This window comes from Pristiophorus japonicus, chromosome 7, assembly GCF_044704955.1.
Source record: "Pristiophorus japonicus isolate sPriJap1 chromosome 7, sPriJap1.hap1, whole genome shotgun sequence".
Lineage (NCBI taxonomy): Eukaryota > Metazoa > Chordata > Chondrichthyes > Pristiophoridae > Pristiophorus > Pristiophorus japonicus.
This window is the reverse complement of record NC_091983.1, coordinates 71976224-72048312: the sequence shown is the minus strand read 5'-3', so window position 1 is coordinate 72048312 and position 72089 is coordinate 71976224. Positions and strand designations below refer to the sequence as shown.

General features: G+C 43.9%; 1 protein-coding gene and 1 long non-coding RNA gene across 2 annotated transcripts; both read right to left on the bottom strand.

Annotated features, from left to right (window-relative positions):
- Positions 1–32648: 32648 nt before the first annotated feature.
- LOC139266786 (adhesion G protein-coupled receptor F5-like) lies at positions 32649–59801 on the bottom strand. The gene is made up of 7 exons (XM_070884379.1): positions 59777–59801; positions 57582–57752; positions 45769–47142; positions 43072–43113; positions 42936–42992; positions 38364–38431; positions 32649–33053 (listed from the first exon to the last, which is right to left on the bottom strand). The coding sequence occupies exons 2-6, from the start codon at positions 57696–57698 to the stop codon at positions 38396–38398; spliced, it is 1626 nt and encodes a 541-aa protein (XP_070740480.1). The 5' UTR covers positions 57699–57752; positions 59777–59801; the 3' UTR covers positions 32649–33053; positions 38364–38395.
- Positions 59802–59824: 23 nt separating this feature from the next.
- On the bottom strand, positions 59825–67588 carry LOC139266787 (uncharacterized). Its single transcript, XR_011593771.1, has 3 exons — positions 67534–67588; positions 61669–61761; positions 59825–59955 (listed from the first exon to the last, which is right to left on the bottom strand). It is a non-coding gene; the product is annotated as an uncharacterized lncRNA (long non-coding RNA).
- Between the last annotated feature and the right edge of the window lie 4501 nt (positions 67589–72089).

The following is a 72089-nucleotide window of genomic DNA, read 5'->3' as shown; positions in this document are numbered from 1 at the left end:
CCCCGTTTAAGCCCGCATCCAACGGTCAAGCAGAACGGGCAGTCTAAACTATCAAGCAGAGCTTGAAATGCGTGACGGAAGGCTCCTTGCAGACCCGCTTATCTCGGGTTCTGCTCAGCTACAGGACGCAACCCCACTCGCTCACAGGGGTTCCCCCTGCAGAATTGTTAATGAAGAGAGCACTCAAAACCAGGCTCTCCCGAGTCCACCTGGATCTAAATGATCATGTGGAAACTCGGCGTCACTGGCAAAACATGTACCACGATCGCGCGGCTGTATCACGTGACATTGATGTTTGTCGTTAATTACAGTCATGGTCCTAAATGGGTTGCTGGCACTGTCTTGGCCAAGGAGGGGAATAGAGTGTTTATAGTCAAACTACTGAATGGACAAACGTGCAGAAAGCATTTGGATCAGACCAAACTGCGGTTCACCGACAACCAGGAACAACCTGAAGAGGACATCACCATCATTGATCCATCAACACATACCCAGCCAGCAATCGACCTCGCTGTCAATCAAGAGGATGAACACACCATTCCCAACAGTTATATCAGACCAGCCGTGCCGCAGTGCAGCAATGGTTTGACCAACTCACCCATGCCAGAGTTTGAACTCAGACGATCAACCTGGAATTATAGGGCCCCGGATCGTCTCAACTTGTAAATAATTTTTATCAAAGACTTTGGGGGGGGGGGGGAAATGATGTAATATATGTAAACATTGCAACTATGTAAGACTTGCCACCAGAGGGCGCAACTGTTGGACGTCCAAGGGTCACCTGCACACCTCGTGTAAGGGAATATAAAAGGTTGTCTGCCTTGCTGCTTAGGCTCTCTGGAGTTGTATTAAAGAGACTAAGGTCACATCAGTTGTAGCTCACAGTACTCAGTCTTGTGGAGTTCTTCCATACTTAACAGATACTTTATTGCATACATAACACATAGAAATAGGACAAGTCCACTTAGCCCTTCTGAGCCTGTTGAGGCATTCAGTGAGACCGTGGCTGATCTGCGACCTAACTCCATATACCTGCCTTTTTCCCATATCCCTTAAAACTTTTGGTTAAACTCTATAAATCTCAGGTTTAAAATAAATAATTTGATCTAGCTTCGACTGCTGTTTCCAGGAGAGAGTTCCAAACTTCTACCAGCCTTCGCATGTAGAAACATAGAAACATAGAAAATAGGTGCAGGAGCAGGCCATTCAGCCCTTCTAGCCTGCACCGCCATTCAATGAGTTCATGGCTGAACATGAAACTTCAGTACCCCCTTCCTGCTTTCTCGCCATAACCCTTGATCCCCCAAGTAGTAAGGACTTCATCTAACTCCCTTTTGAAGTGTTTCTTAACTTCGTTCCTGAAAGACCTGGCTCTAACTTTTAGGCTATGTCCCCTAGTCCTAGAATCTCCAACCAGCGGAATTAGTTTCCCTCTATCTACCTTATAATTCCAGGGATACAACCCCAGTTTGTGCAATCTCTCCTTGAAATTTAACCCTGGGACTCCATGATTTGTTCTGGTAAATCTAAGCTGCACTCTTTCCACAGTCAATATACCCTCCCTGATGTGTGGTACCTAGACTGAACCCAGTACTCCAGGTATGGTCTAACCAAGGCCTTGTAAGCACACTTATTGTAAGGTTACACTAGTGGAGTGGGAGCAGCTCCAAGGAATGTCCTTGTCCAAATAAAATGCCTGAAACAGAAATATTTACATTATACTGTTATACTGTGGAAATATTTTGAAAAGGCAGTTAAATGGAACTGCATTCTGAAATATTTCTTGCCAGAGAAAGAACTGAATGAATTACAATGTACAGTACCTGCAGAATGTTGTCAATTTCAGCCGAAATACAAAAGTCTTCTTCTGCACCATACGTTCCATTTGGGTAGCACCTTTTTCTCAATGTTCCACTCTGATTATTTGAGCAACTTATGTTTGCTGTATTTCCCACCTCGGCTATCCCATAGGAAGGGTCAACACATATATGGCAGCTAACTGGTTAAAGTAAACAGCATTCACACAGTTATTGTCAGAATGTCAAAACAATGATCTGGGCTCCAAGGCATCTCTGTGAGGTGTGACAATGCTTTATGAAACCGGAAATTATAAATCATTTACCTGATTTATTCTGTTCCTATGAAGGTCACATATTCCTTATTTCACATTCAAAGGTACAATATCAATCAAATTGAGTTGACTTCAGGGAGCATTGTTACTATGCTAATGTTTAAATGTCATGCTATATGATTTAAAAGTCCTGAAACAGAATAGCCAGCACTGGATATTCCTCTGCAAGTTTGGGCACTATAAATTCTTCAAAGAGTGGATTATCCGTTGGCCATGCTCCAGCTGTGGGAACGGTACTCAATGGGCTTTGAACCCACCTGAGGTGTGCACAGCCGTTCCCGTGTTAATTTCCAATTTCCAGTTATTCCAAGTGAGCTCCATTCAGGGAGTTGATAAGAGCTCACTGTTTGGGAGCAGGATATTGTGCCTGCTGCAGCTACTTAAAGAGATGCAACATCCTTTTAAACAGAAGTGTCTTTCTGTGGGGCAAACATTTGAGGATGAAAACTGTCAACATTTGCTTTGGATGGAGTCTGCCACAAACTCCACTCTGTCTCTAAATTGTGCAGGAGTTCCGGTGATCTTTTTTGGGGCGCGAAGCCTTTGCCTGCTCAAGGCCAGGCCACTGATGTGGAGGATGCATGGCCAAGTGCAATGATTTCCTTTGGGAGTTGCTGGGGCGAATTTTCCCAGATACTTTAGGTGCTAAAGAGCCTCTGATTTGACCAAGATGGGGTCTTCATCTGAAACACTGGTTTAGGCCACGTTTAGGGCAAGACGCCACCTGGGTAAAGGAGTTGAACTGCGTACTAGGAGCGGCTGCCTGGAAGATTGTTAAGAGCGCGCTCTCATTGAGGAGATTAACACTTGAACTAACACCCTCTCCTAACAGCAACCAATTGAATGGGAGTAAACTAGTTGTTGCAGAAGATTTTGAGCGCTATTTATCAACTTATATAAGGTATATCAACTTTCACTGTTCACTTGCTGCTGGAGATGTGACGATGACCTCTGAATCACATCAGGAGAATGTCGGGGACAGTTTATCAAGACTTCACAATCTATCAACATTTATTCTGGAAATTATCTGAGGGCTTCACCTAAAAAGATTAAGTGCTGTGCTATTGGCCACCTTCTAGGAGTGACCAGGAGAAAGGGAGTGCTCGTCATTGGCATCTTCTACAGGTTCCCCTTGGTCTGTAGGATGAAGGGATGCATCAGCCTTTTAAACAGGCCTTGATCCTGGTCTGGGCCCCCAAAACGGTAAGTTGCATCTCTTTTTTAATGATATAAATGCAGAATGCTGCAAATTTTAATACCGATTACATCTTCACTTACTGCCAGATGTGAGCTGAAGCACCCAGGCAGAAGTTAGTTGGAGTTAGTCAAGTTTATCACCTCAAGATGACATTTTACACATAGTAATTGTACAGAAAAAAAGTGGTTTCTCAACAAATTATAATAAGTCTTGTTGAGTGAAATGGGGTCAGGGGTTGGGGGAATGAGATTTTCACTGGCTCTATCAGACAGAATCAGGGCAGTAGCGCCCCAGCAATTAAAGGTAAAAACTTAGGGGCCACAATTGCCGCCCCCGACCGAAACGTTGCGCTCCCACCCCGTTTCGATGCTTCCTGCAGATGTGGTCAGGTTGCCTCTTGCATAACTTAAAGGGGAGAGCCTTCGCGTTTTAAAACTTTAACCCACTGGGCCACCAGCGAAGGTTTTGGCTGGGCCAGCGGCCTGGCACCCAAGAGGGGATACCAGGCTGCCAGTTAGCTGTCTGGCCGAACCCAGGGACATAATTGCCGAGCTGAAAGTGAAGTTCGCCGAAGAAAAAACATGGCTGCAGCGGCAGTAGGCCCTCCGCTTTAAGGGACGCTGCACCACCGCAGCAGTAGGCCACAGCCTCACATGACCACCAGGTGAAAGCTTGTTTTGGCACCGCCAGGCAGGCCTAAGATTTTTGAAAGGGAATGTTGCCATCGAGGGTTTCGATCGGTGGTGTGCACGGTGATAACATGCTGACCGCCAATCGGCAGAAGTGGAGCAGTAAGGTCGGGGGGTGGGGGATCGTGGCACCGCCAGGAAAACGCGGGAGGACAATTGGGTTAGCAACGGCCATTCGACGAAAAGTCGGCGGCCACTGCACTCCGCAGCGTGGCCGCTTTTTGGGGGTAACAGGCCTTAAGGAAAGGGGCAATTTAGGCCCTTAGTGTCCTATTCCCAATAGTGTCAGCCCTTGCTCAGTGGGTAGCACTCTTGCCTCTGAATTAGAGATATGAGCACAATAATCTAGGCTGGCACTTCAGTGCAGTATTGAGGGAGAGTTGCATTGCGGTCTTTCGGATGAGATATTAAACCAAGGCACCATCTGCTCTCAAAGGTGGACGTAAAAGATCCCCTGGCAATATTTTAAAGAGCAGAAGAGTAGTTCTTATTGCCCTGGCCAATATTTATCCCTTAATCAACATTACTAACACAGATTATCTGGTCATTATCACATTGCTGTTAGTGGGAGCTTCTTGCACACAAATTGGCTGCTCCAATTCCTCCAATGTAACAGTGACTACACTTCAAAAGTACTTAATTGGCTGTAAAGGGCTTTGGGACATCATGAGGTCAAGAAAGGTGCTATATATATGCAAGTTTTTCCATAGATGTGGAATAAGAATTTTTAGGGAAAGGCCTAAATGAGCCCAACCCTTTATCATAGGTCGCAACCTCTCGTACTCTATCCACTTATATTAAAATTCTGAAAGAGCGGACATGTAGTACTGAGCTAATCTCACCTTATTTTGTTTCAGGTTACCCATTATGTAAATGAATTACTCATTAATGTCCATGAAGGAATAGGTTTATATCAAATTTCAATGTGAAAGTTACTGGAGAGTTACCTGAACGCTGTGTTCCAGGAGGCAGTCACACCCCTTAGATTAATTCAATTTTGGCCGTGGTCAGAGACAGGAGGGTGTGACTACGAGCGAGGCAGGTATGGGGACCTAGTAGGTAGCATTGGAGGAGCCTCAGCCCTTACTCTTGTCCAACAGGTATGAGATTCTTGCTCCCTGTTTGGACGAGGGCAGGGAATGTAGTGAGGATGAGCAAACTGACCACAGCACCATGGTACAGGAGGCCATTCAAATGGGGGGAGTAAAATAAATGTTGTAGTGGCAGAGGACAGTAGTTAGGGGGATAGATACTGTTCTCTGCAGTTGAGCGCGTGAGTCCCGAAGGCTGTGTTGCCTCTCCGGTACCAGGGTTAGGGACATCTCCTCTGGGCTGGAGAGGAACTTGGAGTGGGAGGGGAAAGATCCAGTTGTCATGGTCCATGTAGGTACCAATGACATGGGTAGAACAAAGAAAGAGGTTCTGTTGAGGGATTATGAGCAGGTAGGGACTAAATAAAAAAGCAGAACCCCAAAGATAATAATCTCTGGATTACTACCTGAGCCACGAGCAACTTTGCATAGGGTAAATAAGATCAGAGAGATGAACACACGGCTCAAAGACTGGTGTGGGAGAAATGGGTTTCGATTCATGGGGCACTGGCACCAGTACTGGGGTAAGAGGGAGCTGTTCCATTGTGATGAGTTTCACTTAAAACAGGCTGGTGCTAGTGTCCTGGCGAATCGAATAACTAGGGCTGCAAAGAGGACTTTCAACTAAATAGTGAGGGGGAGGGTTCAACTGAGCAGAAAATTTTAAAGTAAAAGAGCAAGGAGAAGGCAATAGAGCAGGGTAGCACTGAGGGAATGATAACCAGAGTGTGACAGGAAGGACAGAATGTATAAAAATAAGAGTGTATCAGAAAGTGTGGTCAAAGGAGGAAAAAGTGGTAAAAAGACAAAATTAAAAGCTCTTTATCTGAATGCACACAGCATTAGTAACAAGATAGATGAGTTGACGGCACAAATAGATATAAATGGGTATGATCTGAGAGTCATTACAGAGATATGGTTGCAAGGTGACCGAGGCTAGGAACTGAATATTTAGAGGTATTTGACAATTCGGAAGGACAGACAGAAAGGAAAAGGAGGTGGGGTAGCACTGTTAATAAAGGATGAGATCAGTGCAGTAGTCAGAAATGATATTGGCTCAGAAGATCAAGATGTCGAATCAGTTTGGGTGGAGATAAGAAATAATAAGGGGAAGAGGTCACTGGTGGGTGTAGTCTATAGGCCCCCTAACAGTAGCAACACTGTTGGATGAAGTATAAATCAAGAAATAATGGAGGCTTGTAAGAAAGGAACGGCAATAATCATGGGCGATTTTAATCTTCATATTGAATGGACAAATCAAATTGGACAAGACAGCTTGAGGAAGAGTTCACAGAGTGTATCCAGGATGGTTTCCTTGAACAGTACATTGTGGAACCAACCAGGGAGCAGACTATCTTAGATCTGGTACTGTGTAATGAAGTGGGATTAATAAATGATCCCATAGTAAAAGATCCTCTAGGAAAGAGTGATCATGGCATGGTTGAATTTCAAATTCAGTTGGAGGGTGAGAAAGTCGGACCTCAAATCAGTGTCTTCATTCTAAATAAAGACGATTACAAAGGTATGAAACCAGAGTTAGCTAAAGTAGACTGGGAAAATAGATTAAAATGTAAGACGATTGATAAGCAGTGGCAGACATTTAAGGAGATAGTTCAACAAAAATATATTCCAGTGAGAAGGAAAGACTTTAAGGGAAGGGAGAACCATCTGTGGTTAACTAAGGAAGTAAAGGATGGTATCAAATTGAAAACAATGGCATACAAAGTGGCCGAGATTAGTAGGAGGCCAGAGAATTGGGAAATTTTTAAAAACCAGCAAAGGACGACTCAAAAAATAATAAAGAGAGGGAAGATAGATTATGAGAGTAAACTAGTAAGAAATATAAAAACAGATAGTAAGAGCTTCTACAGGTATATAAAAAGGAAGAGGGTAGCTAAAGTAAAAGTTGGTCCTTAGATGATGAAACTGGGAATTAATAATGGGAAACAGCAAAATGGCAGAGACTTTGAACAAATATTTTGTATCTGTCTTCACGATAGAGGACACTAAAAACTCAATAATGGTTAATCAAAGGGCTATAAGGAGGGAGGAACTGAAAACAATCACTATCACTAAAGAAATAGTACTCGTTAAAATAATGGGACTAAAGGCGGACAAGTCCCCTGGACCTGATGGCTTACATCCTAGGATCTAAAAAGAAGTGGCTGCAGAGATAGTGGATGCATTGGTTGTAAAATTTCCTGGATTCTGGAGAGGTCCAAGTGGAATGGAAAACCACAAATGTAACACCCCTATTAAAAAAGGAGGCAGACAGAAAGCAGGAAAATTTAGACCGGTTAGCCTAACATCTATCGGTGCGAAAATTCTGGTGTCCATTATTAAGGAAGCAGTGGCAGGACATTTGGAAAAACATAATACAATCAAGCAGAGTCAGTATGGTTTTATGAAAGGGAAATCATGTTTGACAAATGTACTGCAGTTCTTTGAGGATGTAACGAGTAGGGTGGAAAGGGGGAACCAATGGATGTGGTCTATTTGGATTTCCAGAAGGCATTCGATAAGGTGCCACATAAAAGGCTATTGCACAAGATAAAAGCTCACGGGGTTGGGGGGTAATATACTACCATGGATAGCGGATTGGCTAATTAACAGAAAACAGAGAGTCGGGATAAATGGCTAATTTTCTGGTTGGTAAATAGTAACTAGCGGGGTGCCACAGGGATCCGTGCTGGTGCCTCAATTATTTACATTCTATATTAATGACTTGGATGAAGGGACTGAGTGTAATGTAGGCAAGTTTGTTGATGATACAAAGATGGGTGGCAAAGCAAGTTGTGAGGAGGACACAACAAATCTGCAAAGGGATGTAGACAGGCTAAGTGAGTGGGCAAACATTTGGCAGATGGAGTATAATGTAGGAAAGTGTGAGGTTATCCACTTTGGCAGGAAAAATAAAAAAGCAAATTATTATTTAAATGGAGATAAATTACAACATTCTTTGGATGAATGAAACACAAAGAATTAGTATGCAGGTACAGCAAGTAATCAGGAAGGCAAATGGAATGTTGGCCTTTATTGCAAAGGGGATGGAGTATAAAAGCAAGGAAGTCCTGCTATAACTGTACAAGGTACTGGTGAGGCCACACCTAGAGTATTGTGTACAATTTTGGTCACCTTATTTAGGGAGAGATATACTTGCATTGGAGGCAGTTCAGAGAAGGTTCACTAGGTTGATTCCTAAAATGAGGGGTTGAATTATGAAAAAAGGTTGAGCAGGTTGGGCCTATACTCATTGGAGTTTAGAAGAATGTACAATTTATGGGGTAGAATCTCCCTGGGATCATATTGAAACATATAAGATACTGAAGAGGCTCGACAAGGTAGATTCAGAGAGGATGCTTCCCCTCGGGGGAGATTCTAGAAATAGGGGGCATAGTTTCAGAATAAGGGTTGGCCCATTTAGAAATGAGATGAGGAGAAATTTCTTTTCTCAGAGGGTCATAAATCTGTGGAATTCGCTGCCCCAGAGAGCTGTGGAGGCTGGGTCATTGAATATATTTAAAGTGGAGATAGACAAATTTTTGAGCGATAAGGGAGTGAAGGGTTATGGGGAGCAGGCAGGGAAGTGGAGCTGAGACCATGATCAGATCAGCCATGATCTTATTAGATAGCGGAGCAGGCTTGAGGGGCCAGATGCGTATTCCTGTTCCTATTTCTTATGTTCTTATGTTCTTATGTGAAGTATGATGCCAGGTACTGGATCACAATCAATGTACAATTTATGGGGTAGAATCTCCCTGGGTATTCTCCTGATCGCTGTAAACTCAGCAGAAAATCTATGGAAACTCCGGGGAAACAACAGAAACATTATAATAATTCATTTATACTGATTTATTTATAAAACATTAATATACTGACATTAAGAGAACATGGAGTTATTATAGGTTTTACCACAGAACTTTAAAAATTAGACAATATAAAATTGCAGAAGGATTTTATTTCTTACCATCTTTTACTTCCTCATTTCTCTTAAACTGTGCTTCAGGTGAACACCTTGAGGCCTACAAATTAGACATATGGCCAACAAGTTAAGAAAAACGATTTGATCTTCAAAAGTTTGTAATTTTTCTGCAGCATTTTGTGGTTCCAAAGGCAGTGTAATAGAGTTACATTTCTTCACGCTTAATTTGGATAGCCTTCACAAGGAGCTCTGGATTACATTTGTTTGCTTTAATCCCACTGTGGTATTGCTGTACTTTGAGTCTTATTCCCCTCTGCCTTTCAACTTGTGACCTCCCCATTCAAGTTTCCAGACCATCAAACCTGTTGCTAAAATCAAGCAAGTTGATCTTTGTACATAACAACTAAAGGGAGCCGCAGAATGTGTTTTTCACTCCATTTAAAAAAAATCTTATTCTGACTAAATCTAAATATGTTCTGATTTCTGTCAATGAATGTCCTCCAAGGCATTCAGTTCAATAGGTTAATGTGGTATTTTGGGAAATTTCCAACAAATATTTTTTAGGGACCAGCTCGGGCGGGGGCTGGGTTTCCGGGTGGGGCGGGGGCACCAGCCACACTGCACTGCAACAGGCATCCCCGCTGTGTTGTAGACATTTCCTTCTACCCACCTCAGCAGCCTCCTGACAGAGATGGGAGACCCACCATAAATATACTCGACTGCCCTGTGGAAGATGAGCCAGGATCAGGAGTGCAGCAGTGTATTTACAACATGTTCTCATTCCATCAGAAAGAACTATCCTTGTGTTAATAACAGTAATATACAATTAATAACTGAAAGTACTATTTGATGTAAATTTTTCCTTCAACGTTAGTGTCCTGGGGCAATTATAGCAGTTACATTTTGTTATATATGTGAACTTGTGTTTACTCTGTACAGCCACCAGAGGGCTCATCCCCTGGAGTCCCAAGGGATCCCATAATACTTGGGAGCACAGGTATTTAAGAAGGTTTCACAGGTTGGAGAGGCACTCTGGAGACCTGCAATAAAAGACTAAGGTCACACTTTACTTTGAGCTCACAGTGTTCAGTCTGACTCTTTCTCCATACACAACAACTGGCGACGAGATACAGATAGTGAACCCAAAGATGCAGAGAACAGTGGGCATCCTGGAGAAATTCTCGCAGGGAGATAATTGGGAAACTTTTGTGGAGCGACTCGACCAATGCTTTGTGGCCAATGAGCTAAATGGGGAAGAGAGCGTTGTCAAACGAAGGGCGATCCTCCTCACCGTCTGTGGGGCACCAACATATGGCCTCATGAAGAATCTGCTCACTCCAGCGAAACCCACAGGGAAATCGTATGACGATTTGTGCACACTGGTCGGAGAGCATTTGAACCCGAAGGAAAGTATTCTGATGGCGAGGTACCGGTTCTTTCCCTACAAAAGGTCTGAAGGCCAGGAAGTGGCGAGCTACGTCACCGAGCTAAGACGCCTTGCAGAACATTGCGAATTTGAAGGACATTTGGAGCACATGCTCAGAGACTTTTTCGTACTTGGCATTGGCCATGAAACCATACTTCGCAAACTTCTGGCTGTAGAGACCCCAACCTTGAGTAAGGCCATAGCAATAGCCCAGGCGTTCATTGCCACCAGTGACAATAGGAAGCAAATCTCTCAGCACACAAGTGCTGCAATGAGTACTGTGAACAAAGTGATGTTGTTTTCGAATTGTAACGTACAGGGTAGGTCACACATTCCTGCAGCTACACGTCCGCAGATGTCTCAGAGTGATGAATGCAAGGCCATTAACACCTTGTTGGCGCTGCGGGGGTGATCATCGTTTCCATTCATACCAATTCAAAGAGTACATTTTCAAGGGCTGTGGAACAATGGGACACCTGCAACGAGTATGCAGGCGAGCTGCAAAGCCTGTTAAACCTGCAAACCACCATGTTGCAGAGGAGGACAGATCCACGGAGGATCACAATGAACCAGAGCCTCAGATTGAGGAGGCAGAGGTACATGTGGTGCACACATTCACCATGAATTGTCCCCCGATAATGCTGAATGTTGAACTAAATGGACTCCTGGTGTCAATGGAGCTGGACACGGACGCGAGCCAGTCCATCATGGGCAAAAAGATTTTCAAAAGATTGTGGTGCAACAAGACCACAAGGCCAGACTTGACTCCAGTTCGCACGAAACTAAGAACTTACAAGAAAGAACTGATACCTATAATAGGCAGTGCTACCGTAAAGGTCTCCTACGATGGAGCGGTGCACAAGCTACCACTCTGGGTGGTACCGGGCGATGGTCCGGAGCTAGCTGGGAAAGATACGCTGGAACTGGGACGACATCCGAGTGCTATCGCCCGCTGATGACACTTCGTGTGCCCAGGTCTTAAACAAATTTCCTTCGCTGTTTGATCCAGGCATCGAGAAATTCCAAGGAGCAAAAGTGCAGATCCACCTAATTCCGGGTGCGCGACCCATCCATCACATGGCGAGAGCAGTACCATACATGATGAGAGAAAGGGTAGAGAACGGTGCAAAAAGAGGGCACCGTTTCCCCGATTGAGTTCAATGAGTGGGCCAGTCCTATCGTCCCAATCCTCAAGGGAGACAGCACTGACAGGATCTGTGATGATTACAAAGTAACTATCAATCATTTCTCCCTGCAGGACCAATACCCACTACCAAAGGCCGACGACCTCTTTGCAACATTGGCGGGAGGAAAGACGTTCATGAACTGGATCTGACTTCAGCCTGCGTGACGCAGGAACTGGAGGAATCATCGAAGGCCCTCCCCTGCATCAACAAGCACAAAGGTTTTTTTGTTTATAACAGATGTCCGTTTGGAATCCGATCGGCGGCGGCGATATTTCAGAGAAACATGGAAAGTTTACTGAAGTCGGTCCCGCAAACCGTGGTTTTCCAGGACAACATCTTAGTCACAAGTTGGAACACAGTTGAGCATCTGCAGAACCTGGATGAGGTTCTTAGTCGACTCAACCGCGTGGGGCTCAGGTTGAAACGCTCGAAGTGCATTTTCCTGGCGCCTGAAGTGGAGTTCCTGGGAAGGAGGATTGTGGCGGACGGCATCAGGCCCACCAACACAAAGATGGAGACAATCGAGAACACACCAAGGCCACAGAATGTGACGGAGCTGCGGTCGTTTCTGGGACTCCTGAACTACTTTGCTAACTTCTTACCGGGTCTTAGCACACTGTTAGAACCACTGCATGTCTTACTACAAAAAGGGGATGAATGGGTTTGGGGCAAAAGCCAAGAAAATGTCTTTGTAAAATTGTTATGCTCAAACAAATTGCTTGTGTTGTATGATCCATGTAAACGTTTGGTACTAGCATGTGATGCGTCATCATATGGCGTCAGATCTGTATTGCAACAAGCTAATGATTTCGGGAAACTGCAACCGGTTGCCTAAGCATCCAGGAGTCTGTCTAAGGCTGAGCGAGCTTACAGCATGATTGAGAAAGAAGTATTAGTGTGTGTTTATGGGGTAAAGAAAATGCATCAGTACCCGTTTGGGCTAAAATTAGAATTGGAAACTGACCATAAGCCACTTATATCCCTGTTCTCCGAGAGAAAAGGGATAAATACCAACGCATCGACCCGCATCCAGAGATGGGCGCTCACGTTGTCCGCATACAACTACGCTATCCACCACAGGCCAGGCACAGAAAAGTACGGCGATGCTCTCAGTAGGCTGCCATTGCCCACCACGGGGGTGGAAATGGCGCAGCCCGCAGATCTAGCCATGGTTATGGAAGCATTTGAGAGTGAGCAATCACCCGTCACTGCCCGGCAGATCAAATCCTGGCTGAGCCAGGACCCCTTATTATCTCTAGTCAAAAGCTGTGTGCTTCATGGGAGCTGGTCCAGTGTCCCAGTGGAAATGCAGGAAGAGATAAAGCCGTTCCAGCAGCGCAAAGATGAAATGTCTATACAGGCAGACTGCCTTCTGTGGGGCAATCGAGTAGTGATCCCCAAGAAGGGCAGAGATATCTTCATCAGTGACCTCCACAGTACCCACCCAGGCATCGTGATGATGAAAGCAATAGCCAGATCTCACGTGTGGTGGCTCGGTATCGATGTGGACTTAGAGTCCTGTGTTCACAGATGTAATACATGTTCGCAGTTAAGCAATGTACTCAGGGAGACACCGCTAAGTTTATGGTCTTGGCCCTCCAAACCGTGGTCTAAGGTACACGTCGACTATGCAGGCCCGTTCTTGGTTAAAATGTTTCTTGTGGTTGTAGATGTGTACTCCAAATGGATTGAATGTGAGATAATGTCGGCTAGCACGTCCGTTGCCACTACTGAAAGCCTCCATACACAACACATTTGATATACATATTTAACATGAAGTAGAAAGAGCAGCCACTCACATTTGACACGAACTGTAAACTTGATAGTGATATCAAAAGAGAATAAACGACAGCCACAAGAAGCGTCACATCCATGGTTCTGAGATTTACCTGGAAGAAGGTTAATAAAAAATGAAACATTAAACTGAATAATGCAAATGTGAGACTGGTTGTGCACACCCCAAACAAGGTCACCGGTCAGGAGGGTCGGTAATTTCCTCATCCCCAGCCTGGTGAAAAGCATTGGGCTGGTATGGCAAGTAAGACCAGGTGTATCAACCCTACATTCAATAGATGTGGGGCCCACTTGAGAGTCTGCTCCTGCAAAGGTACCTTCTAATTAGGCGACCTTCCCTATGCCAACAATGGGAGGGTTAGCACCAGAGACCAAGATGGGTGCATCCACCACATATGCTGGGATTGTCAGCTCGCAGGTTTTCAGGCCCATAATGTCTCAGAAAATTGACTTATGTGGTTGCTAGAAGCATGGAAGCTTATATAGAAACGTTGTACTATTTAGCAATAAATGAGTCACAGAATGGCATAGCCTACCTAATGCATGCTCCAAATACCTTTGCTGAACAAAGTTAATTCCCTGTTTAAATTCTGAATGCAAGAAACTGAGTTCCAAGAAATTACAGTGTCTTTGAAGAGAGTTCCAGAAAAGAAAGAAAATAAGAATTGCACAAATATATAAATTTTTATTCATTCTTGGGATGTGGGCACTGCTGGCAAGACCAATATTTATTGCCTGTCCCTGCCTGCCCTGAGAAGGTGGTGGTGGGACAACTGAGTGGCTTGTTGGTCACTTCATAGGGTAGTTAAGAGTGAACTGTGTAGGTGTGAGACTGGAGTAACATATAGTTCCAACCAGGTAAGGACGTCAGGATTCTGACCCTAAAGGTCATTAGTGAACCCGGTGAGTTTTTACATAGATACGATAGCTTCGTGCACACTTTTTTACTGATTATAGCTTTTCATTTCCTTTTTGTAACTGAATTCAAATCCTCAAATTGCCATAGTGGAATTTGAACTCACATTCTCGGGATTATTAGACCAGGACTCTGGATTACTAATCCAGTAAAACAGCCATGACATTACCGTACTCCTGATATATAAAGCACCTGCCATGTCCTCAACTTGTCCCAAAGCAACTCACAGCCAATAAATTGCTTTAAAGTGTAATCATCAGTTTTGCTCTGTAGGCGAACGCAGCACTCAATTTGTACACAGCAGGATCCCACTAATAGCAAATAAAATGAATGCCCAGTTAATCTGTTTTTGGTTAAGGGATAAATGATGCCCAGGACACATGCATAAGGAGGTATGAAAACAAAGTCGACCCAATAAATCCCTCTCTGACTGAATGGAACTAAACAATCAGGTTGCGAGCTTTTTTCAATCACATTTTGATGACATTGGTTATTTAGATTCAGAAAACCATCTCCCTGTTTCATTTATTAATATCTTAGCAACAATAAACAGGCAATTAAACAAAACAATAAAATAATTTATACTCACGTTTTCCTCAAAGACCTCAGATATTTTTGTTAATCTGTTGAATTTAGTTAAAACAGGTCAGAAGATCCGTGATTCTCCATCCAGTGCGTTTACCAGATGTGAGCAATGTTTTATAACTCATTCTTTTTACCAATTATAATTGATGACATATACACAATATCTGAACTGATAGTCTGATTATCTGAGACAACGGCACCATGTGCTTATCTGCTGAAATAATCTCCAGCAAATCAAACACAGCAGCACAGGAAATGTAAAGGGTCACAAATTCCTTCGCATTTTGAATATTACATTGCAAATATTTATTTTACCTTCAGGGAGTTTTAACATTATACTAAACTTGTATTTGGTAAATATAGAGGGTAGAAATTGGACCTCGTTCTGACCTGCACCCCAAGGGGTCCACACAAATGTAACTGAGGGGCCGAGCAGCTGTTTTAGGCCAAGCAGGAAATTGGTGTCCCGAGGAGGAGAGCAGGTGCCAGGCTTGCTCCGCTCGGCTTCACCAAGTTTAAGATGTGGTTGTTTTATTAGTTACTGCAACACAAGTTGTACTTGCAAACTTATCCTAGTGCTTTAATTGTAATATGCTATTTTATTTTAAAAATAAAATTGTTGTTGGAAAAAAGCCATAAATTCCAACTGTTGAATTTTCCCTGTTGCCTGAGAATAAACATGTGTCTCTTGAGGAAGATGGAAAAAGGAGCATTGGCAGCATGAGTACAGCAGCAGCAATTGATCAATGTCTTCTTGCCCTGTAATGCAATGTAAACAGCGGCAACCACGTTAATTGGTGAGATGAATTTACAGTGTGTGTTCACCACTGTGCTCTTGTGGTCAGGATGGCGCACACCGTTCCAGCTCTTTTTGTAGCCCTGACCTGTGGAGGTGTTCTCACGCAGGTCGGAGTGGCCCACGGACATCAAGGGCCAGCCCGACATGCGTGAGAACACCTCCACAGGTCGGGAAGTATAAGAACTGGAGCAGCATACCACTACAACTTCCAGCGTGAGCTGCTCCAAGTATGTGACGGCTTTGAGGTGGGCGACTGGGTGACATCATCAGGACCCAGGTCACTGTTTGGAACGCGGGCAGGAGCATCGGCGATGCCCAGGTACAGCAGAGGAGTGGAAAGGACGTGGCGGAGGTGCAACGAGTGATTGAGGAGGAGGAGCGATGAGGGATCGTGGCTGAGATTCGGTGGGTGATTGTGGCAGAGGTTCGGCAAATGTTTGGTGCGGAGGAACGGCGAGAGATTGTGGATGTCATGTATCCTACATGGCTACTGTTGGAACTATCACAAGATGTGCCACCAGAGGGCACAGCAATGGGAGACTTGTAGGTTACCTGTACAGGTGTGCCTCGCCTAGTATAAATGGCAGGTCACCAGGTGTGATCCTCACTCTGGAGTTAACAAATAAAGGACTAAGGTCACTACAGTTCAAGTACAACACATTGCCTCGTGGAGTTGTTATTAGAGCATCCAAGGACACAACAATTGGTGATGAGATTATGAACTTTCACATGAAAATGGCTACCCTTGGTACGCTGTAGCAGTTCGCCGATGATGATGATGATTAGGATGCCTTTGTGGAGAGGCTTGACCATTTATTCACAGCAAACAACCTGGTAGGAGACGACCCGGCCACACTGGCTGATAAGCGCAGAGCTATCCTGCTAACCAGTTGTGGGCCCACTGTCTATGGCCTCATCAGGAACTTGCCGGCACCAGCGAAGACAACGATCAAGACATATGAGGAGCTCGTAACCCTAATCCATGAGCAACTCAAGCCCAAGGAGAGCATTCTCACAGCCAGACACCGGTTCTACACCCACCGATGGCCCGAAGGCAAGGAAATCCCGAAATATGCCGCAGACCTCAGGAGGCTGGCGGCACCTTGTGATTTCGGCTACCACCTCAATGAAGCGCTGCGGGACATTTTTGTCATTGGAATCGGCCATGAGGGCCTTCTTCAAAAGCTGCTGCAGTTGTATAGGGCCTTGGTGAGGCCTCACCTGGAATATTGTATCTAATTTTGGTCTCCTAATCTTGCTATTGAGGGAGTGCAGCGAAGGTTCACCAGGCTGATTCCTGGGATGGCTGGACTGACATATGAGGAGAGACTGGATCAACTGGGCCTTTATTCACTGGAGTTTAGATGGATGAGAGGGGATCTCATAGAAACATATAAAATTCTGATTGGACTGGACAGGTTAGATGCAGAAAGAATGTTCCCGATGTTGGGGAAGTTCAGAACCAGGAGACACAGTCTAAGGATAAGGAGTAAGCCATTTAGGATCTAGATGAGGAGAAACTTCTTCACTCAGAGAGTGGTTAACCTGTGGAATTCCCCATCGCAGAGAGTAGTTGATGCCAGTTTGTTGGATATCTTCAAGAGGGAGTTAGATATGGCCCTTATGGCTAAATGGATCAAGGAGTATGGAGAGAAAACAGGAAATGGGTACTGAGGTGAATGACCAGCCATGATCTTATTGAATGGTGGTGCAGGCTCGAAGGGCCGAATGGCCTACTCCTGCACCTATTTTCTATGTTTCTATGTTTCTATGTTTACTGTCGGCGGATACCACAGTCACACTGCAGAAGGCCATCTCTGTGAGCCAGGCATTCATGACCTCGAACTGCAGTTCTAGGCAGATGACTCACCCTCAGGACTCAAACCCGGCAAGTAATGTGCACTGAGTGGTGCCTTTTAGAGGCTGGACTGTAGAACGCGAACTCTCTCAGGGGAGAGAGTACAGACCCCCGAGTCCCTTAACTCAGAGTCCGCCGAGGGGGGCTGATCGAGTAGCTCCATGCAGGCGTTGTGGGAGGAATCACAGGGCTCACTAGTGCCGCTTTAAAGACTATGTATGCAAGGGCTGCAGCACAAAGGGCCACCTTCAGTAAATGTATGAGAAATATGGCTCACTGTATCGATGAAGTGTCTGCAGATGGCCATGAATCCAGCGCAGATTATGAAACAATAGGCAGAGAGGCAGCTCAGCCCCACGATGAGGTATATAGCATGTTTACCTGCACCACTGAGTGTTCCCCGTTGAGGATGGAAGTCGAGATAGATGGCGTTCCAGTCTTCATGGAAGTGGACATGGGGGCGAGCTAGTCAGTAATGAATCAAGAAGCCTTTGAGAGGCTATGGGACAATCAGACTGAACGACCCAAGTTGGTCCCGGTTCAGGCAAAGCTGCGCACCTACACCGATGAACATATCCCAGTCGTTGATAGTGCGGATGTTAAGGTACTCCATGATGGCACGATGCACAAGTTACCCCTGTGGATTGTTTTAGATGATGGACTAACGCTGCTTGGCAGAAGGTGGATGGAGAAGATCCATTGGAAGTGGGAAGACATCACCCCTCCAGCGATCGACGTCTTCCGCGTTCGGAGGCACAGCAAGCCCTCACTTGAGGGTGGGCCCGGCACCAGAGAGCAGACCAGCACAGCACCTGAGGCACAGACCACTCAGCATGGAGATGATTCAGCTGAGACGACATGAACGGACCTTCCAGGCTCCAGTGGCAGGACTCCGGAGGAAGAAAATTGGATCCAAAGGCGACTTCCCAGCTTCAGTGGCAGAACCTGGGGAGAAGAGGATCACCACAGTCGACATCGTGGAGGGAGGAAAGATGGTGCCCAAACCACAAGGTGCTGAAGAAAAAGATGGCGGCGGCCAGACCACGAGGTGCAGCGCTGATGGAGCAACACTTGGCACCAAACGGAGAAGAGGATTGGGGTAAAGAAAGCAAGGCTCTCTTAAAGGAGGCCTGAAACCCACTATAATTAAAGGGACAGTTCCACACACTCAAGCAATGTAATAGCAATTGTAAGTTAGAGATAAAATGTGTAACTGACGATCAGAGTTGTGTACATGCAATAAGCAAGGAAAAGTTGCGCGATCATGTAAAATGTATCATTAATGATCAGAATTGTGTACATGCAACCAGCGTGGAAAAGTCGCGCAATCACGATCGGAGCTACAGAGTATCCACAATAAGTAATGAAAAGTTTTGCGATGTAGGATTTCAACCGCACGCAGCCAATGCAGCGGGCGGACACCCATCGGGAGCACACAGATCCAGCGAGCTACCCAACGCTGTAGCCTGCGTCCCCGGGACCAGAGTTATGCACCAGGGAGTGTGGCCACAAGCAGCCAATACACACGAGCTGCAGAGCAAGCGATCTTAGGAGGTCAACGGCACCGGTATCGATACTCTGCCCCTGATCAGCTCCACCCGATGGCACCAACCGCCACGAGCCTGAAAGAACAAACTGTTTAAGGTGCAGCCCCCCCAGACCCCATTGCCACCAAGGCCATACCCAGAAATGAAGGGTCACCCGCAACAGTTCTCCCAAAAGGGACCGGGACCAGCCAGGATCCCAAACCACACAACGCCCAGTCTAGCGAGTCAGCAGTTCCTTGTGCACTGCTAGATGACTGCTCCTCAGGGAGCAGCAGCGACTCAGGATACAAAGAAAGGACAGGGAGGTCACAGGCATCTGTGAACCTGCTCGATGCTAGGAACCACGGCAACAGCCCCAAAAGCAGGCAACTTGAGCCAACTGGGTTCCCACTGCCAGCACTGGGCACCGCACCGCCAGCAGACTGCAGGGACACCAGCCAGCAGTTCTGGAACTAGCTTGTCCTTATGCACTGGTCACCGCATCGATAATGTATCTCACCAGTCTAACATACTTGTCTCACAATGGAACCACAAATATAATGCAAACCTGTTTTCCTGAACTTGAATGTATATGAATGCAATGAGCCTCCGGCATAATCTATATGTGGGTGGGGGGCGGGAGAATGGAATGGTCAGGGACACACACAAACAGCAACTACCAGCACTCTTCTGTACCAACCACTCATCCAAGATTGAAACGATCTGCCAAGGGTCAACCAGATAGAGCCCACATAGAGCTAATCCCAGAGCACAGTCAATTTCAATGCAGAGGCGATTTGCACTAAAGGCTCAGGGGAGAATGATGTCATGTATCCTACATGGCTACTGTTGGTACTATCACAAGGTGTGCCACCAGAGGGCACAGCAGTGAGAGACTTGCAGGTTACCTGTACAGGTGTGCCTGGCCGAGTATAAAAGGCAGGCCACCAGGTGTGATCCTCATTCTGGAGTTAACAAATAAAGGACTAAGGTCACTACAGTTCAAGTACAACACATTGCCTTGTGGAGTCATTATTAGAGTATCCAAGGACACAACAGTGGCGGAGGTGTGGCAAGTGAGGGTATGGGGCCCAGAAGAACCAAGGGCCCAGGGGCAGCCCACAGTGCAATATGTGTGTGCACTAGGTCTGTGCAGCACAGCAGGTCTCCAGTCGTCCTGGCTAACCCTTGCCACTGGATAAAGGCCTAGCTCTGTCAAGGCAGTGTGGTGGCTGATGTGCAATGGTCACCACATGTTAAAAAAATCTTCCACCCCCTCAATTGGAGTTCAAGGACTGGAATATCGGGTCCTCATCGAAACATCTGTGAAGCAAGTCATCATCGTTCGAGGGACCGCCTATGATGATGATGAGCTCTTGTGGTCCGAAAGCCCCATCTGAAACCTCTAGGTCTCAATCTCCTGGAAGGTGCTCATGTGCCGGGGGGCACCAGCTGGTAGTGACTATGCTATGTTTCTATTTAGTGTTGGAGAAGGAAAAGGCCCTGCACCAGGAGCTGTGAGCAACCCTGATGCACCAGCATCAATCCCAGGAGCTTCCTGAGTTGTTGTCAGTCACCTTTAATGCAGCCAGAGGTGTGTTCCATTGGCACTTGTGCTGAGCTTGTTTATTTGCACAACATTACAGCCAAGCTCCAAACCTTGTACACCGTCATGTCTCACACTACACAAGGGTGTATCCTCAGGAGGTGAAGTGATCTGCTGGAGCACAGGTCCTGACTTTCAGCAGGAAAACCATTTACTTCTCATCCTCCTGTCATGGAGCCCTTAACTCACTGTAGGCATTCCCATAATATGTCTTTAGAATGGAGGGAGAACAGGAGCAGGAGGAGGAGGAAATGACAGGCATTCAGGATCAAGCGACACCAAAGGAGAAGAAGACCAACCAAGAGGTACCGTTCGACCAGAGTCTACAGACCACACAGCTCCCCTGTTGATGACTCAGAAGAACTCTGTTTAAGCGACAATTCAGTAAAGAGGTGGAGGAGGAAATCTGTCCATTTCCTGTTGTAAACTGACATCCAAAGATCCTCCTAAAAAAACAAAGAGCAGGCTAACTTCAGAACAATTGACTTCATATCACAATGTTCAATCGGTCTCCCAAAATCCAATGATCAATGGACAAAGCGACCATTTTGGATGCATTATCAGACCTGTGGGCTTTCCTGTCTGGCGGGGGAGGGTAAATATTGATGTTGTGGGCCCCCATCTGCTCCAGGTAGCGCTGAATTATGTTGAATCTTTCTCCTACATTGGAACTGCAGATGGTATTGGATTAGGCCATCATCCCTGCCATCTGTCTGAGGTTCTCCAAAGTGGTCCTCAGTGCCTCCGTGTGAATGTTGTGCTCAACCAGCATCCTTCTATTAAGAGCAGAACCCCAAGAGATCTGAGCCTGCAGGTTCAGGAGCCGAAGGATCAATTCTGTGAAGTTTCTGTTCCACACTGTCAGATCCCACTTGCACCCCTGTCTCCTCTGGCACCATAAGAGTGAGGAATGAAGGAATGCCACACATAAAAAGAGACTGCAAGGAATGGTCAGGGCAGCAGGAAGATTACCTTAGCTGCTCTGGTGTGTAAGAGGTTTTAGACCACAAATTTAATAATTCATACGTGACTCCATATTGGCAAGGTAGATGTTTTATTGGAATACAGCAGAAGTCAACACAGCCGCCACAGTTTGATATTAAGTGAGAGTAATTTACAGTTCTGAAAGATATTATGAAATTTCGTTACTGGGCAGCGTAGCGTGCAATGTCTCAATTGTTTCTCCGTCTCTCTCTACTTAAGAACGTAACAACATAAGAGATAGGACCAGGAGTGGGCCATTCAGCCCGTCGAGCCTGCTCCGCCATTCGATAAGATCATGGCTGTTCTTCCACCTCAACTCCATTTTCCTGCATTATCCCCATATCCCTTGATTCCCTTAATATCAGAAAATCTAGTGATCTCTGTATTGAATATACTGAACGACTGAGCCTCCACAGCCCTCTGGGGTAGAGGATTCCAAATATTCACCACACTCTGAGTGAAGAAGTTTCTCCTCATCTCAGTCTTAAATGGCCCAGCCCCTTATTCTGAGACTCTGATCCCTGGTTCTAGACTCCCCAGCCAGAGAAAACATCCTCCCTGCATCTACGCTGCAAAGACCTGTAAGAATTTTGTATGTTTCAATGTCTCATTCTACTAAACTCCAGAGAACATAGCCCTAGTGTACTCAATCTCTCATGATAGGACAATCACCCCATCCCAGGAAGAAGATTGGTGAACCTTTGTTGCACTCCCTTTATGACAAGTATATCCTTCCTTAGGTAAGGAGACCAAAACTGTACACAATACACCAGGCCTCTAGATAATTGCAGTTACACATTTTTACTCTTGTACTCAAATCCTCTTGGAATAAAGGCCAACATACCATTTGCTTCCTTAATTACTTGCTGTATCTGTTATGTCTTGAATAAAGAGTCAGACTACATACTGCAAGCTCAAAGTCAGGTGTGACCGTAGTCCTTTATTCCAGATCTCAGAGTGCCTCTCCAGCCTGTGAGGCCTCCTTATATACAGGTGCTCCCAAGGGATTGTGGGATCCCAAGGGACTCCAGGGGATAAGCCCTCTGGTGGTTAGACATGGTATTTACAGGTTTACATACATAACAACACTCCCCCCCCCCCCCCAAAGCCAATAGTGCAACTATTTACAATGTGAGTCCATCTGGGGCCTTCATTTCCCTGGTTGATCGTCTCGGTGCAAATGCTGGTTTTGTTAAGTTGTTTGTTGGGCCCTCGCTGGGCTGCTGTGCAGCTGGCCTTGCTGGGCTGCTGGGGTGGTGAGTCCTGCTGGGCTGCTGCAGGTGATGGGTTCTGCTTCGTGGTCAACCGCTGGGTCAGTTGCCACTTGTGTGTGTGTTGGAGGGTCGAAAAAGATGGAGTCTATTGTGGGTTGTTCTAGATAATCCGTAAATCTGAGTTTGTTTGGTCTAAGTGTTTCCTGCAGATAAGTCCATTTGAGAGTTTGACCACAAACACCCTACGCCCCTCTTTGGCCAAAAAAGTGCCAGGAATCCACTTAGGACATTGTCCATAGTTCAACACAAATACAGGATCATTCACTTAAATTTCGCGTGACACATTTGCGCGATCATGATATGTATTCTGTTGAAGCCGCCTGCTCTCTACCTGTTCGTGTAGATCAGATCAGAGTGGACAAACGAGAGCCTTGTCTTAAGTGTCCTTTTCATGAACAGTTCAGCGGGAGGGACCCCAGTGAGCGAGTGGGGTCTTGTGCGGTAACTAAGCAGGACTTGGGATAAGCAACTCTGCAATGAGCCTTCAGTTACCCTTTTCAAGCTCTGCTTAATTGTTTAAACTGCTTGTTCTGCCTGACCGTTGGACGCTGGTTCAAACGGGGCAGATGTGACATATTTGATCCCATTGCGGGTCATGAACTCCTTGAACTCGGCACTGGTAAAGCACGGCCCATTGTCACTTACAAGGACATCCGGCAGGCCGTGCATGGCAAACATGGCCCGTAGGCTTTCAATGGTGGCAGCGGGCGTGCTTGCCGACATTATCACACATTCAATCCATTTGGAGTACGCATCTACAACTACTAAGAACATTTTTCCCAAGAATGGGCATGCATAGTCGATATGGACTCTGGACCATGGTTTGGAGGGCTAGGACCATAAACTTAGTGGCGTCTCCCTGGGTGCATTGCTTAACTGTGAACATGTATTATATTTGTACACACAAGACTCTAAGTCTGCATCGATACCGGGCCACCACACGTGGGATCTGGCTATCGCTTTCATCATTACGATACCTGGGTGGGTCGAGATCACTAATGAAAGTGTCCCTGCCCTTTTTTGGCACCACTACCCAATTACCCCATAGAAGGTTGTCTGCCTGTATAGACATTTCATCTTTGCGTCGCTGGTACGGCTTTATTTCTTCTTGCATCTCTAACGCGACACTAGACCAACTCCCGTGGTGCACACAGTTTTTTACTAAGGACTGTAAGGGGTCCTGGCTCATCCAGGTTCTAATCTGTCGGACGGTAACAGGTGGTTTCTCACTCTCGAATGCTTCCATTACCATGACTAAATCTGCTGGTTGTGCCATCTCCACCCCTGTGGTGGGCAATGGCAGCCTACTGAGAGCATCGGCACAGTTTTCTGTGCCTGGCCTGTGGCGGATGGCGTAGCTGTATGTGGACAATGTGAGCGCCCATCTCTGGATGTGGGTCGATTCATTTGTATTTATCCCCTTGCTTTCAGAAAAGAGGGATATAATCGGCTTATGGTCGGTTTCCAATTCAAATTTGAGCCCAAACAGATATTAATGCATTTTGTTTACCCCGTAAACACACGCTAATGCTTCTTTTTCGATCATACTGTAGGCCCTCTCAGCCTTAGACAGACTTCTGGATGCATAAGCAGCCGGTTGCATTTTCCCAAATTCATTAGCATGTTGCAATACACACCCGACCCCATACGACGACGCATCACATGCTAGTACCAAATGCTTACATGGGTCGTACAACACAAGCAATTTGTTTGAACATAACAGCTTCCTAGCTTTCTTAAAGGCATTTTCTTGGCTTTGACCCCATACCCATTCATCTCCTTTACGCAGTAAAGAGTGCAGAGGTTCTAACAATGTGCTAAGACCCCGTAAGAAGTTACCAAAATAATTCAGGAGTCCTAAAAATGACCGCGGCTCCGTCACGTTCTGTAGTCTTGGTGCGTTCTTGATTGCCTCCAGCTTAGAATCGGTGGGCCTGATGCCATCCGCCGCAATTCTTCTCCCCAGGAACCCCACTTCAGGTGCCAGGAAAATGCACTTTGAGTGTTTTAGCCTGAGCCCCACACGATTAAGTCAACAAAGAACCTTCTCCAGGTTCTGTAGGTGCTCGACAGTGTCCCGACCTGTAACCAAGATGTCGTCCTGGAAGACCACAGTGCGCGGGACCGACTTCAGCAAGCTTTCCATGTTCCTCTGGAATATCGCGGCAGCTGATCGAATCCCAAATAGTCATCTGTTGTAAATGAAGAGACCTTTTTGCATGTTGATGCAGGTGAGGCCTTTTGATGATTCCTCCAACTCGTGTGTCATGTAGGCCGAGGTTAAGTCCAGCTTTGTGAACGATTTCCCTCCCACCAGCATCGCAAATAGGTCGTCTGCCTTCGGGTATTGATCCTGCAGTGAGAAACGATTGATAGTTACTTTGTAATCACCACAGATTCTGACGGTGCGTCTCCCTTGAGGACTGGAACAATTGGACTGGCCCATTCATTGAATTCGATCGGCGAAATGATGCCCTCTTATTGCAGCCTGTCCAGCTCGATCTCTACCCTCTCTTTCATCATGTAAGGTACCGCTCCCGCCTTGTGATGGTTGGGTGGCACCCCCGGAATCAAATGGATCGGCACTTTTGCTCCTTGGAACTTCCCGATGCTTGGTTCGAACAGCGAGGGGAACTTACTTAGGACCTGGGCACATGAGGTGTCGTCGATGGACAAAAGCGCTTGGACGTCGTCCCAGTTCCAGAGTATCTTTTCCAGCCAGCTCCTGCCAAACAGCGTGGGGCCATCGCCTGGTACCACCCAGTACTACCGTAAAGGTCTCCAATGATGGAGCAGTGAACTGCTCCATCATTGGAGACCTTTACGGTAGTACTGCTGATTACGGGAATCAGTTCCTTTGTGTACGTTCTCAATATAGTGTGAATGGGAGTCAGGACTGGCCTTGAGGCCTTGCTGCACCACAATTTATCAAACGTCTTTTTGCTCATTATGGACTGGCTTGCGCCCATGTTCAACTCCATGGTCACCGGGAGTCCATTTAGTTCAACCTTCAGCATTATCGGGGACACTTTGTGGTAAATGTGTGCACCCCATATACTTCTGCCTCCTCGGTCTGAGGCTCTGCTTCTTCGTGATCCACCGTGGATCTGTCCTCCTCTGCAACATGGTGGTTTGTAGGATTAGCAGGGTTTGCAGCTCGCCTGCACATGCATTGGAGGTGTTCCCATTGTTCCACAGCCCTTGCAAATGTATCCTTTGAACCGGCATGAATGGATCACCCCCCCAGCGCCAACAAGATTTTAACGGCCTTGTATTCACCACCCTTGATGGTGGACTCTGAGTCATCTGCGGACGTGCAGCTGCAGGCGTGTAAGTCCTGCCCTGTACATTTCGATTCAAAAACAATGTTACTTTGTTCACAGTACTTGCAGCAGCACTCGTGTGCTGAGAAATTTGTTTGGTATTGTCGCTGGTGGTGATAAACGCCTGGGCTATCGCTATGGCTTTACTCAAGTTTGGGGTCTCTACAGTCAAAAGTTTGCGAAGTATTACTTAATGATCAATGCCAAGTACAAAGAAGTCCCTGAGCATGTGCTCCAAGTGTCCTTCAAATTCACAATGTCCTACAAGGCACCTTAGCTTGACGATGTAGCTTGCCACTTCCTGGCCTTCAGACCTCTTGTATGTGTAGAACCGATACTTCGCCATCAGAACGCTTTCCTTCAGGTTTAGATGCTCCCGGACCAGTGTGCACAACTCATCATACAACTTGTCTGTGGGTTTCGCTGGAGCGAGTAGATTTTTATGAGGCCATATGTTGGTGCCCCGCAAACGGTGAGGAGGATCGCCCTTCGTTTGGCAGCGTTCGTTTCTCCTTCCAGCTCGTTGGCCACAAAGTATTGGTCGAGTTGCTCCACGAAGGTTTCTCAATCATCTCCCTCTGAAAATGTCTCCAAGATGCCCACGGTTCTCTGCATTGTTGCGGTGGGGTTCGTCATTTGTATCTCATCGCTAGTTGTTATGTCTTGAATAAAGAGTCAGATTAGATACTGCAAGCTCAAAGTAAGGTATGACCATAGTCCTTTATTACAGATCTCAGAGTGCCTTTCCAGCCTGTGAGGCCTCATTATATACAGGTGTCCCAATGGATTGTGGGATCCCTTGGGACTCCAGGGGATAAGCCCTCTGGTGGTTAGACATGGTATTTACAGGTTTACATAAACATAACAGTACCTGCATGTTAACTTTCAGTGATTTGTGTACAAGGATACCCAGGTCGCTCTGAACACCATTTAAAAAATACTCTGCTTTTCTATGTTTCCTACCAAAATGGATAATTTCACATTTCTCCACATTATATTCCATTTGCCATGATCTTACCCATTCACTTAGCATGTCTACAACCCCTTGAAGCCTCTTTGCATCCTCCTCACAACTTACATTCCTCCTCACAACTTACATCTGTGCATCCCGAGTTGAACAGTCACCTTTTACTAACGAAGTCCAATCACGTCTGCCATGGCAGGTTTGTTTAATGAGTAAGACCACACGTTCACTTCTTGTCTGGCATCTTCATTTCAATGTTTACTTCTGTTCCTTTTCCACCCCGTGTGTCATAGGCTTTTGCAATTATTTTATCATTAACGAGAACTAACTGTGGTCTGTTCCTGCTTTTGCAAAAACCTGTTCCTTTAGCACATAGCTTAGCTTTGCAACCAATGCTTTTTATCTCTGCACAAGCCTGATTTAATCTCATGCCCAATTCTGCAAATCAAGCTGCACCTTGCACAATTTCATAGACTGGTAACTCCTCAACAGTCATGTTTTATTTTAGCAGTAGGAGCGATTTAACAAGCAAAATAAATCTTGCACTGCATTGTACATTTTATAATCTATACTAAAGCAAGGTTCATAATCTAACAGTGTCATTAAACTTCCTCCTGGGATCCAAGGAGGTGGTACTTATACCACACTTTTGGCAGGTATCCGGCCCATGACCCCAAACAAACATTCCCTCCTTCTCTGGAGGAAGCACGCAATCTGGCTGTCATCCTTGCTGCCCAGATTGCATGCTTCCTCCTGTGCTGCCATTGCATCTTTAAACAGCAATAGGTCGCTTCCTCTCCTTCAGTTATATACACTTTTTAAATGTTGGAGATGAAGGAGTATATTGGAAGGACCTTGTTCTGGCCCCACCGTAGAGGTAGTGAATTGGCTGGGATCATAAATGACCCAGTTAAGAGGGCTTACTCGGTGCAGGCCTTGCAACCAAAGTATGATGGGAAAATCGCTCAAGACAATTGTCAATGGAAAGGGACTGATTCTGTAAGGAGTGCACATTTGGTGCAGCACAAACTGTCATCTGCTTATTTTGAGATAACGGCCCATCCGACACAGTATAAACCAGCAGCTGGCTGGATCCTGACCACTTAAATACCCTTTTTGCCAATGGGGCTGATCCAGACAAACAGAAGAAGCAGAAGGTGAGGACAGTCCCTCACCCACCACCTTTCACCGACGGAGGACCGACCATATGGGTGATTTTGTATCATTACAAAATTTGGGAAATTTTAAGAGAAAGCTGTAAAGTATAAGTTGCCACATTGTTAAGAGGAAACTTTGAATAAGTAATAAGCTACTGCACTGTTAAGTTTTTAATAAGTAATGAACTACCACAGACAGGCGGAAGCAACGATTTAGTTGTGGGGTGATACTTATTTCTCTCATTAAGATGTAAATCTAGGGTTCCGAACTTATGGAAGGGAAAGGGGCCCCGAACCCCCAAGTATAAATCCCTAGTGAGAGTAAAATATGCCCATTCTCTGGCAGCATGTAATCGAGATTGTGCTAGGACAGGGATGCCTAACGTTTTGGAGCAAAAAGCCAGATATACATGTCACAACTAATGTTTCAGCTGTATATCACTGCATAAAACTGCTAGTCTCTCAAACACAAAAAGAATCAATGTTTGCCATGCTCAAAAATTCAAACCTCCTCGGCAAGAATTGGCTGTCTGCCTGTGCCACACTTACTTTCTAACTCTTCACTTCCCAACCCCGCTGGGTTTCTGACAAAGTTACAGCAATGGAGCAGAGGAAGCCACAAGGACATTTCCAGTGTATATACTTAGCTGTGTGACCATTGAATTCTTACTTTCTATATTTAATTATATTGGAACAGGAGAAGGCCATTCAGTTGCTCGAGCCTGGTCCATCATTCAATTAGATCATGGCTGATTCTGTTCCTCAATGCATTTACCCATCTTTGCTTTAGATCACTTGATAACCTTAGTAACAAAAGTCTATCGGTCTCTGTATTGAAACTTTCAATAGACCCAGCACCACAGCCTTGTGTGGGAGAGCATTCCATATTTCTACTATCCTTTGTGTGAAAAGGTGCTACCTGATTTCACTCCAGACTGGCCTGGCTCTAATTTTAAGATTCCCCCATTTGAGGAAATGTGATCATTTAATTCTTTTATTTCCATATCTATTTAACTATGTGGCCATTTAGTCTTTTAATTTATTTATCTATTTAACTATCTGATTATTTAATTTCAGATGTTTTTAAGATATTTTGAAACAGGTATGTTTTTCTGCCATATACGGAATTTGAAAATGAGAGGGCATGGTTTCAAGATAAGGAAAACAAGAATAAATAGGGAATTCAGACAAAGTTTCTTTAGCAACGTGGTGATCAATATTTGGTGATGGTGGTGGAGCAGGGATCTTTAAAGGATTTCAAAACAAAATAGCCAAGTCTCTGTCAACTGAAATAATTCATGATTATTATGATACAGGAATGATAAAGAAAATTGGATGGGCAGACTAGATAGACTGATAGAGGTACATTTTTGTTTTCTTGTTTATTCAAAACGTGTTCCGCAGTTTAAAGCTCTGCAACAAGTGGTTAAAATGATCATTTACCTTGCTGGTCTATTCCTGTCTGAAATATGTCACTGTGTTATCTCTCATTCGTGTCATTAAAGGCATAATTTAAAGTATGATTATCCATAATTTAAGGTATGATTATCCAATTTCCCAATCTCCCTGCCAGTCTGCAAAATGTTTTGTATCTGTCATTCATATCAGTCTTACACTTCTTTTCATTTTTGATAAGACTTTCATGGTATGTTCACTGCCTCATTCGTATTCTGCATTATTTGCATCTGCTAAAGGCTCTGACGCAGCTTTGATGCAGCTTTAGTACAAAAACACACGTCAGCACTCATACTTTGTACTCGGGGTGGAATCTGGGAGACCAACCAAAAGGACATTGGAAAAATTGAGTATAGATATGACAAAAGTGCGGAAACGAGTGAGTTGGTGGGGGGTGGGGGAGGGGGGGGGGAAGGGGGGGAGGACACAGGGGGTGATATTGTCGAGGTGGAAGTGAGTAGTCTTGGAAATTAATTGGCAGTGGGATTTGAAATTCAGCTTGATCTCAAAGACAAAGGAGCAAAGTTTGTGGAGGAATTTGAAAGCAATAGTTTCTGTCTTCCTTATGGTGAGTTGAAGGAAATTTTGAATTATCCATGACATGATGTCGGACAGACAGACAGTACAGAGGTGGTCGTAGGGTCAAGGGAAATGGTGGAGATATAGAGCTGGATGTAACCAGCATACATATGGAAGCTGACCATGTATCTGTAGATGATGTCACCCAGGGGCAACATGCAGATGAAGAAGAGGAAGGGGTCAAGGATCATTCATTTGGGGAATCCAGGGACAGGAAGAGACACTGTTGCTGGAGATGCCCCGTCTGCGTTCAGACAGGATGGAGTGGAAATAAATGAGAGCAGTTCCACGGAGCTGGACAACAGAGGAGTGCATGGGAGTAGAATGGTGAAATCAACTACATCGAACACCATGGAGAGGTTGTGGAGGAAAAAGAGCGATAACGCATTCTGATTGTGGACGCATTCTGTTCATTCCTGGCATAGGCCAAGGCAGTTTCAGTGCTGTGTGTAGGACAATGGTGTACACGGTGCAAGCTCCGCGGTCACAACAATGGCAGTAACCTCATTGCCCACCACTTGCGGGTCACTACCGCTTGGTTTCACCGCACTGAATCCTAAAAGTTTACTTCTGTTAGTATTTTGACTAATTTCACACGTTGCAATTCCAATACCCAGTCTAAGCATCAGGCACAGCATGAATTGGGTATTGAGTAAAGCTCTCTCTCCCCTTCTGCAGGTTTCTTCAGTCATAAAATCTCACCCCAATTCTACAACATCATGAATAACACAAACTCTGCCAGCTGCAATACTTTGCCTTCTATCCAATGTTCCTCTGTTAATTTTAAATGACACAGTGGTGGGTAACCTGAAATTTATTTAAAATCTATTTACATTACAACCATCACCAACCGAGTACAATCATCAGAGATACATTAGAATATAATAATACAGAAATACATATTGATCTGTGTAATAGAAGCAATATAATGTAATAGGAGCCCACTCTTTTAAGCAAAATGGCACAAAAGTTCAACCTCAGAACATTTAACAAGATGTAGTTTATGTTTATTTATCTGGGTAAATGTTCATTTACTTATATTGGCACATAATATGTCACAAAAGTTACATTAAAAATGAATGATTAAAACAAATGTTAAAACTTAAAAGTTAATGTAGTATTCAGAATATAGAAATAATTAAACTGCTCACTCCTATCTCTGCACTATTGTACATACAATACTGAACTTTATAGTCAGTACAATTTCCAAAAGATTCATATTATTTCTAAAGTTAGTTTTTGGTGTTATTTTACCGATTGCATGTAAGATAAAGAAGTAAGAAACTAAACATCTCAAAATGCGTGTTAATATTTTCACTCTATATTCAGTACCCCTATTGCATCAACTATTAATTTTTATCATCACTATGGAGAGACTGGCTTTAGTAAAATATACGTAACGCAATCATTGATACTAAACCGCAAAAAGATACCAAAAAACACATCTAAAATAATTAATTAATTAAAACGGCCTTAAATAAAGCGTGTTGCCTGGTCAATCACTGACCGCTAAATTGAACTGCAGAAACCTGGGATTTTTAAATAGAGACCTGGAAAATAGTCACCGAACCGCACATCGGGTGGGCTGTGATGTACAATAGTTTAATTATTCAAACACAGGACACATGGATAGGTCAGCTGAATCAGGTTATAGTCTTCTTGAATTTGAATTTGCTTCAATAATTTTTTTCGTTTATGGCCCTTAGATTTTCTCTGCTTTTTTTCCCTTCCCCAGCAGATTACAGGGCTGCAGGATGAGGGGAAAGTATTTAGTCATGATGCTCTGGTTATCATTAATGTGGTGCAGACTTGATGGATCATCTGGTCATTTCCTGGCCATCAATTTTGTATGTTCTTATGCGTGAAACCTTGTGTGAAATCAGTTTCGCGCAGAAAGATACTTTTTCAGGTTAAAAACGTAATCAATGGTTGAGTTTCTGTTTGCAGATTTGTATTGTTTTCCAGGTTAAAATAATCATAAGGCAATTTTGAACCTCAAATCGATCGCGTCATTAAAAAACACACACTTTTCTGCAGATATCTACTGTATGCAGCCAATGTATACATAAACACCAATATTTTCTATTTTGCAAGGATTCAAAGCTAAAGCATTTAATAAAGCACCTCTAAAACTAACCTTAAACTGCAAAATAATTGAAAGAAACAAAAGATAAATTTTCCTCAATGTGTCCCCATCTTCAGTACATGGCTGGACGCTGAAATTTCAGAATTATTCATCAATTTCTGCATTCAGATCCATTGTTTTTAGACATTTGAACAATGTTAATAACTACTTTGAGGCGAGGTGTTCACATGAGGGATTAAACAACAATATCAATATATTTCTTTTTGTCAAACTATGGTTAAAAAAAACAAGTATTCAATGTCCTCTGGAGACTTTGGAGGCAGTAAAGTACATTGATGGCATCTTCGCAGTGTGCTGTGCTGATTCAAGATGTAGTAAACGTGCTTTTCACATGATTTCACTGCAGCATCCATTCCCACATTCAGAAATTGCTCCTGGAGGCACGGTGCATTGGAATCCCAGTGTGTCATGATTAGAATTGATTCACATCCAACTATAAAGCACTGTATAAATGAAAATATTTCTTGTATAAGTAGAAAGCCCTGTGAAGTGCTTTGATCTCCTACGTATAAATGATTTATATTACGGAGTCTTGTAAAGCTGGAACAGGGAAGCACATGAGGATCAGAGAACAATTAGGAGCCAGGTATTACAATTAGTTATCCGAAGTTACTGTACAAGGAGTCACATTTTAATTGGGAAAAATGGGGATAGGGCAGGAAAGTGGAGTTGATATAGAGGTTCAACCATGGTCTTATTAAATGGTGGAGCAGGACCAAGGGGCCATATAGCCTACCCCAGCTCCTATTTCTTTCTTATGTTCTTAAATGGGGCAGGTAGGGCCCACATTGCTTTGTTTAGACTTGATTCCTACATTACAACAGTGACTACATTTCAAAAGTACTTCATTGGTTGTAAAGCGACTCACAGCTCGAACATTTAATTATACATTTAGTTTTAATCAGCTAGCTAATCAACTGGTTTGGAGCAGTTGATGGTTCATAAGGGAAAGTTCAGAAAGAGATGCCGTGGCTCAGTGGGCAGCAGTCTCGCATCGGAGTCATATTCCAGGTCAACAATCCCAGTGCAATGCTGCACTGTTGCAGGTGCTGACTTTCAGATGAGATGCTAAACCGAGGTCTGCTCTCTAGGGTGGATGTAAAAGATGTCACGGCACTATTTTGAAGAAGAGCAGGGGAGTTCTCCCCAGTGTCCTGGCTAATATTTATCCCTCAATCAACATCAATAAAACAGATTATCTGGTCATCAGCACGTTGTTGTGGGAGCTTGCTGTGTGAAAATTGTCTGCCACATTTCCTACATTATAACAGTGACTACACTTCAAAAGGGCCATTTTGCAGCAAAATTCTAAAGGGTCAAAGTGTGTTAAAAAGGCAAGCCCGAAGGCTCTGTGCCTCAATGCGAGGAGTATTCGGAATAAGGTGGATGAATTAACTGTGCAGATAGCAGTTAACGGATACGATGTGGTTGGCATCACGGAGACATGGCTCCAGGGTGACCAAGGCTGGGAACTCAACATCCAAGGGTATTCAACATTTAGGAAGGATAGACAGAAAGGAAAAGGAGACGGGGTGGCGTTGCTGGTTAAAGAGGAAATTAATGCAATTGTAAGGAAAAACATTAGCTTGGATGATGTGGAATCGGTATGGGTGGAGCTACAGAATACCAAAGAGCAGAAAACGCCAGTGGGAGTTGTGTACAGACCTCCAAACAGTAGTAGTGATGTTGGGGAGGGCATCAAACAGGAAATTAGGGGTGCATGCAATAAAGGTGCAACAGTTATCATGGGTGACTTAAAATGCATATAGATTGGGCTAACCAAACTGGAAACAATACGGTGGAGGAGGATTTCCTGGAGTGCATAAGGGATGGTTTTCTAGACCAATATGTCGAGGAACCAACTAGGGGGGAGGCCATATTAGACTGGGTGTTGTGTAATGAGAGAGGATTAATTAGCAATCTCGTTGTGCGAGGCCCCTTGGGGAAGAGTGACCATAATATGGTGGAATTCTACATTAGGATGGAGAATGAAACAGTTAAGTCAGAGACCATGGTCCAAAACATAAAGAAGGGTAACTTTGAAGGTATGAGGCGTGAATTGGCTAGGATAGATTGGCGAATGATATTTAAGGGGTTGATAGTGGATGGGCAATGGCAGACATTTAGAGACCGCATGGATGAAATACAACAATTGTACATCCCTGTCTGGCGTAAAAATAAAAAGGGAAGGTGGCTCAACCGTGGCTATCAAGGGAAATCAGGGATAGTATTAAAGCCAAGAAATTGGCCAGAAATAGCAGCGAACCTGGGGACTGGGAGAAATTTAGAACTCAGCAGAGGAGGACAAAGGGTTTGATTAGGGCAAGGAAAATAGAGTACGAGAGGAAGCTTGCAGGGAACATTAAAATGGACTGCAAAAGCTTCTATATATATGTAAAGAGAAAAAGGTTAATAAAGACAAACGTAGGTCCCCTGCAGTCAGAATCAGGGGAAGTCATAACAGGGAACAAAGAAATGGCAGACCAATTGAACAAGTACTTTGGTTCGGTATTCATTAAGGAGGACACAAACAACCTTCCGGATACAAAAGGGGTCAGAGGGTCGAGTAAGAAGGAGGAACTGAGGGAAATCCTTATTAGTTGGAAAATTGTGTTGGGGAAATTGATGGGATTGAAGGCCGATAAATCCCCAGGGCCTGATGGTCTGCATCCCAGAGTACTTAAGGAGATGGCCTTGGAAATAGCGGATGCATTGACAGTCATTTTCCAACATTCCATAGACTCTGGATCAGTTCCTATGGAGTGGAGGGTAGCCAATGTAACCCCACTTTTTATAAAAGGAGGGAGAGAGAAAACAGGGAATTGTAGACCGGTCAGCCTAACATCGGTAGTGGGTAAAATGATGGAATCAATTATTAAGGATGTCATAGCAGCGCATTTGGAAAGAGGTGACATGATAGGTCCAAGTCAGCATGGATTTGTGAAAGGGAAATCATGCTTGACAAATCTTCTGGAATTTTTTGAGGATGTTTCCAGTAGAGTGGACAAGGGAGAACCAGTTGATGTGGTGTATTTGGACTTTCAGAAGGCTTTCGACAAGGTCCCACACAAGAGATTAATGTGCAAAGATAAAGCACATGGGATTGGGGGTAGTGTGCTGACGTGGATTGAGAACTGGGTGGCAGACAGGAAGCAAAGGGTAGAAATAAATGGCTACTTTTCAGAATGGCAGGCAGTGACTAGTGGGGTACCGCAAGGTTCTGAGCTGGGGCCCCAGCTGTTTACATTATAGATTAATGATTTAGACGAGAGGATTAAATGTAGTATCTCCAAATTTGCGGATGACACTAAGTTGGGTGGCAGTGTGAGCTGCGAGGAGGATGCGATGAGGCTGTAGAGTGGCTTGGATAGGTTAGGTGAGTGGACAAATGCATGGCAGATGAAGTATAATGTGGATAAATGTGAGGTTATCCACTTTGGTGGTAAAAACAGAGAGACAGACTATTATCTGAATGGTGACAGATTAGGAAAAGGGGAGGTGCAACGAGACCTGGGTGTCATGGTACATCAGTCACTGAAGGTTGGCATGCAGGTACAGCAGGCGGTTAAGAAAGCAAATGGCATGTTGGCCTTCATAGCGAGGGGATTTGAGTACAGGGGCAGGGAGGTGTTACTATAGTTGTACAGGGCCTTGGTGAGGCCACACCTGGAGTATTGTGTACAGTTTTGGTCTCCTAACCTGAGGAAGGACATTCTTGCTATTGAGGGAGTGCAGCGAAGGTTCACCAGACTGATTCCCGGGATGGTGGGACTGACATATCAAGAAAGACTGGACCAACTGGGCTTATATTCACTGGAGTTCAGAAGAATGAGAGGGGATCTCATAGAAACGTTTAAAATTCTGACGGGTTTAGACAGGTTAGATGCAGGAAGAATGTTCCCAATGTTGGGGAAGTCCAGAACCAGGGGACACAGTCTAAGGATAAGGGGAAAGCCATTTAGGACTGAGATGAGGAGCAACTTCTTCACCCAGAGAGTGGTGAACCTGTGGAATTCTCTACCACAGAAAGTTGTTGAGGCCAATTCACTAAATATATTATATTCAAAAAGGAGTTAGATGTAGTCCTTACTACTAAGTGGATCGAGGGGTATGGTGAGAAAGCAGGAATGGGGTACTGAAGTTGTATGTTCAGCCATGAATTCATTGAATGGTGGTGCAGGCTCGAAGGGCCGAATGGCCTACTCCTGCACCTATTTTCTATGTTTCTAAAAGTACTTCATTGGCTGTAAAGCACTTTGAGACGTCCTGAGCTAGTGAAATGCAAGTTTTTCTTTTTTTCCCTTTTTTAAACATGCAGCTGGGAGTCTTGCCGCCCGGTTAACCCCACCAATGGACCCACTGTGACCTTCACAGAGGCCGACTGCTGGGCGGTCGAAGGGCCAGCCTGAAATAAGCAGTTGGCCTCTTTCCTAAGCAAATCAAGGTGCTAATGGTGTACAGTAGTTAGGACCACGACTGCAATGTTAAGAAGCTTGAATTCTCCTCCCATGAATACCTTTATTCCAATCAGGATATGGCCAGAATTATTTTTTTTAATTAATATTTTGTGGAGCTGGCTCTACAAACACACTGCGGGCTACTGGCAGCCCGGTCTTGCATCGCCTCGGCATCGTGTTAGAACCCTTTGTGTCCTCCCCCCACCGCCTCCAACCCCCACCCTGACCACCTACCTCCAGGCCTCTGCCAGCGTCCCAATGAAAGGAGGCTGTCTGATTTGGTTCAGGTAACCGATCAGTTCAGATACCTTGAGAGACATCAGGCAAGCGGTGGGCACTGTGATCCCGCTTGTCATTTAATGCCACACTAAGAGAATGACTCAGGCTGTTGTTGCTCGTCCTCATTTGCCCCTTTGACAAGTTAGATGGCACAACAACAAGGAGCATTCCGAGACAACAGGAGGTTTGCAAAGACTTGGAGAAAACACAGTGGCACCACTGGGCCATTGACAGGACCATTTTGCACAGCACAGAAATATTGGATAGCATTTTGAAAATGGTTAGAACCCCTTCAACAGCTGAACCCAAGTGATTTGCAGTACCCCAGTATATTTATTCTTCAGTCTTGTACAGACAAATGTGATTTGCATATTTTTAAACAATGGTTACTAGCAGTCTGTCAGTTACTCTCATATCTTCTGTAAGTTACCATTTCTGATTGTGTTCTATATACTCTTACTTCCTGATTAATGGCTGATTTTCTGTTAAGGTTGCTAGTGCTTTAGATATTATTTCTTTCATAATGTGGGGCATATAAGCATCAGAATAACAAATTGCCAGAAGGATCTTAAGGTTTCAGAAGGTTGAGCAGCCACTACAATCACTTTAAATTGTCTAGGTATTCGAACACCAATACTACCAGCAAAATGTCTCCCAAACCTATATAGCATTTTAATTGAGAGCAGGTGAGCATCCCTTTAAATAGTGCTGCAATGGCTGCCTCCCAACCTGTATTGCCCATGGTTTGTGGCTGGGTTGAGGAAGTAATGGTGGCATGGCCAATTAACAGAGAAAGGTGTTGGGGGAACTGACACTGTGAGTTGGCCCTGTTTGAAAATTTCAATTAGGCCCCACACCTATTTGTGGCAAAAGCTCTCATCACCTAAATGGCGGTTCACCTGAAAATCCCAATGGACAAACCTCCAATAGTAAGACACATTCTTTCTTCCCTGCAATTATTATCTCGCTATCGCCCCATTTATGGCCTCAGTATCTTTATTTTTTTATTGTACTGACCTTTTATTCGAAAATATCTCGTAACCAAATGTTCAATTAGAACTTGAAGTTGAAGCAGTCAGTAGACTCTAAAATAAATAAAAACAAAATTGCTTCTTACAAATGAAGTTATTTATATTGTGTTCCTAACACAGATGAGGTTGCACACAGGGAGGTTAAAGTAACAGTGACCTCAGTCTTTAATAAGACACTCCAGGGTGAGGAACAGGCCTTAGGGGCCAGCATATATACAGTGCCTTGGGACTTCAGGGGATGAGCTCCCTGGTGGCGGAACATGGGAGTACATGCTTTACAGATATACAACTATTTATTTATTCATTTCTTTTTGGTACTTGTTGGTACTTGTCTACTCTTTTTTTCTTCATTCTCAAAAATCCATTGCGTGATTCAAAGTGGAGACATGAATCTTTGAGAACAACATCTTGTTACTCATTTTCTTCAATATTATGACTAAGGAAATATTCTTACATTATGCCAGCGACTACACTTCAGAAGTACTTCATTAGCTATAACATGCTATGGGACGTCCTGAGTTCAAGAAAGGTGTCATATAAATGCAACTCTTCCTTTTTTTTAAATAGGAAGTAGGAATACCGAACGTGATGAGTGTGAAGGCCTAAGGATAGCTATCAGCTGAGCGGACAGAGTGAACAAGACTGACTGATGTAATGAGTAGGAGTGGCCTGGGTGCAGTAACTGAATGTGCTACAGTGAGATGATTGCAATGAGTAGTGTGCAGATAGAGCTAAAGGGCCCTGAGATTCTGTGGGGTTTCTCCCGGTCTCCTGGCCATAACTTCAGCAGGAGATCAGTAAACCCCTGGATAAACAACATTAACCTGGATACCTGAATGGATGAGGGACAACAGAACAGGCAGCTGCAGTAGCTGACAGACGGGTGATTGTGATGGTGGGCCTTTATAACACCTGTGCCGAACTTTATAGAAATTAGAAACATTTCAATGAACAAAATTTGCATTTCAAGTGTCGTTATTCAGTCGCTGAAAATTTCTGTTTACAAACTGAGAAACATGACATATGGACCATTTTACTAAAAAAGCACTAAGCCTCTAAAATATTATTCATTTCGTGGAAAATAATAATCAAACCACTTCAGTCCGGAACTATCGTTCTATAGCAAGCAACAAGTTTTACAGTTATGTACTCTGTTGAATAAAGTGATTTCCAGAAATACATTGTTAAAGAATGATATTGCATAGAAAGATAGGCGAATTTGCGCAGAGATTCTCCCGCTGGTCCACCTTAACTCCGGTGGAAGAGCAGTGGAAATCCCAGGAAAAACAGTTACAAAGTACAAAGTAGCAAATGCTTTAAAAAAGCCGTTTAGCAGAATGAAAATGAATCTGGCTGTAGATTCCAAATGATTTGCAGATAAAAGAACGAAAAATCAGTGTGAGTTCTCCTGGTCTCCCACAGCAACTCCAATGGGAGACGAGCAGAACTCACCTCGCACATTTCCCGGGAAACAGCGGAGACCCAAGGCCTGAAATTCAGTACCGATGGAAAGCTGGTGCTCCCCCCACCCTTTTGGGGCCATTAGCGGCAAAATGTTTTCGTGGCTGGGCCACCCCATATTCAGCTCCAAAAGTGAACAAATGGGTTCCAGCGCTAATGAACCCTTCCAAAGTGGATTTTTCAGTGGTATGACTGTCTTAATTTGAGCGTTATCACCACTGAGAAATTCAGTATGCACGTAAGGGTTTCTAACGAGCCAGCTGCTCGCCAGGGTTTGCAGCAGGGCCCTGAGGGGGGAAGGAGGTTGAAAGGATGGCTGGTGTAAGAGGTGCAAGAAGAGCCAACAGGTTCACTGATATGGAGCTGGAGACACTGATGGACGGGTGTGGAGGACAGAAGAAGAATACTGTTTCCTGACGTGGGGAGACCTGGCAGACCACCAGTACATAATGCATGGAGGGATTTCAGGGGAGGTGTCGGGCACCTCCATATATGTGAGGACACACCCTCCCAGGAGGGTGCTGGCCAGTCTGCACCCAGCCCTTCCGGGTGGTGAAGGGTTGACGCCTCCTAGTTCTGGGGCGATGGGGATGCTCCTCCTTCTCCTCCTCCTCAGGTGGTACTGCTGGCTCGACCTCCAGCAGCTGTCCCCTCATGATGGCCAGGTTGTGCAGCATGCAGCAGGCCATGACAATTATGGAGATCCATTGAGGAGAGTACTGCAAGGTGCCACCAGAGTGGTCCAGGCACCGGAATCTCTACTTAAGGATGCCTATGCCACTGCTCGATGATGCACCTGGTGGCACAATGAGTGTCATTGTATGCATGCTCTGATGCTGTCCTGGGGTTCTGCAGTGGAGTGAGCATCCAAGTGGACAGGGAATATCCCTTGTCCCCAAGCAGCCAACCACAATCCTGATTGGGTTGGTCAAGACGGCGGGCACACTGGTCTGGCGCAGAGTGAACGAATCATGGCTGCTGCCTTCCTTGCCCGCTGCCTGTTTGCACGGTGCTGATGGCAATGCCTTCTCCTGCGTGCCACCCTGCTTCTGTCCAGGTGTACCAGGTGTCACCCTCCAAACATTTCTCCCATCCTCAGAGTGAACCCTGCCAAGCAGGTCTCTGCAACCCAGAGGCCTCCACTAAAGTGTCAGACCTGAAAGTTGTATAAAAGTACAGGGGTATGTGCAAACCTCTGAGCAGCACTCAGCAGGTTTAATGGAACCAAAACAATTAATAAAACTATATGAAAAGCTAAATACTACAGATGATGGAATCTGAAATAAAAACACTAAAATTAATAAAACTATTTCCCTATCAAAGGGCCCCGATTGTGGCAAAACTCCAGCGGTGTCATGTTCGAGCACTGACTCGAATACCTCGCGGGGGCACTGCCTGAAGAAGTCCTACCTTTTTGTAACTGAAAATCCCTGTCCTGGCCACTTTTCAGTGGCCCACACACTGCTGAGCTCAATGCTGGAAACTTACCTTTACAGCGGTTTCACCCCGGCGTTTCCGGCGTAAGTGAGCACCGCTCAAATCCCCCCCAAGCTGAATATGGCTTGGGGAGGGAAAATTACTTGACCGCGGCGGCCGATCGATTTTTTCAATTGGCCGACCGAACCCCGAGGCAGCCATCCCTTTGGGGATGGTGAATTTCAGTCCCCCAGTGTAATGCCTTTTCCTCGGGGTTCCGTGGGTCTCCTGCCAGAATTACAACAAGAGATCAGAAGAAAACGCAAGGAATGTCAAGGCCACAGCGTTTCGTCTGTAACCATTCATTCAAAAGATTAGTGTAGGACTGAGTGATAGAAATGAGATAACGCGTGAGTTACAATCCAGGGCTAAGAATCTTTTATTCATTGAAGCAAATGCCAGGCGGTGGGCAATCCGGCAGCTCCTCCCCAGAGCCGAGCCAGAGGTAATGAATTAAAGGGCAGGAGGAAGTCTCTGGGGGAGGACATGGAAGTTCACGCTCCTCCTGGCCTCACAAAAATCTTTAAAACAAGTATTACCTACCTGTTTCAGGCCAGCCCCCAAAGGTCCTTTTAAGCATTGCTGATTAGGTCACTCAGCGCTCAGTAACTCTGGGCAGAGTGTGAGCAGCACTACACTCATTGGTACACAAAAATGGTGTTAGGGGTAGGACCTCAATTTAAACATTGCAATAAGGCTCCTGCATACTTCAGCTGGGAGCAGTGGCTGTGCAGTTCCAGGCCTAATCAAAAATCGAGTTGTGCGAGCTTAGAAGGCTAGTGGATGAGAGAGTTTTAAATTTCTTCTGCCAAGCACTTCAATTTTCATAATTTTCCACACATCTTGATTTGACATCATCAGCAAACGTTTACTCGGTTTCCCTTATAACTATGTCCAAATCATTTATATTAATGAAAAGATAAAGAGGTTCCAACACTGATCTCTGGGGCACATCACTACCCACATCCTGACAAGTCAAAATAGCATTATTCTGGCTTTGAAGTGCAGATAATGCAGCAAAACTATTCCAAAATAACCATAGAAGCACTATATATGTTAATGTATAGAATGGGAAATGTTTGGGCCTAAATTTGGGTGGTCATCTTAAAGGTGGATCATATCTTCTCTCAGGTTTCCCTCCTGTTGGATCCACCATCTTAGTAGAAATTATTCCATCAGCAGCACCATGCAAACACTTTCCCATCTGCTTTTGCTCTGCTGCTTCACCATTGGAATATTCAAATGGGACACTCCATCCTGACTCTAGTCCAAGCTCCCAGAGAAGAGATTTAGAATTACTAATGGGAGCCAAGACTCAAGTTAGGATGGGGAGCTGCCATTATACATCACCATAATACTTCAGAGCAATCGCTGATGGAAGATCTGAAAGGAAAGAGAGTGAATGTATTTGTGGACCCTAATGAACACAACGGTGATAAATTTGGTGATAAATGTTGAGCTTAATCTTTCCAAGCATCATGGTTGTCTGAGGAGTGCGTTCTGTAAGTATAAGTTGTTATGTGGAATTTAGGAGGAGTGGTTCTCTTCTACACAAGTAAGTAAACTATTGAACTTAAAATGCGCAGCACTACACTCTGACGGAAACTGAGCATAAACTTACCGACTTTTGGGAAGAAGCTGGTGACAATGAGAACTTCTGTGTTAGGGCTTCTTGCACCTGATGGAATAACAGAGCAAAAGAGTTTAAGTGAGATAAAAAGGAGATGAAGTTGGGAGAACTGGTGATTGTAACTTACCTTACTGTCCATGATTATGCCAAAAATAAAAATAAATAATCCCTGAAAAAAAGAAAAATATCCTTCAACAGATAAACAAACACTTAACAAATCACACCGAATACTAGCAATTACAAAGTGTTTCTGCTATTCGGCCACTTTACTCCGAATGAAATAATACACTTGGCCAAGCTTTTCCGACCAACAGTAGCCAGCAAGAGTGCAGCTGGAATCATAGATTTTGTTCACAATTTATCCTGTTGTGCCCTCCCCGACTCTCATTGCCAACACCCTCCCTTAGTTTGTGAATTATAGCTTTTCTTCTTGCCCATGGGCTGTTTGTACTATTATTGTGTATTAGCCAAAAAGTGTACCCACTCTAAATAATTTTCCAGTTTGATAAGCGAGGTACTTTACTTACCAATTGATGGCCATTACAGGGGATTGACAAACCATCAATCAGCCCCATGATTAATTTCTTGTTGAGAGTTTCCCTCTTCTCGACCTCTCTCTCCTCCTTTAATTCACTCTGTAAAACCTACCTCCTTGACCAAGCTTATGGTCACCTGTCCTAATATCTCCTTATGTGCCTCGGTGTCAAATTTGGTCTGATAATTCCCTGGATTCCCTGGATTCTGGGGAGGTCCCAGCAGATTGGAAAACTACAAATGTAACGCCCCTATTTAAAAAAGGAGGCAGACAAAAAGCAAGAAACTATAGACCAGTTAGCCTAACATCTGTGGTTGGGAAAATGTTGGAGTCCATTATTAAAGAAGCAGTAGCAGGACATGTGGAAAAGCAAAATTCGGTCAGGCAGAGTCAGCATGGATTTATGAAGGGGAAGTCATGTTTGACAAATTTCCTGGAATTCTTTGAGGATGTAATGAGCAGGGTGGAGAAAGGGGAACCAGTGGATGTGGTGTATTTGGACTTCCAGAAGGCATTTGACAAGGTGCAACATAATAGGTTACTGCATAAGATAAAAGTTCACGGGGTTGGGGGTAATATATTAACATGGACAGAGGATTGGCTAACTAACAGAAAACAGAGAGTCAGGATAAATGGAGTATAAAAGCAGGGAAGTCTTGCTACAGTTGTACAAGGTATTGGTGAGGCCACACCTGGAATACTGCGTGCGGTTTTATTTTCCATATTTACGAAAGGATATAATTGCTTTGAAGGCAGTTCAGAGAAGGTTCACTAGGTTGATTCCGGAGATGAGGGGGTTGACATGAGGAAAGGTTGAGTAGGTTGGGCCTCTACTCATTGGAATTCAGAAGAATGAGAGGTGATCTTATCGAAACGTATAAGATTATGAGGGGGCTTGACAAGGTGGATGCAGAGAGGATGTTTCCACTGATGGGGGAGACTAGAATTAGAGGGCATGATCTTAGAATAAGGGGCCGCCCATTTAAAACTTAGATGAGGAGAAATTTCTTCTCTCAGAGGGTTGTGGATCTGTGGAATTCACTGCCTGAGAGAGCTCTGGAAGCTGGGATATTGAATAAATTTAAGGCAGAAATAGACAGTTTCTTAATTGATAAGGGAATAAGGGGTTATAAGGAGTGGGTAGGGAGGTGGACCTGAGTCCATGATCGGATCAGCCATGATCGTATTAAATGCCGGAGCAGGCTCGAGGGGCCGTATGGCCTACTCCTGCTCCTATTTCTTATATTCTTATGTTCTATAATGCTCCTATGAAGTGTCTTGGGACATTTTGGTCCTTTAAAGGTGCTGTATAAATATTGTTGTTAATTTCACAGACTCCTGTTATTGAGTGTCCAAGGGTTCAATCGCAGCAGTAACAGTACTCGCTGTTCTGAGCTTAGTCACTTACTGCTTTGGGATTCCCTTGCAAAATACTGTGAAAAAGCCACTCTTCTCATGGTACTCTGCCTTTGAGTGAAATCTTCCCCACCACTGCATCGAGGTGGTCTGTCATATGGACTCAAACCAGTGCTGAATGGTCCATTGTAAATGTGTTGCTTGCAAGAATGCTGTGGGAAAGGAATCATATTATCCTCATCCAATAGCCAGGGGAGCTACCAATCCTGTGTTACATACACCCATGGCTAAAGAGGCAGCATGTGTGCAAAGAAGGGTCCATTTATCTTGCTACTTCTCCCGATGCCACTGAACTTGTTCAATATTTGTTCGCCGACCCACCTGATCAAGGTCATCATGCCAACCTGCTCTTCCACTTTTATTGGAAAGTCAGAGCTATCACCTTTACTGGAGGGTGACCACCTACCCCCAAAAGAGCCATCTCCAGGATTACATCACTGAATGGGAGAGTTTTGCCCAAGTTTCCCCTTCCAGCCATGATTCTGTAGTTTAAATGCTGCTCTGTACGACAAACAAGTGAGTCCCCTTTTAGGGCAAGAATCCTTCCTTTAAGTGCAGCTGACTGACCTGAATGTACAATTGGTAACCTATCAGTTTTAAGATGAGCTTCCCTGTGCACGACACATCCTATGTGGTTGCTTCCACGTGTCTTGGGCATGCGCAATCTCAACTATGTCAAACTGCAAAATTGGGATTCTAGGTGCCTAATGGGTCTTTGCTTACTTCTGCACTACTGTTGGCCTGCCTGTGTTGAATTCTAGCCTCATAACATATATTATTACAACATGTTCAGTTGATAATATTTTACATGTATAACTTGCATAAAACTAACTAGCAAAATATCAAAAGTTTCAGGCATTATATAATACATACCTGAAGTCCATTGAGAATATTAAATATGTAGTCGACGGCAACACTGGGCTTTTTGTTCAGATATGCAAATCCAAGTACCCAAGTGAGACCCAGGAGTGGGGTTAGGATAGCAATGCTTCTCATAATTTGTTTGGCTGCATTTTTATCCTTTGAGTGGCTGCTGGACTTCTCCCCGATGGTTGGTCGCAGCATCTTAAATATGGCCACTAAGGTAATGAAGATGTTGATTGTAACGATGGTCAATGGCGGCCCAACAAAAGTAAGGTAAAGGGACAGCTCTGCTACGTTCAACCAGCATTCATCCTTTCTCAAGTAATGATTTCTTGTATAGCCAACTGTAAATGTGCTGATGGAGATAATTAATGGGCACAGGTAGCCCAGGGTAAATGAGATTAACTTCATTGCTGATCTGCTGAAATCTTTGAAAAGAAAAATCAAATGATAAAGAAGCAGTAGAGCTAGAATGAACATCCAAAAAAACAAGGCAAGGTGCAAAAAGTGAATGAATAAAACAGCCACTTTGCAGATCGCTGTATTTGGCTCCAGATAGTCAGATATGATGAACCATGTATTAGCAGTTAGTAGAGATAGAACAATATTCAGCATTGCAATATGACGGGCATGTGAGGTTTTAGTTTTGGTCACATGCTTCCATACAACTGCCTCTATAATAACGCTGATTACTAAACTTCCCATAGATATGCTTATTGTAATCATGCTTATATAATGCAGACCCTTATTTTTTTCTTGTTTAAAACGGGACATCAGTATAGAAAAAGATGTCAGGTGGTTACACTTGCAAACAATATTGCTCCCAATTTTTTCAGACTTGCATCCCATTCCATCCCATCCTCCAATACTGTTACGATCAAAGTTCCAAAATACACATTGAACACTGGCTGGATCAAGTGTGGCGCTCAGTGGCATGAAATTCATCTCAATACTAGTTGAGCTGTTTTCTGCAGTTGTTGTTAGAACAAGACCATTCAATTGAAAGTCACTTGTGTCATTTGTGTCCAGAATATCAATCATTGTTGGATATGCAATGCTGATAACAAGGGAATTATTTGGAAGATTTACCAATTCACGTTGAGCAATGGTAACATTGGTACTTAATGATTTATTTCTGATCTTTATCTCACTGAAGTTCACATTATAAGGCTTGCTAGAAGTGGAATCAACCTTCGCCCCCTTTAGTTGAATATTTGGTTTTATGATTTTGAAAGTTTCTTCAGTTGGAGACAATAACCTGGTAAATGATTCTACTGACTTTAATAATTTGGAGCTGGAGTTGTCCTTTGTTTCAGTTTGCACTGTTCTCCATGCAGATGTTGAAGATGCATCGACCAGAGAATTTACTGTGCCAAGGAAATCCTGGAAACATAAGTCATAGGTTCATTAAGTAAATCTTCAGGCGAAATTCTTATTGGAACAAAATAGAGAGAAATAGTTGGAGAAAGGCAACTATTAAAAAAGCTCGCTGTCTCTTTGATTACTGAATGATTTTGAGTAATTCTGCAAATGAAGCAGCTGGAATGAAACCAGCAAAATCAACAGCAACTTTTCTAATGGGCACAAGTAAGGGTCACATTAAAGGGGAACATAAGGAGAGTGTGTGGTGTTGTGGGCTCTTCCAATCAGAGTGGGCATGTAGTAGCTGAAATCATACTATGGAATATGAGCATTGAGCTGTTAACACGTGCATATGAACTTGCTTTTATCACTATTTTAAATCTGTTCTTAAGTTCATTTAAATTGTGTGCAGAAGATTTCATAAGAACGTGTGCAGAACTCCACCTATTCATGCGCACACACTGTAAAACTTCAGGGTCTCCTGGAACATCCTGGCTCACCCTGACTCATCTGCGGCTCCATGTTGGGAGCAAGGGATACAGGGCAATTGTTTCTAATGAGGAGGGACAGGCCACACATTTTAAAGGGTCAGATGAAATTGTAAGACAGGCCACAATTAGCTAAAGTTACGGATTTTTTTAATACATTCCTGAGATGTGGGCGTCGCTGGCAAGGCCAGCATTTATTGCCCATCCCTAATTGCTCTTGGGAAGGAGGCGGTGAACCGTCCTCTTGAACTGCTGCAGTCCTTGTGATGCAGGTACTCCCATAGGGCCCAAGTTTCCACAAGAAAAAAAACGGGCGCCCCTTCTCCACCTACTAACAGGTCCTGTGGCACTCGGCGCAGCCAGCACGAGCTGTGGTGGGGGGGGTGGAGCCAGGTCCCGGGGCTGAAAACAGTGCCGGGACCTCTGCACATGCGCGCTACAGTCGGCACACAAGTGCAGTAGCTCCAGGCGCCGAACTGTGTGGGAGGGGCCCGAAGCACGCAGCCCCTAGCCCTGGCTGAATGGCCTCACAGGGGCTGCGTGAATGAGGCTCCTCCCATGGCCAGCTCCTGCTCCCCGCCCGACCAGACCCGACACTCGCTCCCCCCCCCACCCCGCCGACCAGACCCGACCCCCGCTCTCCCCCCCACCCCCACCCAGACCAGACACCCGCTCCCCCTCCCCCACCCCGACCCGACACCCGCTCACCCCCCCCGCCCCGACACGAGACCCGACACCCGCTCCCCCCCCGACCAGACACCCGCTCCCCCCGCCCTGACCCGAGACCCGAGACCCGCTCTCCGCCCCCCCCCCGCCCCGACCCGAGACCCGACACCCGCTCCCCCCCCCCCCCCGACTGACCCGACCCGCGCTCCTGTTGCCCGACCCGACGCCCCCCTCCCCCCCTCTCTCTCTCTCTCTCTCTCTCTCTCTCTCTCTCTCTCCCCTCCCTCTCTCCCTCTCTCTCTCTCTCTCTCCCCCTCCCGCTCAGCGGCACGAACGCCTGCAGAATTCTCCCTGGCTGAAGCACTTTCACACAGGTAGGAAGATGGTTTATTTAATCTTTTCTTGGCTTATAAATGTTTATTCAGGTTGGATTTATTTGTATAATATTTGTAGAAGTATAAATAAGGATTTATTGTCGAATTTAATGAGTTCCCTTCCCCCCTCCCCCCCTCCCCCCCACCTCGTTCTGGACGCCTAATTTGTAACCTGTGCCTGATTTTTTAATGTGTAGAACAGGTTTTTTCAGTTCTACAAAATCTTCACTGGCTCCATTCTACTTTAGTTTGGAGTACATTTTCACTGTGGAAACTTTCAAATCAGGCGTCAGTGGCCGGACACGCCCCCTTTTGAAGAAAAAATTCTGTTCTGAACTAGAATTCTGTTCTAACTGACTAGAACTGCAGAAAAAAAAATGTGGAGAATTGCGATTTCTAAAATAGTCCATTCTCCACCAGTTGCTCCTAAAAATCAGGTGCGAATCATGTGGAAACTTGGGCCCATAGTGCTGTTTCGAGGGAATTCCAGGATTTTGACCCAGTAATGATGAAGGAATGCTGATATATTACTAAGTCAGTTGTAACTTGGAGGGGAACTTTCAGGTGATGATGTTCCTATGTGCCTGCTACCCTTGTCCTTCTGGGTGGTAGTGGTTGTGAGTTAGACCATCAGCAGGCCCGGCCATTGGAGGGAGCAGTGTGTGGCGGCCCGGCCCAGAAATCGCCACAGTCCCAGCCTGCAAGAGCATCAGCAGGCCAGGGCCATTAGAGGGAGCAGCGTGTGGCGGCATGCCACTGCAGGGAGCAGCGCGTGCTGCTGCAGGAGAGTGACTGCTGCGAAGCCAGGTCACTAATTGCAGTTCGGGCAGGCACAGCAGGAGGGACGAAGGAGAGGCAAGAGTTTGTAGATGGAAGTGACCGGGGCCCAGGAGAGGAGTGAGTTTGGGGCTCAGAAGAGGCAAGGGCCCAGGGGCAGCATGGGCCAGCCTGCACTGCAATATGTGTGCGCGCTAGGTCCGTGCGGCAGAGCTGGTCTCCAGTCGTCTTGGGTAATCCTTGCCGCTGGAACAAGACCTAGCTCTGTCAAGCCCATGTGGTGGCTGGTGTGCAACGGCCACCACACGTTAATAAAATCCACGCACAGGCATCTTCCATCCTTCAAGATGTAGTTCTGGATCTGGAATATTTGTTCCGGATCTGGAACATTGAAACACCTATGAACTCTTTACATTTTATTGGATTAGTGGTTTGGTGTAATTCATTTAAAAAGTTATTAAAGTATGAAATGAGTGCAAGGAGTGCCGCTGGGCATTTGCAAGGTTTAGGCTCTTAGAACACCACTTGCTCCCAGACTTGGGGGCTGTAGTTGCAGTCCCCCTTGGGCTACAGTCTGAAATGGAGATGGAACAGAGGCAGCAAAGGGGACAAGCTGCTCATAGAGGGAGGAAGAGCTGTTAGAAGAAGAGGAGTAAACTGAAGAGGAGGCAGGAGGCAACCCAGACAAACCATTTCTGGACGGGATATCTGGGATTGAATCATCCACCTGCAGGACCAATGAACACAATCCCAATTCCCCTTTCAGCATTTGTCTCACACCTTCCCTTCCCTCTGATACTGACCATCACAGCATCCTCTTGGCAACAATGCTGAAATAAAAGCCACCACAAAGCAAACTCTCCAATCCAACTTTATCCATATATGCATCCAATATTACATTTAAAAAAATCTAATCACCCTTGTGCATTCCCTTGGTGATTGTCTTGCATGTGCCTTTGGCTATCCTAGTGCTCTTACTCAATGCTACCCCATTGGTCCAGCAATGCCCGCGCCCATCTTTTAGTGGCAAACTATTTCCTCTTGTGGGAGAGTCCTGAATAAATGGGGCACAACCTTAAAATTAGAGATAGGCCATTCAGTGGTGATGTCAGGAAGCACTTCTTCACACAAAGGGTAGTTGAAATCTGGAATTTCCCTCACAAAAAGCTGTTGAGGCTAGGTAAATTAAATATTTCAAAACTAAGATTGATGGATCTTTTTTAGGCAGGGCGATTAAGGGCTGGATTTTTGTTACCGTCTATTTCACGGTGTTATTCACGGCAGGGCGGTAATTATAGTGCCCGAGTAAAGTTTGTGCCTCAGTCAGTAAAATTCATCAGCTGGACCCTGAGTGTGTGGCGGTACAGTAAGGGAGGCGTTACATACCTCTTTTAAGGCGCAAGGCCAGCTGAGCAACTGAAAATCTGTTCCCTATGAGAGGCTTCTGTGGAAAAACAATATCTCAACTAAAAACACAACAAACATTCCCAATCCCTTAAATACCTCACAATAAGCTACATGCTACATTGCAAAAATAAAACTAAACAAAACAATCAAACTTAACTCATTCATCACTCACCACCGCCGGGACAGCTCTGACTGCCTGGTTTTCCAGGCGGTCCCACCACGGCCCGCTGCAGGACGCTATAGGGTCAGCACACAACAAATTTCAATGCGCAGTCGAAACTGTTCGACGCTCCCGGGTGGTGCTGTTCTGTGCCCCGCAAAACCGGCAATAAATTTACCGGCGAGGCGCTGGAAACTGGCTGCCCACCCAGAAAGCTTTTCCTCCGCCATTACCGCCCCTCCGGGGTGCGAACAGAGGCGGCAACATAATGAAAATCTAACCCTAAAGGTTATGGAACCAAGGCGGGTAGATGGAATTATAATACAGATCTAATTGCTTGGCAGAACAAGCTGATGGGCTGAATAGCCTACTCCTGTTCCTATGTAGTAGCTGTGAGACCTCCAGGTCTGAAGATCTGATGGGTGCTTGCAAAAAAAGATCACTTACAATTTTTGGCTTTTCCATCATGTTATATGAGCCCCCTCAAATACTCCAATCTGGCCTCTATCTGCCCAGTCTATTAATCTGTTTATCCTCCTGATGTCACTTGAAATCCTCTTCACAGTTTACCACATGCTCTATTTTTGTGTCATTGGCAAATTTTGACACCCACATACCCAAATGGAGACCATTTATATAAATTGAGAAGATTAATAATTCGAGCAACAACTCCTAAGGATACCACATCTTAGATTGCTCCAGACCAAAAAACATCCATTTACCACTACTCTCTGTTTTTGTCCTTTAACCAAGTTCTTAGTTATGCTGCAACATTCCAGTTAATACCGGGTGCCTTAACTTTAGCAACAAGCCTCTTATGTGGCACCTCATCAATCACCTTTTGAAATTCCATATATAGAATATCCACTGCACTTATTTTACCAATACACTTTGTTATTTTCTTAAAGTACTAGCACATTTTGTCAGACATTACTTTCCTTTTACAAATCCATATTGCCTATCTTTAATTAATCCATGTGTTTCTGAAAGCGTATTCAGTTTATTCCATATTATGGCCGCTCGATGCTTACGCACCATCAATGTTAGGTTGCCTGGTCTTCAGTAACTTGGGTTACCCCTTTCTCCCTGAATAGATGTGTTAGATTGAAAACACTTCAGTCCTACAACAAAACTTCTATATTAAAGGAAGTTTGAAAGATAGTGGTCAGAGCCGCTGTTATATCCTCCCTGACTTCCCTCAACATTCTAGGATGCCATCAGGGCGAGCTGCATCGTCCACTTGACTTTCCAGTGCTACTTCTTTATGTAATATTAATCATATCTAATTGTTCCACCTCCTCTTGTAGCCTTTTATTCCCATTACTACAATCTTCTGTGAAAAGTAAGGTAAAATATTTCTGCCATTCCTTTATCCTCTATAAAGAACATTTTAATTTTTTAACATTTAATTTTTATTAGGTAAATTTTCCTCTTCTTGGGCAGTAATCTAGTGCAGTGGATCGTCTGTCATGTTTAAAAACCTCCGATTTTCATTCTTTTGATTTCAATCGAATGAAATTGGACATGCTCTATAACAGGCAGGCCATCCACTCCACTAGATTACCATTGGGTGGTGAAGAGGAATATTTATCCCTACGTGTTTATAACTATTTCTTACTATTTCCTTACTATTTCCCTTTATGTTACCTATCAGTTCTTCTTGTGATCCGCTCTTAGCCTTTTGTTATTTTTTGCTTCTGGTCTGTATTTTTTATATTCTGTTTGATCTTGTTTTGTATTATTAGCCCTGGATTTGACATGCCTCTTTTAAGTCTTATTTTAATGCTAATTTTTCTACTCATCCAAGGAACTCCAGCTTCAGCAACACCATATTTTCTTATGGGGAAATGTGTAGTCAGTGGCGATTGAAAGCTTGGTCAAAGAGATAGGTCTTGAGGAGGTTTTTAAAGGAAGAGAGAGAGATGGAGAGGTAGCAGTTTAGGGAGAGAATGACAAAGAATAGGTCCAAGATCACTGAACAAGGGTGCATTGAAGGCAGAGGGACAGAGCATTCGGGAAAACATAGTAATTCACAGGAGATTACAGAGATCGAGCGGGGCAAGGAAATGGAGGGACTTGTGAACAAATACAAGGATTTTAAAGTAGGATCGAAGAAATCCCACAATGTTTTATCATTACATAAAGAGTAAGAGGATAACTAAGGAAAATATAGGGCCTACTAGGGACCAAAATGGTGATCTATGTGTGGAAATGGAGGATGTGAGGAAGGTAGAAACCCTCATCACATTTAAAAAGTACTTGGATGTGCACTTAAAGAGCCATGACAAAAGAGGGGGATGATGCTGCTATTGAAGTTAAAGGAGAAAAGAGTGAAATATTGAATGGGAAAAACTTAGTAAGAGAGGAAGTATTATGGGGTTTAGCAGCTTTGAAAGTAGATAAATCGCTAGGACCAGATGAAATATATCCTGGGCTGTTTAAAAAAAAAGCAAGGGAATAAATTGCAGAGGCTCTGACCATCATTTTCCAATTCCTCCCTGGCTACAGGAGTGGTGCCAGAAGATTGAAGAACTGCTAACATTGTTTTAAAAGGGAGGAAGGGATAAACCGAGAAATTGTAGGCTAGTTAGTTTAACCTTGGTGGTGGGCAAATTATTTTCAATCAATTATAAGGGACAGTATTTAGAAAGACACAGATTAATCAAGGACAATCAGCCAACATGGATTTGTTAAGAGAAAGTCGTGTCTGACTAATTTGATTGAATTTTTTGTGGAAGTAACAAGGAGGGCCAATGAGGGCAACACTTTTGATGTAGTCTACATGGATTTTAGCAAGGCTTTTGACAAGGTCCCACATGGCAGGTTGATCAAAAAAGTAAAAGCCCATGGGATTCAAGGGAGAGTGGCAAATTGGATCCAAAATTGGCTCAGCGGCAAGAAGCAACAGGTAATGGTTGACAAGTCTTTTTGAGACTGGAAGGCTGTTTCCAGTGTGGTTCCACAGGGCTCAGTACTTGGTCCCTTGCTTTTTGTAGTACAGTATATATTAATGATTTAAATTTAAATGTAGGGGGCTTGATAAAGAAATTTGCAGATGATACAAAAATTGGCCGTGTGGTTGACAGTGAGGAGGAAAGCTTTAGACTGCAGGAAAATATCGATGAACTGGTCAGTTGGTCAGAAAAGTGGAAAATAGAATTCTATCCGTAAAAGTGTAAGATAATTGCATTTGGGAAGGGGCAACATGGCAAGGGAATACACAGAAAATGGAATGATACTGAGAGGTATGGAGGAACAGAGGGACTTTGGAGTATATGTTCACAAATCCTTAAAGGTAGTAGGGCAGGTCAATAAGGTATTCAAAAAGACATTCGGAATGCTTTCCTTTATTAGCCGAGGCACAGAATATAAGAGCAGGGAAGTTATGCTAGAACTGTATACAACACTAGTTAGGCCACAGCTTGAGTACTGCGTGCAATTCTGGTCACCACATTACAGGAAGGATGTGATTGCACTAGAGAGGGTGCAGAGGAGATTACGAGGATGTTACCAGGACTGAAAGATTTTAGCTATGAGGAAAGATTGGATAGATTGGGGTTGTTTTCCTTGGAACAGAGGAGGCTGAGGGGAGATTTAATTGAGGTGTATACAATTATGAGGGGCCTAGATAGAGTGGGTAGGAAGAACTTATTTCCCTTAGCAGAGGGGTCATTAATCAGGGGGGGATAGATTGAAAGTAGTTGGAGGATTAGAAGTGAGATGAGGAAAATAATTTTCACCCAGAGGGTGGTGGGGATCTGGAACTCACTGCCTGAAAGGGTGGTAGAGGCAGAAATCCTCATCACATTTAAAAAGTATTTGGATGTGCACTTAAAGAGCCATGACCTACAGGGCTACGGACCTAATGCTGGAAGGTGGGATGAAGCTGCTTAGCTCTTTTTTGACCGACACAGATGCGATGGGCCAAATGTCCTCCTTCTGTGTCATAATTTTCTATGATTCTATAAAATGGTATGTGTCAGGCGATTGGATGCCACTGTACGTGAGCAAGGATGAGATAATAGGCAGTACTTAATGTGGCACAGGATAAATGCAATAACATTTTGGACAAGTTGCAATTTATGGAGTGTGAAGGATTAGAGACCAATAAGGAGACCCTTTTACCCATTAAAATTTTATATGTTTATAAAAGATTTTTAGGTTCCCTTTTATGTTATCCGCTAATCTTTTCTCATATTCACTCTTGGCCCTTCTTACATCTGTTTTCAATTTTCCCCTGCACTTTCTGTATTCTGCCTGGTTTTATATTGTATTCTGTACCTGACATTTGTCAAAAAATCTCTTTATTGTGATTTATTTTAATCTCTATTTCCTTTGCCTTCCAGGGATCTCCAGCTTTGGATTCCCCATCTTTCCTATTTATGGGAATATGTTTGGCTTCTACCCAAAGTATCTCTGCCCTGAAGGCCTGCCTTTGCTCATTCACTGGTTTCTTGGCCAAACTTTGTTTCCATCCACCGATGCTACATCCAGGCTCAAATCACTGAATCGGCTCTCTTCCAGTTGGGTACCTTCATCTTTATTTTTTTTTGTCCCTTTCCATAACAACTTTAAACCTAATTATATTATGATCATTATTACCCAGATGTTCTCCCATTGAAATACACTTCACTTGCCCCACTTAATTCCTTAGAGCAACACCCAGATGGCACTGTTTCGCTTAGACCCCATTCAGTTTAAACCTGACATAACATGGACAGTCTTTTTTTTAACCCATGAAACATATTAAGAAAGCTCTCATAAAATCATAGATTATTAGAATGGGTACAGCAGAGGAGAAGGCCATTCAGCTCTTCGAGCTTGTGCTGGTTTTCTGCAAGAGCAATTCAGCTAGTCCGACTCCCCTTACTTGTCCCCATGGTCCTGCAATTTTTTTTCCTTCAGATACTTATCAAATTCCCTTTTGAATGCCATGATTGAATCTGCCTCCATCACCGTTTCAGGCAGTGCATTCGAGATCCAACCCACTCTGCGTAAAAAGTTTTTTCCTCATGTAGCCTTTGGTTATTCTGTCAATCACCTTAAATGTGTATCCTCTGGTTCTCGACCCTTCTGCTAATGGGAACAGTTGCTCTCTATCTACTCTGCCTAGAACCCTCTTGATTTTAAACACCTCTATCAATCTCCTCTCAATCTTCTCTGCTCAAAGGAGAAGAATCCCAACTTCTCCAGTCTATCCGCGTAACTGAAGTTCCTCATCTCTGGAACCATTCTCGTAAATTTTTTATGTTCCCACTCTAAAGAGCAGTGCGCAGAATTGGACACAATACTCCAGTTGAGGCCAAACCAGTGTTTTATAAAGATTCATCATAACTTCCTTGCTTTTGTACTCATGCCTCTATTCATGAAGCCTAGGATCCCGTATGCTTTTTTAACTGCTTTCTCAACCTGCCCTGCCACCTTCAATGAATTGTGGACATATGTCTCCAGGTCTCTCTGTTCATGCACCCCTTTTAGAATTGTACCCTTAAGTTTGTATTGCCTCTTCTCATTTTTCTTTACAAAATTTCATCTGCCACGTGTGTGCCCATTTGACTAGCCTGTCTATGTCCTCTTGAAGTCTATCACTATCCTCCTCACTGCTCACTTGGCCAGGTGAGTACCCAAGATGCACCTCTGGTGGTGCCGGCACCTACTGGCTCCATGCAGATCAGGCGCCCTTCCACTCACTTTGCAAACTCCAGCAGAGGCACCCCTTGAGGGCACTTGTGGGTACAATCGCTGTGTAACCATGGAGATTATGCTCTGCATATTTTTGAGGGTCCAAGGGGTTTGCTTTGCACTGAAAATGAGGAAACCATTTCATGGAATAAAAATCGAGTGAGCTCTATACCTGGTGGGCAAACCATTCTTCCAGATTACCACCCATGTAGTGAAGACAAAAAAATGTGCTTACATTTCCACTTCATGAATGCTTTCTGAGTGATTGGGGAAAAACACGAGTTGGCAGATTGAAAATTGATGTTGGGAACAGATGTTGGTGTTTAACATACACCTCAATAGACAAAAGCAAAACAGAGTACAAATGTAAAGGTAGTTTTTGCAATGTTACTTTGATGCCTTGGGGTATCCTGATCACGTTTGGCATCCGCCATAAGGGAGAAGTGTAAAATTGATTCTGGTATCTTTAAGCTGCTGCAATCTTTGAGGCCTGGAGCAATGTTCTGCTTTCCTGTTTGTCATGCAGCTGCAATGAATAGCACTGTACAACACTTGCTGGCGGAATGACCCCAATTATTTAAGTAAGCCTCCACAGAAAATTCATCTACTTCGGTGGCTTCAAGGCTGAAGTGCACTTGTGGTGTGCTCCGCATCATGATTGGATGGACAGTGCAGGGTCCAGGAAAATCACTACCCCGCTGCTTCCTCACTCACTGTCATAAGAAGTTACCAAAAACAGGTGACCATGTTCATGGTTATAGGAAGAAGATTAGATGTGAGGTTGTAATAGCAGAATCAATGATGCTCCACAATATAATGAACATTATTTTTCCAGGGAGTTTTAGCAATAGTTGAAATCATATTTGGACATTTTGACTTTTGATCTACACAATGCATAGTTCTTACCTCCACTACGGACTGATTAAGAGACACATTTGTCACAGATGAAAAAGCTGTGAGGATATCAAGTGTGGCTATGAGGTTTCCAGGTGTTGCTTTTTGGCCTTCTGAAATGTTGGCCATTTGCCCAACCAGATTGGGAAGATTATTTGCTAATTCAGTTGAGTTTTTGGTGGACTAGAAAATGAAAAAAGAAGATTTAGAAGGAAAATCAATGTTGTGTTATGGCATACATTAGAAAAGATTTTTTTAAATATGATCAACTTTTTAAGTATCTCAGAATTATTCGCAGGGGACTATTTCCGCAGGGCTTTTCCCCTTCGTCCCCCGTAACTTTGGTAGAGGAACCATGGAAGGCTCGGGAGAAAATGGCAGATGAATAGGTGAATCCTCGTGGAAATTCACCCCCGTAGTGTTTCATATAGTGTCTTTATAGATATCTCTTGGTCCATGTGATCTCCTGCACTGGTTTTGATCGCCTGAGGGAGGTCGGAGAGATATTTTCCAGAGTATTAATCCCTTAATGACCCTGTGTTCTTTCTCTGTGTTTGCCTCTCCCAGGAGATTACACAGCTGTGGGGGCGAGGGTGGTAATGTTGATCATGATGCTTCAGCTATCATGCTGTGGGGCAGGATTGATGGACCAGTTGTTTTGTTCCTGCCGGGAGTATTGTATGTTCGTATATATATTGAATTACTTTGAATTGCAGTATTGTAGGTAATTATAAAGGCAACTGGATGAATGGTAGTTAATTATTTATCACAAAAACTGCTTTTGGGATCCGACAGATACTGGCCTAGAATTTTCTCAACGTGAAGTATGCCCCTTTACACCTTTAAAAAGAAACTTTACACCCGTTGGCATCCTGCAGAGGGAGTTAGATGAGAGTTTCCTGGGTCTGCTCATTTGCATTCCTATTGGTGCAATCTTCGGCATAAAATGGGTGTAAAATGAGTGTAAACAGCTGAACTGCATGGAAATTCCTATGCAGCCTTTAAAAAGACAGTTCAACCTGCAGTCTGCAGCAGCAGACTTGGGGACAACTAGATAAGAGATGAACAGAGCTTGGCTCTTTCCCTTTACACTTATAAAGCTTCACTGCAAGTCTTGGCAATAATTTTATTATACTTTTACAGAATAATGGACACTCAAGCAACATCTCTGCCCAGGAGGCGTGCTCCTTCAGGCTGCACAAATGAAGTTTAGGCTTTCCCTGCCCTGGATGCCCTCCTGTATAATCCTCTCAGAACCTCCTTCCTCACATCTATCTGCATTCCAGCGGGCGTTCATTATCTGGAGTCTGGCAGCCACTTCCTGCCCACTCCCTGGCTGTTTCTGGCAGGAATTGAACCAATGACATGGTATTGAGGACCAGGAGTTAAAATAGCCTGGGGCTGTTTTCCACAGCAAACTGACCTCGGCACCCACCTGCCCAAAACCTGCCAGATTTAAAATTGGAGTTTCAGCCGCATAGAACATAGAAACATAGAAATAGGAGAAGGCCATTTAGCCCCTCGAGCCTGTTCATCCATGCAATGAGATTGTGGCTGATCTGTGACCTAACCCCATTTACCCGCCTTTTCCCCATATCCCTTAATACCTTTGGTTAAAATCTATCAAGCTCATATTTAAAATGAACAATTGCTCTTGCATCAACTGCTGTTTCCAGAAGAGAGTTCCAAATTTCTGCCACCCTTGCGTGTAGAAGTTTTTCTTAACTTCGCTCCTGAAAGACCTGGCTCTAACTTTTAGACTATGTCCCCTAGTCCTAGAATCTCCAACCAGCAGAATTAGTTTCCCTCTATCTACCTTATAACTCCAGGGATACAACCCCAGTTTGTGTAATCTCTCCTTGGAATTTAACCCTTGGAGTCCATGTATTGTTCTGGTAAATCTAAGCTGCACTCCTTCCCCGGCCAATATACCCTTCCTGATGTGTGGTGCCTAGAACTGAACCCAGTACTCCAGGTGTGGTCTAACCAGGGCTTTGTAAGCACACTTATTGTAAGGTTACACTAGTGGAGTGGGAGCAGCTCCAAGGAATGTCCTTGTCGAAATAAAATGCCTGAAACAGAAATATTTACATTTGTTGTTCTGTGGAAATATTTTCGAATGTAATGACAAAAGGCAGTTAAATGGAACTGTATTCTGAAATATTTCTTGCCAGAGAAAGAACTGAATGAATTACAATGTACAGTACCTGCAGAATGTTGCTGATTTCAGCCGAAATACAATAATCTTCTTCTGCACCATACGTTCCATTTGAGTAGCAAGTTTTTCTCAACATTCCATTCTGATTATTTGGACAACTTATGGTTGCTGTTTTTCCTATCTTAACTATCCCATAGGAAGGGTCATTATTACATAGACTGCAGTTACCTGGTTAAAGTAAACAGCATTCACACAGTTATTGTCTGAATGTCAAAAATGAGTAAACAGTAATGTGGGCTCCAAGACACCTGTCTGAGGTGTGAAAATGTTTTATGAAACCAGAAGTTATGTTATTTGCCTGATTTATTTTATTCCTATAAATGAAACATATTACTTATTTCACTTTCAAAAATACAATATCAATCATATTGAGTTGACTTCAGGGAGCATTGTTACTATGCTAATGTTTAAATGTCATACTGTATGGTTTAAAAGCTCTGGAACAAAATAATCATCACTGGATATTCCTCTGCAAATTTGGGCACTACAAATTCTTTAAGGAGTGGATTGATTATCTGTTGGCCATGCTCCGGCTGTGGGAACGGTTCTCAGTGGACTTGGAACCCACCTGAGGTGTGCACAGCCGTTCCCGTGTTAATTTCCAATTTCCAAGCGAGCTCCATTCAGGGAATTGGCCAGTTGATAAGAGCTCACAGTTTGGGAACAGAATATAATGCCTGCTGCAGCTACTTAAAGAGATGCAACATCCTTTTAAACTGAAGTGTCTTTCTGTGGGGCAAACATTTGAGGATAAAAACTGCCAACATTTGCTTTGGATGGAGTCTGCCAGAACAACCACAAACTTCACTCTGTCCCTAACTTGTGCAGGAGTTCCTGTGATCTTGTTTGGGGGAGCAAAGCCTTTTCTTGCTCTCTGGATGGGGCATGGCCAAGTGCAATAATTTCCTATGGGAGTTGCTGGGGCGATTTTCCCCAGATACTTTAGGCACTAAAGAGTCTTGTAGGTGGCCAAGATGGGGCCTTAAACTGAAACTCTAGTTTAGGCCACTTTTAGGGCAGGACGCCACCTTGGTAAAGGAGTTGAAGCATGCGCTAGAAACGGCCGCCTGGAAGATTGTTAAGCAACTGATTGCCACTTGAATTGCCTGCTAGCACTCATTAATGAGGCTAACACTTGAACTAATGTCGTCTCCTAACAGCAACCAATTGATTGGGAGTAAACTAGTCATCGCAGAAGATTTTGAGTGCTACTAAAAGGTATATCACCTTTCACTTGCTGCTGGAGATGTGAAGAGGATCTCTGAAGCACATCGAGAGACATTCTGGGACATGTTATCAAGGCTTCACAAATTCTCAATCAAAATTTATTCCAGAAATTATCTCAGGGCTTCACCAAAAAAGAGTAAGTGCTCTGCTACTTTACCTTATTGGACACCTATAGGGGTGACCAGGAGAAAGGGAGTGCTTGTCATCGGCATCTAGTGACAGGTTTCCCTTGGTCTGCAGGAAGAATGGGAGGAGGACATGAGTCCAGGCAGAACAGCACCAGCTGATACAGGAGAGAAGGACAGGAGGGACAGGAGAGCGAGGTGAATTCTATCCCTCCTGCGGGTACAGGACATCCCTCCTCCTCTGAGCCTCCTCCACCAGGACCGCCCAGTCTGGAACCCCGAAAATGGTAAATTTCATCTCTTATGTAATGATGTAACAGCAAAATGTTTTCACATTTTAATAGTGATTACATCTTACCTTACTGCCAGTGATGAGTTGGAGCATCCAATCAGAAGTTAGTTGGAGTTATTCAAGATTATCGCCTCAAGGTGACATTTTACACATAGTAATGAATGGTAGAGAAAATAAAGTGGTTTCTCAACAAATTATAATAAATTTTGCTTTTACATAGCAGTAGATATAACCAACCTTTACACATGTGGATGGATTCGGGTAAACAGACTGTACAGTTCTTCAATTGATCTGCCATATATTTCATGCAGTAGTTAATTTGTTCACATCCTGAAATATTAAAGTGTACAAAAACAATAAGTTAAAAATTCTAAATATTCCACAAAGATATCAATTGTTGGCTTAAGAATCTCAACTATTCCAAACTTATATCCTAGAATGTTACATTGTATGTTACTACCAGTAACACAGCATTCAGAACATTACACTAAATGGCAACTCTTGCTGAGTGAAATGGGGACAGGGTGCGGGGGGGGTTGGAATTAAATTTTCACTGGCTCTATCAGACAGAATCAGGGCAGTAGTGCCCCAACAATTGCAGGTACAAACTTAGCATCCTATTCCCTGTAATGTCAGCCCTTGCTCAGTGGGTAGCACCCTCGCCTGAGTCAGAAGGTTGTGGGTTCAAATTCCACTCCAGAGACTTGAGCGCAAATATCTAGGCTGAAACTCCAGTACAATACTGAGGGAGAGCTGCACTGTCGGAGGTGCCATCTTTCAGATGAGATATTAAAGCAAGGCAAGTTTGCTCTCAAAGGTGGATGTAAAAGATCCTCAGGCGCAATTTGGAAGAAGAGCAGGGGAGTTATTCCTGATGTCCTGGACAATATTTATCCCTCAATCAACATTATAAAAACAGATGATCTGGTCATTATTGCATTGCTGTTTGTGGGAGCTTGCAGCGTACAAATTGGCTTCCCCGATTCCTCCAGTACAACAGTGACTACACTGTGTTATAGAGCTCCACCTATGATGTATTAGGTTAGATGCAGGAAGAATGTTCCCAATGTTGGGGAAGTCCAGAACCAGGGGTCACAGTCTAAGGATAAGGGGTAAGCCATTTAGGACCGAGATGAGGAGAAACTTCTTCACCCAGAGAGTGGTGAACCTGTGTAATTCTCTACCACAGAAAGTTGTTGAGGCCAGTTCACTAAATATATTCAAAAGGGAGTTAGATGAAGTCCTTACTACTAGGGGGATCAAGGGGTATGGCGAGAAAGCAGGAAGGCATGTTCAGCCATGAACTCATTGAATGGCGGTGCAGGCTAGAAGGGCCGAATGGCCTACTCCTGCACCTATTTTTCTATGTTTCTATGTTTCTATGTATTAATAATAAACAGTCATGTGGAAAAGTTACATGATGACAGTTTCTGTTAAGGTGCCATTTTGTAGTGTGTGTTTGTTAGTGGTCTCTGTAAAGATATCACAGTTGGTGACGAGGATAGAATATTTGGATTCCCTAGCTAAAATTTTTGTTGGTGGATAATCCTGCCAACCGACAGAGAGACTTTGAGAGGTGCTTTGTTTTGCAGAATAGCTAAAAAATCGAAGGTAAATTTCAAGCATATTTGGCTTAATTGTCGACGTTGCCAGAGTTCAGATAGCTTCAGCCTTGGGAATAATAGGCCACTTGGGTGAGTTCCATCACAACCGAGAAACTTTCAGAGCATATGTGGAGCGGCTAGACATGTTTTTCACTGCGAATAATATCATCAAAGTCCCCGATGATGAAAGCCATAACCGAATGATTTTAGGAAGGAAACAGTTTATTTCTTGACTTAAGCAGGCCCCGAGATGTATGAAATCTTGAAAAATGTGCTTGTTCCTGTCAAGCCAAAGGACATGCCACTGATGGAGATTCTAACCAAATTAGAGCAGCACTATAGTCCCGAGCCCCTGGAAATTGCTGACACAAAATCAATTAGCTATCCATTCACTGTCATTTCGTAAACTTTCATGACCAAGCATTATGTGACGGCTTTGTTTGTGGGTTGAAAAATGAAGCAATCAGAGGGAAATTGTTGACAACCCCTAACTTAACTACTGATTTAGCATGTCAGACTGCTATGTCGATGGATATGGCCAACCAATACTTCTGAGAATTTTGCCCCATTTCCAGTTGTCAGACAACCGAGGTGAATCGCCTGCAGGCTGAAAGTAAAAGGCACTTGGACCCGAAGGCCTCAGAAACTGGCCAAGGTAACAGTGAATTCAAGTCATGCTATCAGTGCCTGGGACAACACACTGCTCAAAGCTGTCCATATGTGAAGGTAGAGTGTTTCTGCTGCATGAAAACTGGGCATCTTATGAAGGCGTGCCGATTGAAGAGTAAACCGACTTTCAATGCTGGAAGTAGAAATTGCCAGACACTACATAGTATTGAAGAGAAGCAACAGGATGAGGAGGTTCTGGAGATACACGTCATCAGGAGCACAAAGGTATTTAACAGCGATTCACAATGTATTGTCATCCAAGTAGACATTGCAAGAACCAGGATACCCATGGAAATCGACGTGAATCTGTGAGCGTAGTACCGGAATTGCTATATTGTGACCAGTTGCATGATTTTCGACTGGAGAAATCGAAGATAGAGGCTACTCAGGAGAGCAAGTTCCTGTTGTAGGAAGTATCAACATACTGATGAAATACAGGGATCTGTTTCAGAGCTTGCCTCTCATAGTAGTGGCAGGAGACAAGTCTGACTTGATAGGTAGAAATTGGTTGGGATCACTGAACCTGGATTGGAATGAGATTTTTTATGTGGAAACAAAATTTGCAATGAAAGATGATGTAATCAACATCAAACAGCATCCGAACATGACCCAGTTATGTCAATGATGTATGATTACATAGCAAATGGATGGCCAAACCAGGTATCGGAGGAAGATATTCATCCATACTTCGTTCATAGGAATGTATTGTCAGTGGATAAAGATTGTATCATGTGGGGAGCAAGAGTATTATTCCAAATAAGTTCAGGTCCAAATTTTTAAGTGATCTTCATGACCAACACCTGGGAATGTGCTTGACCAAGAGCTTTGCACATAGTTACTTATGGTGGCCAGGTTTAAATAAAGATATAGAGTACATCATCAGTCAATGTACAATATGTCAATCGGTGAACAGGAAACCATTATCAGTTGCATTACAGCCATGGAAATAGCCTTCCAGGGTATGGCAAAGGCTACATGTAGATTTTGCTGAACAAGAAGGACAACAATTGTTCATAGTGATAGATAGTCATTTGAAGTGGGTAGAGGTGTTTCTGATGCGGAAAATAACAACAAGTAAAACACTAGACAAGTTGCGAAGATTGTTTTCTTCATGTGGCCTTCCAGAAGAAATTGTGTCTGATAATAGGCCTCAATTTTGTTCAGAAGAACTTGCACAGTTCATGAGCAGAAACAGTGTGAAACATGCCAAAATTCCACCGTACCATCCTGCTTCAAATGGTGCAGCAGAGCGCACAGTACAAATTGTAAAATGTGCCCTCATCAAGCAAATGTTGTATCCAAATCCAAGGAAATAACAGTTGTCATTGGACGACAAACTAGCAAATTCCATGATTACTTATTGCAATACCCCTCATACAACTACTGGTAGAACACCAGCAGTGTTGTTTCTCAAACAACAGCTACAAACCAGATTCTTGTTGTTAAAGCCAAATTTGGCACAATAAAGACAGAAAGAGCGTCATCATAGAGGTAGAGTAAGAGAGAGGTGTGAAATTAAATCAGAAGGTTAGAGTGAGGAGCCATCACCAAAATGGTTAAAGTGGTTACCAGGAAGAGTAGTGAAGGTATGTGGCCCTCACACATATTTGGTCAAGATGTTTGATCATGGAAAGGTTAGGTTTGTTTACATTGATCATATTTTACCTAAAGATGAGAAAGGGGTTGAAAGTTGGAATGATTCAATTATTTCTGATGAGTCAGACAGTCTTGTTACAAGTAGAGTATCAGTAGCAAATCCTACATCAGATGTACTAGAAACAAGTCCAAGAGAAAGTCAGAATTTAAGTCCGAGTCAGGCAATAAACAGTCTGAAGTTGTAGAGACACCAAATGTAGATCAAGGTCAGCCCTTGGAGAAAAACACTCCTCTAGAATGAATCCACGTCCTAAAACAAGATTGGAAAGTTCTGTTCAAGAACGAAGGTATCCTCTTCGAAACAGAAAATCAGTGGTTAAGTTTGATTTGTAAATATAGAAAAATAAGTTCATGCCTTTTGTTGTGTATACCATGCAAGTTATGTATAATGATTATTTTGTTATGATTACTTCTTCAATAAGGAGGGAGAAGTGTTAGAGAGCTCCACCTGATGTATTAAAAATAAGTCATATTAGGCAAAGTCACATGATGGCAGTTTCTGTTAAGGAGCCATTTTGCAGTGTGTACTTGTTAGCGGTCACTGTAAAGATATCACACACTTCAAAAGTACTTCATTGGCAGTAAAGTGCTTTGAGATGTCATAAGGTCGTGAAAGGTGCTATATAACTGTAAGTTTTTATTTATTTATTTCCACTCCCAATCCAGCCAAGGTCATCCAGAATGGGGCATACCATTGGGCGGCTGGATTGCCCACTTGTTTCAGATAGTAGGGCTCTTTACATATTCAGATTTGGGCTGCTGTGATGTACTATTTTGGGAGACAACTGGTTGGAGTGTGCGCCGTGCAACCTCTGTCCAATTTTACCTGGCAGTACAGCCAATTAAGTAAATTGTCGTATGATTTCTGTGGGTCCATGGGGAATGCTCCTCCGACTTCCACAAGAATGGTTTGGGCTGTTGCCGTGACAGGCTCCACCCTAGCCGAACCCTCACCTCTCTGTGATCAGCCACAGCCAGACTTACCCTGGTGATTGCTGGGCCAGCTATTTGGGCCACCCGACATTGCACCCTTTTGGTGCCTGCAGCTGGTCAGTGTCATGGTAATCAGGGTCAGTCCTCAATATGGAGCGAGCCACCTACCAACACTATGGTGCAGCCGGCTGGCATGCCCCAGCCATTGGCCACCCTGGAGGTAAAATCAGCCCATGGACATCAAGATTGTACGTCCACATAATGATGTTAATTTGACTGATATTCAGTGCAATGTTTAATTTAGCATTGGAAAATAAATTTGTATAAATAACCAGCAGCAAGCTCCATCAAACGTGAAATTCGCAGAGTATTTGATCTGCACAGGATTGTTATCTGAAATATTAAAATCGACAAAAGAATGAAACGATAGATATTATACAGACAATGCAGTTTGGCACACAGATGAGATGACCTTGAATTTATTAATTTAATTGAAGTCTAGCTGACCTCCATCACTAGCCAGTGCCCTTTTACAAACACTTCCTGCTTGACTTCAATAATCACTCTGCTTTCTGTTAATGTCCACAGTTAGATCTAGATGGTGTAGCCATAGAAAATATATTATTAGTTTTGCAAAATATATTGCTTGAAAGGGGCAATTGAATGTACACTTGAGTGGGATTCAGAATGTAAATTTTCAAGTGATTCATTTGGAAACAAATTAACATTTGATAAAGATTTCCCTACATGTGGAATAAGAATGTTTAGGGAAAGGCCCAAATGAGCCTAATCCTCTACTATGGGTCGCAACCTCTCGTACTCTATCCACTTATATTAGAATTCTGAAAGAGCAAACTGTATAGTACTGAGCCAGTCTCTCCTCATTTTTTTTCAGGTTATCCATTATGTAAATTAATTACTCACTAATGTCCAAGAAGGCACAGGTTTATATCAAGTTTCAGTGTGAAGTATGATGCCAGGTACTGGATCACAATCAATGTACAATTTATGGGGTAGAATCTCCCTGGGCGTTCTGCTGATCGTTCGCTGTAAACTTAGCAGAAAATCTATGGAAACTCTGGGGAAATGTCAGAAACAACATTATAATAATCCATTTATAGTGATTTGTTTATAAAACATTGATATACTGACATTAAGACAACATGGAGTTATTGTAAGTTTTATCACATAACTTTAATCACTAGACAATATAAAATTGCAGAAGGATTTTATTTCTTACCATCTTTTACTTCCTCATTTCTCTTAAACTGTGCTTCAGGTGAACACCTTGAGGCCTACAAATTAGACATATGGCCAACAAGTTAAGAAAAACGATTTGATCTTCAAAAGTTTGTAATTTTTCTGCAGCATTTTGTGGTTCCAAAGGCAGTGTAATAGAGTAACATTTCTTCACGCTTAATTTGGATAGCCTTCACAAAGAGCTCTGGATTACATTTGTTTGCTTTAATCCCACTGTGGTATTGCTGTACTTTGAGTCTTATTCCCCTCTGCCTTTCAACTTGTTTCCCCATTCAAGTTTCCAGACCACCAAACCTGTTGCTAAAATCAAGCAAGTTGATCTTTGTACATAACAACTAAAGGGAGCTCCAGAATGTGTTTTTCAATCCATTAAAAAAAATCATCTGTTCTGACTAAATCTAAATATGTTCTGATTCCTGTCTATGAATGTCCTCCAAGGCATTCAGTTGAATAGGCTAATGTGATATTTTGGGAAATTTCCAACAAATGTTTTTTAGGAACCAGCTCGAGGGAGGGGGGCACCAGCCACACTGCACTGCAACAGGCATAGAAAATATAGACATAGAAAATAGGTGCAGGAGTAGGCCATTCGGCCCTTCTAGCCTGCACCGCCATTCAATGAGTTCATGGCTGAACATGCAACTTCAGTACCCCATTCCTGCTTTCTCACCATACCCCTTGATTCCCCTAGTAGTAAGGACTTCATCTAACTCCTTTTTGAATATATTTAGTGAATTGGCCTCAACAACTTTCTGTGGTAGAGAATTCCACAGGTTCACCACTCTCTGGGTGAAGAAATTCCTCCTCATCTCGGTCCTAAATGGCTTCCCCCTTATCCTTAGACTGTGTCCCCTGGTTCTGGACTTCCCCAACATTGGGAACATTCTTCCTGCATCTAACCTGTCTAACCCCGTCAGAATTTTAAACGTTTCTATGAGGTCCCCTCTCATTCTTCTGAACTCCAGTGAATACAAGCCCAGTTGATCCAGTCTTTCTTGATAGGTCAGTCCCGCCATCCCGGGAATCAGTCTGGTGAACCTTCGCTGCACTCCCTCAATAGCAAGAATGTCCTTCCTCAGGTTAGGAGACCAAAACTGTACACAATACTCCAGGTGTGGCCTCACCAAGGCCCTGTACAATTGTAGCAACACCTCCCTGCCCTTGTACTCAAATCCCCTCGCTATGAAGGCCAACATGCCATTTGCTTTCTTAACCGCCTGCTGTACCTGCATGCCAACCTTCAATGACTGATGTACCATGACACCCAGGTCTCTTTGCACCTGCCCTTTTCCTAATCTGTCACCATTCAGATAATAGTCTGTCTCTCTGTTTTTACCACCAAAGTGGATGACCTCACATTTATCCACATTATACTTCATCTGCCATGCATTTGCCCACTCACCTAACCTATCCAAGTCGCTCTGCAGCCTCATAGAATCCTCCTTGCAGCTCACACTGCCACCCAACTTAGTGTCATCTGCAAATTTGGAGATACTACATTTAATCCCCTCGTCTAAATCATTAATGTACAGTGTAAACAACTGGGGCCCCAGCACAGAACCTTGCGGTACCCCACTAGTCACTGCCTGCCATTCTGAAAAGTCCCCATTTACTCCTACTCTTTGCTTCCTGTCTGACAACCAGTTCTCAATCCATGTCAGCACACTACCCCCAATCCCATGTGCTTTAACTTTGCACATTAATCTCTTGTGTGGGACCTTGTCGAAAGCCTTCTGAAAGTCCAAATATACCACATCAACTGGTTCTCCCTTGTCCACTCTACTGGAAACATCCTCAAAAAATTCCAGAAGATTTGTCAAGCATGATTTCCCTTTCACAAATCCATGCTGACTTGGACCTATCATATTACCTCTTTCCAAATGCACTGCGATGACATCCTTAATAATTGATTCCATCATTTTACCCACTACCGATGTCAGGCTGACCAGTCTGTAATACCCTGTTTTCTCTCTCCCTCCTTTTTTAAAAAGTGGGGTTACATTGGCTACCCTCCACTCCATAGGAACTGATCCAGAGTCAATGGAATGTTGGAAAATGACTGTCAATGCATCCACTATTTCCAAGGCCACCTCCTTAAGTACTCTGGGATGCAGTCCATCAGGCCCTGGGGATTTATCGGCCTTCAATCCCATCAATTTCCCCAACACAATTTCCCGACTAATAAGGATTTCCCTCAGTTCCTCCTCCTTACTAGACCCTCCGACCCCTTTTATATCCGGAAGGTTGTTTGTGTCCTCCTCAGTGAATACCGAACCAAAGTACTTGTTCAATTGGTCCGCCATTTCTTTGTTCCCCGTTATGACTTCCCCTGATTCTGACTGCAGGGGACCTACGTTTGTCTTTACTAACCTTTTTCTCTTTACATATCTATAGAAACTTTTGCAATCCGTCTTAATGTTCCCTGCAAGCTTCTTCTCGTACTCCATTTTCCCTGCCCTAATCAAACCCTTTGTCCTCCTCTGCTGAGTTCTAAATTTCTCCCAGTCCCCGGGTTCTCTGCTATTTCTGGCCAATTAGTATGCCACTTCCTTGGCTTTAACGCTATCCCTGATTTCCCTTGATAGCCACGGTTGAGCCACCTTCCCTTTTTTACTTTTACGACAGACAGGAATGTACAATTGTTGTAGTTCATCCATGCAGTCTCTAAATGTCTGCCATTGCCCATCCACAGTCAACCCCTTCAGTATCATTCGCCAATCTATCCTAGCCAATTCACGCCTCATACCTTCAAAGTTAGCCTTCTTTAAGTTCTGGACCATGGTCTCTGAATTAACTGTTTCATTCTCCATCCTAATGCAGAATTCCACCATATTATGGTCACTCTTCCCCAAGGGGCCTCGCACAACGAGATTGCTAATTAATCCTCTCTCATTACACAACACCCAGTCTAAGATGGCCTCCCCCCTAGTTGGTTCCTCGACATATTGGTCTAAAAAACTATCCCTTATGCACTCCAGGAAATCCTCCTCTACCGTATTGCTTCCAGTTTGGTTAACCCAATCTATGTGCATATTAAAGTCACCCATTATAACTGCTGCACCTTTATTGCACGCACCCCTAATTTCATGTTTGATGCCCTCCCCAACATCACTACTACTGTTTGGAGGTCTGTACACAACTCCCACTAACGTTTTTTGTCCTTTGGTATTCTGCAGCTCTACCCATATAGATTCCACATCCCCGCTGTGTTGTAGACATTTCCTTCTACCCACCTCAGCAGCCTCCTGTCAGAGATGGGAGACCCACCATAAATATACTCGACTGCCCTGTGGAAGATGAGCCAGGATCAGGAGTGCAGCAGTGTATTTACAACATGTTCTCATTCCATCAGAAAGAACTATCCTTGTGTTAATAACGGTAATGTACAACTAATAACTGAATGTACTATTTGATGTAAATTTTTCCTTCAACATTAGTGTCCTGGTGCAATTATAAGTTACATTTAATACATATTTAACATGAAGTGCAAAGAGAAATCACTTACAATTGACACCAATTGTAAACTTGATGGTGATATCAAAAGAGAGTAAACCACAGTCACAAGAAGCGTCACATCCATGGTTCTGAGATTTGCCTGGAAAAAGGTTAATAAAAAAAGAAACATTAAAATAAATGGTGCAAATGTGAGATTGGCTGTGCACATCCCAAACAAGGTCATCGGTCAGGAGGGTCGGTAATTTCCTCATCCCCAGCCTGGTGAAAAGCAGTGGGCTGGTATGGCAAGTGAGACTAGGTGTATCAACCCTACATCCAACAGATGTGGGGCCCACTTGAGGGTCTGAGCCTGTATTGTGCCCTGAATCCCAAAGAAGTAACCAAGTTATAGAAAGATTCTCTCCACCCTGTGGCATGGGTACCTTCAAATTAGGTGACCATCCACTTGACCATGCCAACTTTGGGAGAGTCAGCACCAGAGGCCAAGATGGATGCATCCAGCACATATGTTGGGATTATCAGCTCGCAGGATTTTGGGCCCATGAGATCTCAAAATAATTGACCTACGTGGTTGTTAGAAGCATGGAAGCATATGGAAAAATTGTACTAGGTACCAACAAATGAGTCACAGAATAGCATAGACTTTTATTTTTATTCATTCATGGGTTATGGGCGTCGCTGGCAAGGCTAGCATTTATTGTCCATCCCTAATTGCCTTTGAGAAGAAGTTGGTGAGCTGCCTTCTTGAATCGCTGCAGTGCATGTTGTGAAGGTACTCCCACAGTGCTGTTAGGGAGGGATTTGCAGGATTTTGATCCAGCAACAATGAAGGAACAGCGGTATACTTCCAAGTCAGGATGGCGTGTGTCTTGGAGGGGAACGTGGAGGTAGTGGTGTTCCCATGCGCCTGCTGCCCTTGTCCTTCTAGGTGGTAGAGGTCGCGGGTTTGGGAGGTGCCTGAGAAGCCGTGGCAAGTTGCTGCAGTGCAGCTCATAGATTGTACACACTGCAGCCACGGTGTGCCAGTGATGGAAGGAGTCAATGTTTAATGTGGTGGATGGGTGTCAATTAAGTGGGATT

Bases quoted from the DNA above. Each gene is read 5' to 3' on its own strand.
- LOC139266786 (XM_070884379.1), bottom strand. From the start codon at position 57,698: ATGGCCAACATTTCAGAAGGCCAAAAAGCAACACCTGGAAACCTCATA. The intron at 43,114-45,768 runs GTATGTATTATA...TCTTTTTTTCAG, and splicing joins ATATTCTCAATGGACTTCAG to GGATTATTTATTTTTATTTT. The intron at 38,432-42,935 runs GTAAGTTTATGC...TATTTATTTTAG, and splicing joins CAGCTTCTTCCCAAAAGTCG to AGTCTACTGACTGCTTCAAC.